This window comes from Tiliqua scincoides, chromosome 10 (genome assembly GCF_035046505.1).
Source record: "Tiliqua scincoides isolate rTilSci1 chromosome 10, rTilSci1.hap2, whole genome shotgun sequence".
NCBI lineage: Eukaryota > Metazoa > Chordata > Lepidosauria > Squamata > Scincidae > Tiliqua > Tiliqua scincoides.
In genome coordinates, this window is record NC_089830.1 from 25400246 (window position 1) to 25471482 (window position 71237).

At 49.0% G+C, this 71237-nt stretch overlaps 1 protein-coding gene and 3 pseudogenes across 1 annotated transcript; 2 read left to right on the plus strand and 2 right to left on the minus strand.

Annotated features, from left to right (window-relative positions):
• The first annotated feature begins 820 nt into the window (after window positions 1-820).
• LOC136662068 (5S ribosomal RNA) lies at window positions 821-939 on the plus strand (annotated as a pseudogene).
• A 17748-nt stretch (window positions 940-18687) lies between these two features.
• GRIK5 (glutamate ionotropic receptor kainate type subunit 5) lies at window positions 18688-47204 on the minus strand. The gene is made up of 19 exons (XM_066638113.1): window positions 47120-47204; window positions 45518-45682; window positions 44709-44806; window positions 43621-43786; window positions 43040-43218; window positions 42242-42295; window positions 38505-38666; window positions 36760-36912; window positions 36214-36318; window positions 34613-34720; window positions 33291-33494; window positions 31660-31773; window positions 29598-29707; window positions 28417-28590; window positions 27226-27391; window positions 24296-24521; window positions 23187-23315; window positions 20462-20583; window positions 18688-19044 (listed from the first exon to the last, which is right to left on the minus strand). The coding sequence occupies exons 1-19, from the start codon at window positions 47202-47204 to the stop codon at window positions 18688-18690; spliced, it is 2877 nt and encodes a 958-aa protein (XP_066494210.1).
• On the minus strand, window positions 19672-19790 carry LOC136661806 (5S ribosomal RNA; annotated as a pseudogene).
• A 4410-nt stretch (window positions 47205-51614) lies between the features above and the next one.
• On the plus strand, window positions 51615-51734 carry LOC136661767 (5S ribosomal RNA; annotated as a pseudogene).
• Window positions 51735-71237: the final 19503 nt, after the last annotated feature.

Sequence of the window (71237 nt, forward strand, 5' to 3'; positions counted from 1 at the left end):
ATAAAGTGGGGGAGGGGGGAGTTGGCTGTGGCAGGAGGGAAGAAAACAGCTTTCTTTCTATCCCAGCTAAGGACAAAGTTCTTGGAAGGAAATAAGAGAGAGGCATTGAGCTCTGTAGCCAACTGGCTAATCATACAGGAGTGGAACACGATGGGTTCAATTCTCAGCTCAGTCACAAATTCAGTACTGATGATAGATTCTATTTATGTCTTGCTTTCTGGCCAAGAGCAATTTACAATTAAGATCCCCAAAAGATACACTATATTAGAGATACGTGGACATAGACACAGCTAAGGTTTACAAATGACTGCAAGCCTACCTAATTATTTTGTTGGTTAACAGGTGGTAGTTGCTATATACACCATAAAGATGAGGCAGGCTCTGCCTCTCAACTTCAACTTTCCCAACCTCACCTTCAGTATTGAGGTAGTGATTTGTGTTATTTATTCCTTTTGAAAAAATTTTCTCTGCATTTCTTTTATGGAAAAACTCAGTGGGTTGAATCCTATGATCTCCTTTCTCCTGAGGAAGCCTTAGGAATGAATACAACTGAAAAATTAAACCAGTATATACAAGTATATGAAAATACGAGTATAACTTTAAAAAGTCCATCAGCAGCAGAAAAAACAAAATGCAAAATAAAATTCTAATTTCTCTTATGATATTTCTGATATTATGTACATGAATCAGTTTGGATACTCAGAAAGTACAATGGCCCAACTGGTCAAAGCTAAGGGTTATGTAATCCTGGTGATTTTCAGCCAGAGAGGACTTAAGCAAGTGCAGAACTCTGCTTTGAATTTGGGCGTGTGTAACTGTGGCTGACTGTGCTGTTATCCTGCATGTGCTCAATCTCGTCTGATCTCGGAAGCTAAGCAGGGTCAGGCCTGGTTAGTACTTGGATGGGAGACCGCCTGGGAATACCAGGTGCTGTAGGCTTATACCATAGTCTTTCGAGACTGAAGGTTGCCAACCATTTTTGTGCTCTGAACTAATATACTGAACTAATATAATTCTTACAAAGACCCCAGTCATAGTATCTTTTCAATACAGCGCTATTAATTCTCCTCTGCTTCTTAGCAGATTCCAGAAGAGATCCATCATATCCGCAGACTCTTGGCAATGTTTGTATCCCTTCATCATGCCAATGCAATTGCTTTCTAAGTCAATTTCAATAACATTCATTCCTTGCTCCTTTGCCAACATTCTGGCTCCTTCATTCTAACCACAGATCTCAATAATTTCAGCCTTGCCCAAGCTACCCATGCCTCCCTCCTACCCAGCCCGTTTTTTTCCTTCCTTTCCATTCCTTCAAGTGACACTTTGCCAAGAACTTCCCATCACGATCTTCTGAAATCTAGCTGCAAGCCGTAAATGGCTGGCATGCATGCCAATATCCTGCCAGGCCTGGTGGGCAGTGCTGAAATGGACAGCTCCTTGAGGAAATCACAGGCTAGGCTTCTTGCATTTCCTGAACATTTGACTCTGCTGTTGACATTTCCCCCGCACACACACATGGATATGTCTACCTACTGAGAATAACACCATGCATCTGATAAAATGGAGTCTAGCGCATGAAAGTTTATGCTGAAATAAAATGTGTTTGGGCCCAATCCTACCCAACTTTCCAGTGCTGACACAGCTGCAATGCAACCCCAAGGTAAAGGTACATTCCCTTACCTTGGGGAGGCATCTATGACTGCCCCTGAACCACAGGATGTAGTACATGCTCTGTTGGTACTGCTGCATTAGGGCCTGAAAGTTGGATAGGATTGGGCCCTTAGTCTTTTAGGTGTCACAAAATTGTTGTAAAAATCCATTCTTGTTCAATAAGGTTATTTCAACAACCTCTCTCTTGTCTTTCAGAGCGTACACACACTCACACTCCAGGCAACCCCCACAGCTCCCTCCATACCCATATAACAACCTGGAGGCCTCACACCATCTACATGGAATTATCATCCCACATAAGCCTTTCTACTGATGCCATTCTTGAAGAAAGGGACCATGAGGTTGGGTCACACAAGACAGACTATCCTATATTTCCAGAGGTAGGAAATTATAACATGTAGGAAATTTGATGGATCTTGAACATAGTTTGCCATGCGTGCTGAATGCACAATTGGCTATTTTACTGTGTGTACATGTGGTGGGAAGCTGCAGCTGAAGGAGTCTTCGCATTATGGGCCCATATGTGTCACAAGTACAGACACTTGCACATTCATCTGCAGAGGGAATTGACTCGTGCAAGTTCACCAAGGGACAATATATGCCTGAGACCAATGGAATCATTAGAGAGCAACCTCTTAAAATGATTCTGCTGTGGGACATTGAGTGACATCAAGCCATGGACACACACAAATGCACATCGTCCCAGATGTGGCAAGTGGCATGAGGGATTTGTGCAGCCGTCTACATGGAAGTGTCTTCTGTGCACAGCATGGAGACACTTCCCCTTGCATGAAGAAGATTTCGGGGAAACTGGTCTCAAAAAAACTTTATAGTACTGTTATTTGTAAGAGATCTTGGAGTTGGTGATGGACAGGTCGATGAAAGTGTCGACCCAATGTGCGGCGGCAGTGAAGAAGGCCAATTCTATGCTTGGGATCATGAGGAAGGGTATTGAGAACAAAACAGCTAATATTATAATGCCGTTGTACAAATCTATGGTAAGGCCACACCTGGAGTATTGTGTCCAGTTCTGGACGCCGCATCTCAAAAAAGACAAAGTGGAAATGGAAAAGGTGCAAAAGAGAGCAACTAAGATGATTACTGGGCTGGGGCACCTTCCTTATGAGGAAAGGCTACGGCGTTTGGGCCTCTTCAGCCTAGAAAAGAGACGCCTGAGGGGGGACATGATTGAGACATACAAAATTATGCAGGGGCTGGACGGAGTGGATAGAGAGATGCTCTTTACACTCACACATAACACCAGAACCAGGGGACAGCCACTCAAATTGAGTGTTGGGAGAGTTAGAACAGACAAAAGAAAATATTTCTTTACTCAGCGTGTGGTCGGTCTGTGGAACTCCTTGTCACAGGATGTGGTGATGGCGTCTAGCCTGGACGCCTTTAAAAGGGGATTGGACAAGTTTCTGGAGGAAAATTCCATTATGGGGTACAAGCCATGATGTGTATGTGCAACCTCCTGATTTTAGAAATGGGTTATGTCAGAAGGCCAGATGCAAGGAAGGGCACCAGGATGAAGTCTCTTGTTATCTGGTGTGCTCCCTGGGGCATTTTGTGGGCCGCTGTGAGATACAGGAAGCTGGACTAGATGGGCCTCTGGCCTGATCCAGTGGGGCTGTTCTTATGTTCTTAACTACAATTCCCAGGAAGCCTTGCAGGTCTCTTGTTATCTGGTGTGCTCCCTGGGGCATTTGGTGGGCCGCTGTGAGATACAGGAAGCTGGACTAGATGGGCCTCTGGCCTGATCCAGTGGGGCTGTTCTTATGTTCTTAACTACAATTCCCAGGAGGCCTTGCAGGTCTCTTGTTATCTGGTGTGCTCCCTGGGGCATTTGGTGGGCCGCTGGCCTGATCCAGTGGGGCTGTTCTTATGCTCTTTGTGGTGGGAGATGGAAGTTTGTACTCCCCCCAGAGAACAGACACTGGTTTCTAATGCCAGGAACATAAGAAGAGTCCTGCATAATCAGACCAAATAACCCCTTCCTGCTTCTGCCCCACCCCCTGCAACTGGCCGCTGTTGCCATATGGCTCTGAGCCTGGAGTTTCCATTTAGCTATCATGGCTAACAGCTGCTGTTAGAACAGACCACACATGCATATATAACCTGCACCTAGATCCTCGTCCCTCCTCCCCAACACATAGTTGCTTTAGGGTGGAACAATGAGAAGGACCTTTGTGCATTTTCATGTCGCAGATATTTCCACACCTGCTGCTGTTACAGCTGCAGAATGTTGCATTGCTGGAAAGAGGCCACCGAAGACAGCAAGGGTGGGAGGCTGGCATTCTGACATCAATCCCAAGGAGAAAGAAGCAGAGATTCATTCCTCATTAGGGGACCAGGTTCACTGATGAGGAGGTGGAGCAAACAAGAGCAGCTCCACTCAGGATATCCGTAAGGGGGGTGTATTATTACCCACCTAAACCATCCCATCCTTGGCCCTTCTGCTGGGTACATCTTCTGCTCGAGCCTGTGCATTTGGCTGGGTTTTTCACTCTCTCCCTGTCTCCGTCTGGGTGTTCCTGTTCTTTCACCTTGATTCGTCCTTCCTTCTCTCTCCTGCAGTTGCAAAGCAAAATCTGGTGGCCAGCTCTCGGAATCCCAGCCCCTCCTGGCTGGAGACACAGAAAAGCAAACCGGCTCTCTTAGAGAATTATACAGCTCCATCTCCATTCCCCCCCCCCCTTCCAAAACTGCACAGCCAGACCATTTCCCCCTGGGGTTTGTTTTCAGCTTGAGAAGCAGAATGGGTTGTGGCGGGAGGGGGATGAGTGGACCGTGCAGAGCCAGGATGCTGGTCCGCAGCTCTGAAAAGGAACTGAACAGAAGGCAATGCTCATCTGCAGTCTTAATACTGGATACTGAACTGGGGACAGGACAAGGGCAGGGGGAACATCTAAAACTCTAGACACATGACTTTGATCCCCAATTCTACATGGAAAACAGGCAGTGGCGTACCTAAGAGGGGTGCACTGCCCTGGGTACCATGCCTTGAGGGGACATCTTAGAGGCTTCCAAAAGGTACTTCTGGTTTTCAACAGCAACTCTCAAGGTGTGATACCCAGGACCTCAGAAGGTACCCAATGTCCCTACAAGTGCCTTTCAGAGGCCTCTAAGATGTCATATGGGGGTGTAAAAATTTTTTGGGGGGAGGGTGTTATGGGGGTATGGGAGTGTGTTAAACAGGGAGCTGCAAAATCAGAGAGGACCTGGATCCAAACTTACACTATTTATTTAGCAATACTTCTGTGCTGCTTTTCCAATCACGTGAAAGCTCAGGACAGTATTTAACAAGGATTAAAGGCCAACAGATAAATGTAATAAGAGTTACAACAAAATAGAAGTTGAATTGCAAAAAGAAAAATTCTTAAACACAAAGACCAGTCAGTAGAAACAACTGAAAAAAACATAGCTAACAAAAAAAGCCTTCCAAAGGCATGAGGTGTCCATCAAAAGGAGCATCAGGTCTCTAACCCTCCGCCACCAAAGGGATTTTGGAAGCAGAAGGAATGCTCAAGGAACCTGCCCCAGTTGGCCTTAATAAGTGGGCAGATTAGCAGGACTGGCCCATCCATGAGGCCAACGGAAACAGTTGCCTCAGGTTGTGGTCTGCTAGCCACTCACCTCTGCCTCCCCACTTCCACCAACCCTCCCTGGATTCAAAAAAGAACAAAGAGTCTCTGAAGCTCCCCCACCACTCCCCTCTCCTCCACGCTTCCTCTTCTGCTCTGCCCACATCTTCCTTTTCCAACCCAGGAACAGGAAGAGCAGAACCTGGCATATCACCTGGGAAGATGGGGCAGCCTTTGGCACGCAGCCTCAGGTGCCTGGAGATCTTGGACTGACTCTGCAGGTTCTTATAGCAGTTTTAATAACCTTATTCAATCAGATTTGATTTAGAATTCAGAGCAGCTAGGCAGGTTATTAGCTAGACAGCCTTAGAGGAATGGGAAGTGTAATAGGGGGAACCTGACAATAGGGGAAGGGGAAAGAATCTCCACCTGGGAGCAGAGTGCTCCCTCTGCACTAGCTAGCCAAGCAGCAGGAAAAGAGGCATACTTTTGTTTGCTAATACCCCAGAGGAAGCCGTCAGAAGAAGCAAGTAAAAATAGCCAGTGATCCTCATCTTAGTGGCTGGCAGAGATGGCCTGGTTGTGACTGAGCTAACAGCAATTAATACCCCACATGAGAGGTGCCAGGAACTAGCAGCCCTGCCTGATCATCTGCCTGATGCATCCATGGCAAGCACTGAATTGGTGCCCCTATCCAAACAGAGAAGAGAGATCATGGGGTGGGAAGCCAGCCCTGTTCATCCCACCAAGTGAATTTATGCAAAAATCCACAAATGCTAATTTCCCCTTTTAAAAAAAGAAAAATAGTCTTCATTGACCTCTTTTTGGAGGTCCTCTGGAATTGCTGCAAAAACGCACCATCAGTAGAATATGGGTAAGACTGTGCCCCCTTCAAGTGGTGCCCAGGGCATATGTCCCCACTTGCCATATCCTAGATATGCCACTGCAGACAGGTTAGCACTTTTTACAGCACAGACCTATGCAGGTTTACTCAGAAATAAGTTCCACTGTGACTAGTAGGGATGACTCACAAGTAAGCATGATTAGGGTGGCAGTCTTAAGGCTGCAATCCTATGCATGACTTACTTGAGAGTGAGCCCCACTGAAAAATCATGGGGCTTGCTTCTAAGCAGACATGCATGTGCTTGGACTGCATAGCGGCCTTTTCTTCACAAAGTCAGGGCTGATTAAAAAGCACAAGGCAGGCAGGTCTTTTGCAGCTTGTTCTATAGAGAGCCTTTCTAGACTTTAGCACCAAGTCTGTTAATCAGCATTCAGCTGTCACAGTGACACAGCAGGTTAATTAAAAACCGACAAAAGATTAACATGCAATTGTGAGCACAGCCTCAAATTAAAGGGGAGGGGGGAAGACCTACTGTTGGAACACAATTTGCATATAATGATTCTGAAGAATGGTTCCTCCTTGATGGGCATGAAACTATCAATTCGATCAGGAGGCTGCACTAAAGTGCCACTCATTCTGAAGATGGAAAGGACCCTCCTAAACCATGACAGCAATTTTAAGGGACAGGGCAGGGGTTTCTCTCTAACTACAGAATGATAATTTGTGAAGGCCTCCCTACTTCTGCCCTGAAATCAGGAAACACACACTGTGACTGCCACACAGATGTGCATCTTTTTCCTCTGAACTACTCATTCTCACTGGGTAGATGGGACTCCTTAGCCTGGGAAGGCAGCTCATCTGAGAGAAGGAAAACTCTGATCCCAAACCTCCACTGCCTTGTGGCTACATCCAGTTAAGGAAAAGGCTTCAGGAGTCAACCTCGAGGCAAAATCCGGAGCCGGAGTCCCTGAGGCAGTTCATGGCGGAACACAGTCACGTTCTGGCAACTCCTGTGACATCGCTGGAACCAACCGTATTGGCTTCTGCTTTTCCATTGGACCATTTCAGCGACGTGGAGAGGGTGGATTAGATGTATGGGAAACAGTCTATCCTCCATATCTACCTTACCCAGGCTTCGCGCACTGGAGAGGACACTGTTCCAGAACCACTATTCAGAGTGCGATACCATAGTCTTCCGAGACTGAAGGATGCCAACTAGGTACTCATTCTCAAATGATTCGAACCCCTAGTTTTGTGCTTGCAATCATTTGCATGGATCAGAATGTCCTTTCCATCCATAAGCATGGAGAGCATGATGGATTAAACAGGACTGGTAGGTTTATGGGTGGTTTTTAAAACCCATCACACCTATTTGTCCAACTGCAACAGAAATGCTTGTGCATGTTACGGAAAACGGATGCTCCAGAGTCCAACTGTTTTCAGCTTTCTGAAAACCTACTGCCCACCTCTAGTCTCCAAACAGGGCAGTTCACAAATTGCATTGTACATGTTCCATGTGAATGACTGTGTTCACCTCAAAAGTCAGCTCGCAGACTTGTAGCCCTTGAAAATGCAGAGTGCAAATGGAATGTACTGTTGTACATGTATGTGTACAATAGCTTTAACCAGGGGTGCCCAAACCCCGGCCCTGGGGCCACTTGTGGCCCTTGGGGGCTCCCAATCTGGCTCACAGGGAGCCCCCAGTCTCCAAGGAGCCTCTGGCCCAATGGAGACTCGCTGGAGCTCATGCTGGCCCGGCACAGCTGCTCTCAGAATGACGGCGACTGTCCGACCGCTTGTATGAGCTATGGGACGAGGGTTCTCTCCACTGCTTGCTGTTTCAAATCTGTGATGCAGCTGCAAAGGAAAGATCAGCCTTGCTTTGTGCAAGGCCTTTTATAGGCCTTGAACTACTGCAAGACCTTCATTCATTCATATAAGTTCCATCTCTAATAAATTCATTTATGTAAATTTTATTCAAATTTTAAATGTAAATTAATTCTTTTTTCCCTGGGCCCCGGACACAGTGTCAGAGAGATGATGTGGCCCTCCTGTCAAAATGTTTGGACACCCCTGGCCTTAACGGTATATCATCCCATATATATATATCAACCGAATATATCGTATCCACAAGATGGTTCATCTCATCTTCCAAATGTTGCAAGCACTACGTGTAGAGCAGTACAGTACCCTCAGCATGTACACAAACATTTCTGAGTGGGCCATCGTGCTCTCCTGCATGAAGGCCTGCATAGTCGCCGAGATGAAAATGTTATGTGCATAGAAGGCATGTGAATAGCCTCTCGCTGTATGCAGGTGCAAATCAACCATCATGCACACTTCACCCAGTTTTGTTGAACACGGTGCCAGAAAGCAGAAGGGAAAGAGGAAAAATCACACCTCATCTCATCTTTAAGCACCCTGGATTGGTTAACAGGAGAGGCACCTGATCTGGATGAAATGCTCCTACGGACATGGTCAGATGGCCACATCTTTAACCCATTTCTGCCCAGCCAGCCCACAGGCGCACACATGTGATCCCTGTTGCGTATATGCAACGTTGGGCCGAAATGGCACAACTGGGGTTTCCCCCTGTCTAGTTCTCTTTCCTTTGCCCTTGCCCCATGGTAAGCTGAAAGTCACTTGCTCTACATCTGATTTCTATGGCAACCATTGATTGGCAGATGGGTTCCAGGCCATTCAGGGGTAATACATGGCGGCAGACAGACGGTGGTGGCGATGGATAAGGCGGGGGGGGGGGAGGGAAATCATGGGATTTCTCTGACCAGGCAGGTCACGGAAAGGGAAAATGCCAGAAAAGGCGGTGATGATCTAGGCTGGCGCCTGACTTTATTTTTTCCGAGCTCTGGACGCCCAGGATCTTTCCTTTCTGAAACATATGGGATGTGGGACAGGGAGGGGAGGGGAGACATACACAACATCCCCCCAGTCCACCTCTGCTCTGTCCTAAATAGAAGGTAGGTTGGGGAAGGCAGGGGGGGCAAAGGCAGGGGGGAAACTCCACAGACTGGCAGTGCCAAAAACTGGCAGGAGCATGTGACGCAAGGATGGTAATTCACAGTCCTGGCAGCCTTCCTTGGAGGGTGGGGGAGGAGAGGGGAAGCCCCCTCCTGGTTGGGAGGGGGAGCGCGTGGGTGGGTGGAGAAGGGGGCAGGTGGGGGATTTCTGGAGAGAGTCATGTAATGGTGCCAAAGCCAAAAATATCCACACATCTAAGCATGTCACTGCAATGAGTGTCATTCCTCTCCCCCCTTTGCCACAGACTCCCCCCTTCACTCTTGTTCCCTTCATTCTCCCTCCCCACATCCAAGGGGGGGGCCCTCTCCTCCTTAATTCTTCTTACCCCATTTTTTAAAAGCTGGGGCTAGGAGGTTAATTGCTTTTGCTCCATCAAACAATTACGGTTCACCACCATGCAAATCCTCTGCAGTGCTGTACGGGCAAGGGGAGGGGAGGGAAGAGACCAGCTAAGCTAGTAAGGGGGAGGTGGAGATGGGAGGGGTCTCCGGGCTCCTGTGCTGCAGCTTGAGGATGTAGGCAGCAGAGGGGGGAGGAAGGACCCAGGACTCCTGGATCTAGGGCTGCCAACTGACCAGGAAAAAAACTAGCCTGGTCAGCTACTGTGCCACATCATGGGAATATTATGTCCCCAGTTAATGCAGTACACAACAGGAGGGAAGGGGAGGGTCACAAAGTGCAGTCTCTTCCTCCCCCTCTAAAGAATTTGGATTTTAACTAAGATGCCCCTTCGGGGGAGGAAAGTCCAATGCCCCTGAATCCCCCCTGACGAAGGGAGTGATTCCTAGTGGTTAGAGAGCATTGTATTCCACCCACCCTCCCTCTCTCCCTGAGCCTGGGCTATTAGACTGAGACGCCCTTTCACCTCCCCTTCCATCTCCTTTCCTCTGCCCCCCTGCCCCCCCCACAGCAGCTGCCTCATTAATGCCTGCACGTGTCCCGCCTTGTCCAGCCCTAACTCAGAGCTGAGGCTCCGGTTACATAAGCCTCATTTCGCCTGCCTGGGATTTTCCATTTCATGCCAGGACCTCAGGCAGCTGGTATGGGGGGGGGGGGGCACATGACTCCTGCCCACTTCTCTGCCCCCAGCTCAAGCTGCCTTAGGAGGAGGGCCATCGCATCCTTTTGAAGTTGCTACAAGGGGGAGGGAGGGAGCCCCACAAAGAGGGTCATGAGCCAGGAAGGGGGAAGGAGATTCTTGGCTTGGCTAGGAGGTTCACCATCCTCCTCTTCCACCACAGACTGCCTGGACCTCAGTAAGGTGTGACCTGGGCTGGCCCATCCATGAGGCCAACTGAAGCTGTTGCATCAGGCAGTAAACTGGTGGGGGGGGTGCTCTTCTGTCCTCCTACTAGCCTTCACCAGGCCTCCTCCTCCTCCTGTCATTCCCTGTCTTGGAAAAGTGCTGAGCAAAGAGTAGTAGCATCTAGTAAGGAGAAGCAGCATTTGACTTGCCTCCTCAGGCATCATCAGGAGGTCCTGGGCTGGCCCTGAGCAAGAAGATTCCTGGCCCACTCTCTGGGCATCTTGCAGGGCCAATAATTTTGCATACTAGGGCATTGCAGCCTGGGGCAAAAAAAAAGGGGGGGTTGGACAAGGACAGCCCTTTAGACTTGATCTAGCAGGGATTTGGGTTGGTGGTCTCTCAGCTGATGCCTCCACTGCCCCTTCTTCACGTTCCTTCTCTCCCAAGGAAACAAGGCCCCTCCCTGAATCATATCTTCACCACAGGAAAATGTGCATCTCATGATTCAGCCCAACTGCAGAAATCCTGACTCCTCCACTGAACTACTTCCCATCATCACCACCACCTCCCACCCCATCCAGCCCTGCCTCCCATAGATTTTTTTAATTGGGTCCCAACTTCCTCCCTGGAGCTCGGATTTCCCCTGCCTCCCTCCCCCCCATATTCCTAATTAGGATTTGCTCCTCCTATTCCAGCAGTTGCACCCTCCTCCTCTCCCCATATCTTACCCCCTTCCCCAAAAAACTCCTCTGCCTTCAAAAAGGGGGATCTTCATTTCTGTAGCCATCAAGCACCCCATTCCATGGGTCTGGGGTCTCCAACCACAGCAGCAGAGCATAGAGGGCGGAATCGGACTCTATGCTGCCACCGTGTGTTCAACCTGAAGGTTGCTTAACGTGTTGTGTTTTATTCCCCCCCCCCCCCCACACACACACACAGCGCCCTCCAGAAATTCCAGTGCAGGGCATCCAAGCCCTTCAGTTATGGGGCTTTAAAACCGCCCAGTAATTATTTAAATTCTAATAATCACCAGGGGAGTAGAAAATCTAAATGCACTCTAACTCTAAAGGACACCCTTCCTCCCCCACCAGGCATTTTGCCACCCAGTGCCAAGAACTTAACCCCAGAATTCCTTTTAACACTGCAGCCCCTGAAAATGCATGCCTGAGATCATAATGCTGCTGGCCCTGCCTTAATGAAGAGTAATAATGACATTTATATTGCGCCTTTGAGTGCTCAAAGTGCTTTGCATATATTATCCACTCCATAATCTGTACAAGTCTGCAGGCTAAATCAGTCTGATATTACAGCTTGGGAGGCCATGCAATAGCTGAAATGTCCTAATGAATTAGCAGTCAGTTCATCACCGGCTCAGTCAGCAGGATCGGCCCATCCATGAGGCAGGCTGAGGTGGTCACCTCAAGCAGCAGATTGGTAGGGGACACTCATTTTTGCCCACCCACTTGCCTCTATTGCGCCTCTTCCCACTTGGGAAAAGGAGAGGAAGGTTGCAATCCTTTCCACACTTACCTGAGGGTAAACCCCATTAGCTCTAATGGCACTTACTTCTTAGTAGACATGCATAGGTTTGGGCTTGAAATGTGGAGGTGAGTGCTGGACTCGCAGTTTGGGAACCAGTGGGTTAGTGTTACACATTTGGTTCTGTGTTTGAATGCAACGTGTATATAACATGTCAAGCTACGTCTCTGCATATAGGGCTATCTGAGCACATACATAACTATGGAAGTATTTGATCCTAGACAGTTGTTAACTTTGTTAAGGAGTCTGTGTGGTCAAATATGCTTCGAAAGAGGACTGGCCCACCTATGAGGACCCACCTCCCTGCCTTCACTGGGCATTCTCCTTCCACTCCCTGGTATCAGAAAGGAAGAGGGGCATACAGGCACTCTTGTTACTCTCTTCTCCTCCAAACTTCCTTTCCCACTTCAGTCCTCTCTTCCTTTTCAAGTTCAGGAAGCAGGAGGAAGAATAGATCCCATGCCACCAGTGTGTGTGTGTGTGGGGGGGATAGCGTTTGGTGTATCACCTTAGGCCAGCCTTTTTCAACTACTGTGCCATGGCACACTGGTGTACCATGAATGGTCTGTAGCTGTGCTGTGCGAGTTTGGGGGAGGGTCATTTATTAGTAGGGCCATGAGGGCATGTGAGCCCCCCCACCAATAGCATGGTGTGCCTTGTCAGTTGTAAAAAAAACTGATGGTGTGCCTTGACAATTTTAGTACCTTGTCAGTGTGCCATGAGATGAAAAAAAAGAAGTTGAAAATCACTGCCTTAGGCATAAAGAGGTCTTAGGCCTACTCTACTCCCAGACTACTGGAGAGCAGAAGGTCCCTGCAAGAGTACAAAAGTGGGCTATCCCTCCCATGGGGCATCAGGAAACTGGCACAAGCCATTCTTGTGAGATGGCTCAATGGATTGCTGTTGAGTCACCCTATTTGGCCCAGAGACACATTTTTTCTTCCCAGATGAATTTGCTAGTTATTCTGTTTTAAAATGCTTGCTTTGCAGTGTGTGGTTTGGCTTGCCTCCGCAAGTCTCCCCCAGGAATTTGCTTTGGAAAAAACCCTCCCGGCATGAACCTGCTCTCCCATGTGGCATCTGGCAGTGTGCGCTGACTGTGAAAGGCTGGGAGGATGGACAGTCCAGCCTCACAGAGGTCCATACCTCACCTCTGGGAGATGTGCGTAATAAGGGCGGGCTCTTGCTAAATCAGGCCCACTCCGTTTCAAGAGCGAACATGAAAGCCACCGAACCAACATTACATACAGAAAAGGAACCAGAGAAACAAGAAAAACTGCTCATTTGGTACCCTGTAATTATGAAACCTACATTCTCAGGATGGAATGTCAGCCACTAGAAATTGGACGGGGAGTCAAAGCTTCCACTGCTCCCTTCCCCTCAGGATGTCATTACAACACATTTCAGGAAGAGGGCACCACCTGGTGTTAGAAAGTTGAACTAAAAGGTGCTCTGCCCTGCAAAGGAAGGGTAAGTACTTTGGGAGCGTTGTGCCAGATTCCCCATCCCAGCTTCACTTAGATAACTTAGGTCCACTTTAAGTTACTTAATTTCCCCCTTTTTCCCCCCCAACAATGGCCCTAATCCTGCAGAAAGCACCACTGGACCCACCACAAGGAGAGCTTACCTGTTCAACCTGCAGAGGTCCTCCTTCCTCCACTCCCCCACCAGCAGTTTCTCCAGCTGCTGCTGCAACACCTTGGATCCCAGCAGCTCCTGGGTATGGCAATCACACACCAACCTCCAGTAGTCTCAGTCCATTCAGTCCAACCTCCTTCCTTCCTTCCTTCCAATTTCTCAGTCTCTCCAAATTCCTTCCAGCCTCTCCAACCTTCTTCCTTCCATACCCTTTTCCTTCCTCCAGGTGCTGCTTTTATCCCTGAGCCCTTGTTGCCTCCAAGTGGCTGCAGCTGTACAGCACACTCACTGCGCTCTAATGCCCTGGTTTTAACCCCATGCTTCCTAGATCTGCCAGGGCAAGGGGTACACCCTATCTCCTTGAGAGATCTTGGACAGTGCTATTACAGGAAGGCCAAAGTCTAGTGTGCAAAACGTGGGGGAAACCATTACTTTAAAAAAAATCAATTTGTTTTAAAGAATAAGCTCTTTTTAAAGGCCTTCTATTTTTAGAAGCAAAACATATCAAGAGACTGTAGTTCAGTGGAATAGCATCTGCTGCGTATATGGGAGGTCACAGGTTCAGTTCCTGGCAGCCCCAAGTGGAGCAGAGGAAAGAGCCTTGCTTCAAATCCTGGAGCACTACTGTGTTGACAGTCTTAAAGAAAATGAACCAAGGGTCTGGCTTTATATAAGGTTGCCTTCTATGTCATGCACAAAAGATATTAATATTTGGTTGGCAACCTTCAGTCTCGAAAGACTATGGTATAAGCCTACAGCACCCAGTATTCCCAGGTGGTCTGATAGTAATTGTTACCTTGCACATGCCTGATCTTGAAAGCTAAGCAGGGTCAGGCCTGGTTAGTACTTGGATGGGAGACCGCCTGGGAACATTGGGTGCTGTAGGCTTATACCATAGTCTTTTGAGACTGAAGGTTGCCAACTATTAATGTTTATAGTTAATTATCATGAAATCCGGTATCACCTGCCTTTGAGCACAAGCCTATGCATGTCTACTCAGAAGTAAGTCCCATTTATTTCAATGGGACTCACTCCCAGGTAAGTATAGGATTCAACCTTTTGCCTTCCTGACTTTTCTGCTCCTTGGATTCCAAAAAAAGGAAGAGGGGATTGGAAAAACGTGAGAGGAAAAGAGAGGAACATCTTCAATGTTCAAGGCCTCCCTCTTCCTCTCCTCTACACTTCCTCCTCCCCTCCATTCATCTCTTCCTTTTCAAATCCAGGAAGTGGGAGGAAGAGCAGTCAAGGGGGGGGCAACTGGTTGATGAGCTTTTGGCATGGCAAATGTAGCGTAAGCAGCATTTGTCATACAGCCTCAAGTGCCGGGAGGCGCTGGGCTGGCCCTGCTTCATGTGAACCCACAAGCCACCATCCAAAACAAAATCACATGAAATCTTGCCTTTTATGAAACGAAAGACAGATAATGTTTTATACCCCTATGCGTTTCCTTACTAGATCAGATGACATATTTTGTTACAGTGAGCACACCAAAATGGGGAGGGGGGGAGCTTGCTCCATCCTGTGCAGAAGCATTATTTAATTGCAAATCAACATGACTTAATGGCTGTGCCAATCAATAAAAATGTCCCTCTGTCGTCAAGACCAGAAACGAGAACTGGCAGGAAGACTAAAATCAATGGTTTAAATGGAGGCTTTCTTCTTCATGACTGAAACAATCTCAGACACTGGGACACTTCATTCTGAAATGCATAGGTCAAAACCGTAAGGCTTTCTTCGACTCGCATTTTGTACATTTTTCCTCTCTACATCCCAGACCATATTGTGGCTAAAACTGAGAGCCACTGTGTTGCACTGCGCCCCGGTTAGCAGTCAGCTTCTAAGAGGGCACATCAAAATTGTTTTGCATGGGTGGTCATGAAGCCGCCCTCCACCACTGACTGGACACCAAATGACTCATCACTGGTGCGTCCAGGAGCCTCAGGAAGCAGACTGGCAAGGGAGCACCTGTCTACCCCCTCCAGCCCTCCTCCTCTTCCCACACCCTAGATTTGAAGAGGGGGAACTGAGTGGAGTGGTGGGCCACTCATGTCCCCCTTTTCCTTCCCAAATGGGAAGAGGAGCAGCAGTTGGTTCAGTGCCAGGAAGTTTTGACCCAATCCTGTGTGAACTTCTCACCACTCCCCCTCCCCCCAAAAAAGGCAGTCCAAAGAGGAGAAATATCAGTGTAACAGATTTGTCCCACACATCACTGCCAATGGTCTTGTCCCAGGTGTACCCTCACAAGACCACAGGTGCCACAAAAAGCAAGCAGCTTTACCTGAGATGGACTGATGGAAATTGAGTTTAATTCAGATGTTGGCCTTTTTATTTGAGGAGACACAGTGCCAAACCAGGTGCTATTTTCACATACAAGTGGTCCCTGCCTTTGCCAACATAACAGGGAATGCAGGACCACAAGGTACCAATGTGTGAGGACTGGTGGGCAGGAGGAGTTTAGGTGAGACTGGTTTGCACCAGCTGCTGGCCAAGCTTCCAGCCTCAGAATTTGCCAGGTGGAACAAGTCAAAACCGAGGTAAACACCCCACTCCCAACCCCTTTCACCACACAGATGTGCCCCCTCCCCAGTACCCACATTAGTGAAATAAAGGAGAAATGGGCTTTAGAACCAAATGTGTCCATGAGATGTTTACTTTGGCTCTTAGACCTCAGAAAGAAAAGGTGGACAATGTTCTGCCAACCTGCCTGAAGCTAACTGACCAAGGAAACTGAAGAAATATGTGCATTAAACATTATGCATGGAGAAGAATATTAGGACAAGAGTCTAAAGAAACCTTTGCTTTGTTCAGTGCTTTAGCATGTTGCTGGCTCATTATATTTTATTTTGGGCATTTTCCGGAGTTCAACTTGGCAAGAAGAATTAAAACAAAAAAAATTGAATTTAGAACAGTTTCTCCTCAGTCTTAAAGACTGACAATGTGCTAAATTGTTCCCGATACATTTGGGATGAAAAGTATCACATCTTTAAAAAAAGAGAGAGAGAGAGAGAGACAGAGAGAGAAGAGAAAGTCATTTCTATTTGTAGTTTCCTGTACAGGGATGTAATTAGTCTATAATCTATCTCCCTTTTTGACTGAGACATCCAATGGAATGTAAATCAGAAATCTGTCAAAAATTTAACATAAACCTCAAAGTTTTCATGTCTTGAACCTGCCCACATAGGAAACTAGAGGCAGAGGACTGTTAGTGCCTGAGGCAGGACACAAATGTGGTGCCCCGCACAAGACCCAGTGGCAAAAATACAGTAATAGTAAAAAAAGAGAAATATTTGAACATTTGCTGCTCTTAAAATGATGGGGGTCTCTCCACCCTGCTTAGAATTGAGGCCAAATGGGTTTGAAATGCCTGTTCTTTAGTAGCTCTCTGTGCTTTTTAATGTTTTAACATGCATTTTGTTAATGCACTCTTAGCATCTATGTGCATCAATACATTCTGAATGCTATAATAATTGTAAGGTCTATGAGTTTTCACCAAGGAAGAACAAACATGATGATAAACCCTTGGTCTGCATTGCTCACCAGCCTGGAGGAGCTCTTTGGGGGTGTTTCCCAGTTCTACCTGGAGATGTTATCGGGGATTGGGCGAAGGCGTTCTACAGTGCCAAGTAGGGGGGCTTTCTCTCTCTCTCAGACACAGAGCTTCAGCTGTGCCTTGTTGACCTAAAGAAATGCATCGTGCTTCTTACAAGTTCTTGTGTGACCACAGTGAGTCAAGCAAATACAAGTGAAAAACAACAGGCGGTGGTGTGTGGATGTAGGGGGGAGTGCACATGTGGGCATCAAGCATGTGTGGATACCAGGGAGTTCCCCCCCCGCCCCCGACACTGAAAGAATGATCTGCTCCCATCACTAGCATAAAAGAATCAAGTATTTTCACGTTTATTTGTCTTTTGGGGTTGCCACTAAAGTCTCCAGTTTTTGGCTTCTATAGAAATTTCTCCAAAAAAAGAAAACAAACCAAAAAAATAATTAAAAGAATAAACAAAAATTTAAAAAAGACAGACAAGATGCTGTGGGGACGGGCCCCACAGACCCCTCCTTGCTCTCTGCCATCTTCTGCTCGCAGGGTCCTGTGCAGTTTGCTTCCCCACCCCATGCCCAAGAGCTGGGTTTCTTTTACCTCTGTTGGCTTCTTCCACTTGCGTCCTTCACAACTTGGCCCTGTTTGCTTCCGGCTTTGTGTGTTAAAAGTGTGGAATCCAACGGGCGCCGCAGTTTCTCCTAAGGCGGCTTAGTTGATCATTGAGAAACCCTGAGTTCAACCCCAGACCCCAAAGCATGGGTAGCCCAGTTTTCTTACCCCACACCTTTACTCGTCTTATGATGGGATGGGGGGGCCTCCTTTCTGCTACATGTTTTTCTTACAGGGATTCCACCCTTTACCCCCCTCCCCCCCAAACACACACACAAAGAGGGCTCCAAGCACACAGCCACTGCCCTCAAATATGTGTCATTTCCCAGCATCCCAGAGGCACATTGCAGAGGGCAATGTAGCATTTTCTCCCCTTTGGTGCACCTGCTTGAGCAATCCCATCCAGGTGAAGGGATGGGGGGACCACATAAACGGGTCTCCAAGGGGAGGAGTCAGCTGCACTGTGGAAGGGCAAGTAGGAGTCAGAACGGGCAAGGTTGACATAAGGGACGGACTCTGCCGGGTGGAGATATCTGCAGAGTAGTTGTCCCACAAAAGGTGGATATAGGCTCTGGTGTGGATCTCTTTTTCCCCATAGCAAGTGGGTTCTGGAGTCTATCTTCCCCCAGTGTCAAAGATTAGGCAGGCACAGGTCTATCAATGGCAAGGATCAATGGAGAGTGGGGGAGTGTCTCTTCCCCCCAAGGAGCGGGGATTAGAAAGGGACTCTCTCCTTGGATTTCAGGGAGAGGTCTGGATTATTCTCTCCAAAACACTGGGGGGGGGGGGAGGCTGCAAGGATTTCATTCCCCCTCCCCACAAAGGGCAAGGGACTCTGCCAGGGGGGATCCCCCACAGGCCTGGGTCCCTGTGTTCAGGGCATACGCATAGCGTACATGTCTAATAGCAGACACCTCCGCCAGAGAGCGAAGGCAGGGCCGAGGTGGGGGGAGCAGTAAGCAAGTGGGGAGGGTCACTCCTGCTCACTCAGTTCCCGGGGGACTCCCCGTCGTGGAGTGCCCTCCTCAGGAGGCGGGGGGCCCCGGGGCGGTGGGGGGGCTCCCCGAAGAGTCTGGATACGTCGGCACTCGTGGCAGATGCGAACGTGGGTGCAAGGCCGGGGGGGCTCCTCCAGGAGCCGCTGTGGGCCGGGCTCTGACACAAGAGTCCCCGAGTAGAGCTTGCCGTTGCTGAGGCGCATCTCACGGACAGAGCGCAGCGACAGGGCCCCTCGAGTCATGTAGTGCCGGCGCCGGCGGCGGGAGCGGGTTGGCTTGCGGCAAGAAACAGCATGGCGAAGCTCTCGCAGCATCTCCTGGCAAACCGAGATCTGCAGGACGGAGGGAAAGTACTGTGAATCATAACTAGGGAGTGATCTTGCCCCCCCCCCCACATGCTCTTGGCCTGTGAAGACCTAAACATGGGATGTGAATACAAAAAGAAGAGGGGACACTTCCCTTTCCCAAACTTAGGCGGGGTCTGGACAGGAAGTCCTGGTGGTTGGTAACCTTCAGTCTGGAAAGACTATAGTATAAGCCTACAGTACCCGGTATTCCCAGGCGGTCTCCCATCCAAGTACTAACCAGGCCTGACCCTGCTTAGCTTCCGAGATCAGACAAGATCAGGCATGGAAAGACTATGGTATAAGCCTACAGCACCTGGTATTCCCAGGCGGTCTCCCATCCAAGTACTAACCAGGCCTGACCCTGCTTAGCTTCCCAGATCATGGTATAAGCCTACAGCACCCGGTATTCCCAGGCGGTCTCCCATCCAAGTACTAACCAGGCCTGACCCTGCTTAGCTTCCGAGATCAGACAAGATCAGGCATGGAAAGACTATGGTATAAGCCTACAGCACCTGGTATTCCCAGGCGGTCTCACATCCAAGTACTAACCAGGCCTGACCCTGCTTAGCTTCCGAGATCAGACAAGATCAGGCATGGAAAGACTATGGTATAAGCCTACAGCACCTGGTATTCCTAGGCGGTCTCCCATCAAAGTACTAACCAGGCCTGACCCTGCTTAGCTTCTGAGATCAATGAGATCAGGCGGGTGCAGGGTAACAGTTGCTGCAGGCCTAATTTGGCCCTTCCTGCTTTTTTTTATATGGGTCAGCCTCCAAAGGGGTGCCCACTTTCTCCCCCTGCCCTGCTTTGGTTACCCAGAGGGAACAGAGGTTTGTAGAGGAAGTGGAATCTGTGAGAACCGGCTTGCCCCAATAGCAGATCATTTGGAGAAAGGCCTGGCCCATAAACCCTCACTATCTGAGCAAACTGGACCTCCGGGAAAACCAGCAATTGGCTTGCAACAGAGGTCTATTTGGATGATGCATCTGAGGCAGCATCATTCACGTGTGACTAGATCCATGTACACCCACCCATCCATCCATCCACACACACACACACACACACACACACACACACACACACACACACACACACACCCCCGGAACGACATTCTTCTTCTTGTCATCATGTGCAGTTCATCCAAACCGCCTCATCTCGCACAGCTTTTAGTACTACACGTATTGGAACTGTAGGCAGGTGGGGCTGGCCAAGACGTATCATGCAAACCAGCCCACGCATTTCTGTGCTTCCTTTTGCTTCATCCCACATGGGAGACTCCCGATTCTCCTTGTGGCCCACTGACAACATTCCTGGCTTCATTCTTAACAGACCCGGTTTATACTTGTCGGCAAGGTCCTGTCTCCGCAGCTTCTTTTTCTGACCTTCCCATCCCATGCCTCACCTCCTCGTGTTCAGCTGAGCGGCGAGTGGCCCACACAAACTCCATGACAGCCACGAAGACCGCAATGATGAGCCCACAGATAAGCACCACAAAAATGCCACCAATGTTCTCCATGCCCAGCCCTGAAGGAAGAATTAAAAGGGTAAGGTCAGAAAAGATGCGATGGCAATTTTGAATGCCACCATCTATGCGCATTTTTTCCTAGTTCTTTTTTGCCCCATTCATCCTCTTACAACATGAGAACAAATGACTAAACTAGCTTTGGTTTCTAGTGTGCACATGCCCTAAAGCAAAAATGAAAAAATGCAGTGTGCACATAACACCACATTCAGAAGCCCGGGAGATGGCAGCAAACTGCAGGTTCTTCTCAGCTGTGGTGCCATGCATCTGGGATCAGCTACCAGACCTGACAGCAGCCTCCTCACTATATGGTCTCCAGTGGGGTTTGAAGAACCACCTGTTTCTCCTGGCCTTTGGGGAGGGGGGCTATTCCAAAGGGACCCTTTCTTAACTTCTAGGGCTGCTTTTACATTATTTTACATGCTAATCTATTTTTTTTATTATTGTTATTTGAAAATAGTTTTTATGGCTTTTATTTTAACATTTTATCCTGATGATTTTATGTTCGCATGTTTATGTTCTGTGATGCTTTGGGTTTCTAGAAAAGTGGTATAGAAATCCTTTAACTAAATAAATAGCTGCTGTCAGAAATCTTAGCAGTTGTCTTTTCTACCTCTACTGAAATGGGGATGCACCAAATCCATGACAGAATGCAGCAGACCAAACGGGAAAGGTGCTCCAGTCACTGAATAAATAATTCCTGATGTGCTCTGCTGATCTTTGCCAGCAGGTAATCTTTAAAAGCAATAAAAACCCAGGCTGAGAATATTTTTTTTACATTCAACCCAAAAGAAGAGAGTCAGAGTTAATTAAACATGACAAGGGAATGTACTACTGTGCTTCCATCTTTTTTTTTTTTTCTAATGGCAGCTGTGGGAATCCCCAGTTCATATCAGAACAGGGGTGTGCAGGAAGAGAGGGTTTAACCCATTCCCACATCTTTGTTCTCTCAACAAATATCCCCCTCACTGCTGTTTGTTTTTGAATATTCTTTTCTTCCCAGGGCAGCTCCAAGGGGACTATTTTTGCCAAGTAAAGAGCAGAGGGGAAAAGCACTAGACTCCCCTCCCCCATTCAGTAGGACCAATTTGTATTGCACACCCCATGGCTATTTTTCAAAATGTTAACTGACAGATGCAAAGAAGCATCGCCTCCAGTTTGACCCTCGTTTGCTGAACGGTTAGAACCAGTACTCCATTTCCTTCTGACAAGAAAACTAAGCAGGGGACCTGTGTTGAAGGGTTGCATGGTATCTTTTCTGTCTGTTCTGTTGCCACCAGAGGCCGCTTAGCCCAGCCTCTCAGCACTCCAGCCCAATACAAACTTCTAGGAAACAAACATTTGCTGCTTACAGTACACTACGAAGCAAACCCACATTTCATTCCTAAAACCTCCCAAAGCCTGACCTCATCTGCATAATCGTTGGACACCCTATAGCAGTGTTGGCGAACCTATGGCACGCGTGCCAGAGAGGGCACTCCAGCCGTCTCTGTGGGCACGCGCGCTGAGCCAGGCAGCCTGGAGAGGGGCGCTGAAGCTGCTGTCACTCTAAAGAAAACGGAGGCTCTCTCTGAGACTCCCTGTGTGGGGAGGGCGGGCTGCTTCCCTCCGCCCCTGAGCTCACTGCCCTCCTCTCCCTTCGCTCCGTTGCCCCCACCTGCCCCGAGTTGGTTTCCCTTTTCAATTTTGCCTGCCCCGCAGGCTTCAGGTTCCTTTTTTTCCCCTCCCCAACTCTCCAGCAGGCTCAGCCAATCAGCATCCAGCAGGCTCCTGGCTTTTTCCTTTGGAATGGCTCAGGGCCCTTCACTGGCTGACCACCAGCCAATCCTGAGCCGCCTTCCTCCTCAGCCATTGCGAGCCCTTGCAGCCCGCCTTTCCCGGAGCAGGTCCCCACTCAGTGCAAGGAGAGGCTTTTCCTGCACAGCGCAGGCACAGCTGGGGGTGAGCAGCGCAGACAGAGACAAGTCCTGCCTGTCTACTCAGAAGTAAACCCCATTACAGTGGATGAGGCTTACTCCCAGGAAAGAGTGGCTGGGATTGCAACCTTGGAGCCCGCTCCTGTGCGTGTCTACTCAGAAGTAAGCCCCATTAGAGTAAATGAGGCTTTCTCCTAGGAAAGAGTGGCTGGGATTGCAGCCTTAGAGCCCACTTCTGTGGGTGAGGTTTTAAAAAAAATATATATTTTATTGTTTGAGAAAATGAGCAGTGGCAAGGTCTTGCAGCCACCCCCTCCCTGCCAATATTCCTTTACCCAGCATGTAATTAGTCTGTGGAACTCTTTGCCACAGGAAGCAGTGATGACAACTTGCCTAGATGCCTTTAAGAAGGGACTGGACAAATTTCTAGAGGAAAAGTTCATTATGGGTTACAAGTAATAGTAGGTAAAAGATGTTAATGTGTGAGTTGTTTTTTCTAAACTAAAACCTCAGTATTCAGGTTAAATTGCCGTGTTGGCACTTTGCGATTAAAAAGTGGGTTTAGGGTTGCGGTTTGGGCACTCGGTTTCTTAAAGGTTTGCCATCACTGCCCTATAGGCTTGTCTCCATTTGCAATCTCAGTTTAGCAGCACCTTTGGCTTCCCCTCCCTTAACCCATGTCCACTGACCTTTGGCCCGGTGGTCCTCCTCTTTAGGACACTTGCTCCCCTCCCACCATTTGCGTTTCAGGATTTCCAAGCGGTTGTTCTCCTGAAGCTGAAGGATAGCAAGCGTGATCTCATCCCTGAAGGGGGAACCTGCAGCGTGCCAAGAGATAAACACAACACATGATAGCCGATCCTTATGATTTCATCCCCCATTAGTCCATCCCACAAAGAAGATATGCCAAATCCAGCATTTGTGCAGGAGTTTACTGAGAGGTGTCCTGACAATAATTTACTGCTGCCTTTGAGTCTTATGTTCCATCTCCTATTTAGACTCAAGACTTGTCAGCATTTAGGATAAGCAAGACCAGGCTTTCAGGAGCTCAGTGGCTAAATGAAGCTGGAGCTCTCCGCAATAACTCAAAATCCCTCCACAGTCTATGCACTTACTCAAAAGCCCCACCTCCCAACTGCTTTTGAAAAGCCTCCCTTTAAAATCCACCTCTTGGTGATTTGCTTTCCGCTTTGTCCATCCCAAGTGTTGCAAAGCTAAGAATTATACACTGAAACTGACGTGAATGACATAAGCACGGTATCCCAAAAGAGATTTTTTTCTTGACTCTGAGTATACATAAGTACATGTACATACATGCAGGCAAACCAAGGGATTGTCCTATGCTGGTTTTGTGCTGCCACTTGCCAGTCAATTTCAAATGGACAAGTTGGCTCTCAACGAAGGTTCCTCATCAATCAATCAAACTGCTGCCCAGTTGAGCCCAAACATTATTTGCAGCTCTGTGTTTCAAATAACCCTCAAGGTTCAGGTCATCCCAATAAGAGGGCCCCAGACGCAGTCCCTCAAAGACTTCCTGGTTTGACCCTTCCCCATCATCCACTAAACCTCCAAGGAACCTTTGCTCTTACCCAATCCCAGTACACTAATGCTCCCTAATTTTCCACAATAAGCCTGCAGGTCTCAATTGTCTCAATTTTCATACAACACATAGCATTTTCATAAATAATAGGTTCATGATCGTATGCCCCCATGCCTGCACTAGTCTGTTGGTTCTTTTGGTTTTCCTGTTCCAACCACCCATACAAGTCATGGATCTGCTCCAGGCACTACTACTCACCCAGTGGCATGCCAATACCATAGCCCTTGGTGTCCAGGAGCCCCCCGATCTGTGTGAGGTTACAGTTGAGCCTCCGGTGATATTCATTCATAGTGCTCTCGAGCAGGAAGGCATATTTTGAATTCAGCACCCTGGCAATTCCCTCTTCTGTGCTCTTTACAAAAACGCTAGGCTGCTTTGAATGCATGTAATTCCACATCCGCTGGTATGTCTGGTACCGAGAATTCTGGGAGGGGGGGAGAGATGGGCAAAGGGGTGAGAGGGACAGGAAGCCAAGGTCATAATAAACAGCAAATATATTGCAAGGTAGTGTATTTTCATGGCTCTCTTTTTTCTGGTTTTTATTGGCAAAATGTCACTGTGACAGGCACTGAATGTATACACATGCAGTATGGATAAGTAAGACCTGTATGTTGCACAAAAATATACTGCACCCATCCACAGAGTTTTAGCTGTAGAAAACTATACACTGTCAAAGGAGATGAGCAGATTTGGGTCCCGTTGCAATGCCTGGTTTTTTAGCCATTCACTTCTATGGAGGAAACTACCCTCAGGGATATCAAGGGGGCAAGGGTTAAACCAGACCCTGGTGACCCCAATGTTGGGGTGATAAGATTTGCTCTCTCTCTCTCTTTCTCTCTCTCTCTTAAGTGCAGCCCCAGAATTTAACACATATACTTTGCCCCACAGAAGTCAATGGAGGCCTCTGGAAACTGAGCCTACTGATCTGTGTTCCATCCCTCCACCTGCATAGCTCCATCCCAAACCCTATTTCTTCTTGACCTGTTTTGGAGTGGGGTGGGGGCTATTTTGCTCTTTAATTAAAGCCAAGGTTCTCAACCATCTGTATAGAACAATTCCATGATTTGCAAGCTGTCCCTCTTGATGGAGAGGGAGGCAGCAATTTGCTGGGGTGGGTAGGTTTGATGTCAAGACAGAAAAGGATCTGGAGGGCCCTGAGGTGGGTGAGGCGGTGGCTTCAGATCAGTGGGAATGAAGTGGGCTTTCCTTCCTGCCACCTTCTTTATTGATTGATTTCCCTTCATTAACATCTCCTAGAGACTGCTGGTTACTGTGGAGACAGGTTGCCAGAGCGACCGAGAGCAGGATGGACTGGGGGGGGGGGCAAAGGCCTGAAGAGACTGGTCACTGCCACCTTAGCTACTGTTGTCATGGAAACCTCCAGCCCTGACCTTCCCCACAGTCCCCCTCCTGCTACCAGTGAGCTACTGGTAGTGTGTTCAGACTCTCCATGAATGCAGCCTCCTGCCCCCAACCCTGAGAGTACTGTGAATATTTTCCAAGGATAGGCCAATGGGCCCAATGATGTATCAGAAGGAAAGACTGGGGTCTTTTTTTTTTTTTTTTTTTTGCAAGCCTGGATTCATGGGCGAGTGGAAACAGGTCTGCAGGGGGGTCTCTGCAGTGGAAAATTGAGCCCACACGTGAGAATGTGTTGGGTAAGACAGATAAACAGATGAAAGTCATCTCAGTCATTCTCTGAGCCCTGAAGAGGCTATGGGGAAATTCAGAAGGAAAGTAAAAATAGCCAGGGGATAAGGAGAAAGGTAAGAGCCTCAGCGTACCATGTTCTACAGTAGCTATGAGGGCAATAAGAATAAAAGAACATAAGAACAGCCCCGCTGGATCAGGCCAAGGGCCCATCTAGTCCAGCTTCCTGTATCTCACAGTGACCCACCAAATGCCCCAAGGAGCACACCAGATAACAAGAAGACCTGCAAGGCTTCCTGGGAATTGTAGTTAAGAACATAAGAACAGCCCCGCTGGATCAGGCCATAGGCCCATCTAGTCCAGCTTCCTGTATCTCACAGTGCCCCACCAAATGCCCCAGGGAGCACAACAGATAACAAGAGACCTGCAAAGCTTCCTGGGAATTGTAGTTAAGAGCATAAGAACAGACCCGCTGGATCAGGCCATAGGCCCATCTAGTCCAGCTTCCTGTATCTCACAGTGCCCCACCAAATGCCCCAGGGAGCACACCAGATAACAAGAAGACCTGCAAGGCCTCCTGGGAATTGTAGTTTAGAACATAAGAACAGCCCCACTGGATCAGGCCAAGGGCCCATCTAGTCCAGCTTCCTGTATCTCACAGTGCCCCACCAAATGCCCCAGGGAGCACACCAGATAACAAGTGACCTGCATCCTGGTGCAATGACACCGGGTAAAGAGGACAGGGTTTCTCTTGCCCCTCTTGGTGGTCTGGAAGAGGGAATATGGGTGGGGGGGCAGCTTGTCCTATAAGGCTCTCAGAAACAGCATCAGCCAAAATTCCCTCTTTCCCCCAATTAATCACAAGGCACCAGGGACGCTTTGCAGCTGGCCACTTCTGCAGAATGGTTGGTGCAAAGGTTTGAGTGCCCCAGAAGTGGAACCCCCTGTCTTGGACAACCATCTTCCGTTCTAGGGGGGTAGAGGATGGTGTTGATTGCCTCAGAGGCGAGGGGAAGGCACTCTCAATATGCTCAGATGCAACACCTGATTTATTGCTTCTTTCTATGTTTTTGGCTCTGGAAAAGGGTTCCAGAACTAAACCCTGCCAAATTCTGGCTCAAGTGAAGGCTTATCCCTAGGAATAGTCTTTAGGAAGGGTTCTTGTGTAGCAGTTCTGGTGAAAAGTGTCACATCAGAGCTGAAAATCCAGGCAAGTCAAAGCCAGCAGAAATAAACAAAACAGAAGAACAGAATCTGACACTGGGAACTTCTGCATGCAAAGCATGAGCTATGAACTCCTTCTTCCTACGAAGCCCCTGCCATCTGCCCCCAGTACTGCTATATTGTCTTATAGTGTCTCTGTACTTGCAACTCTTAAGTTGCAAGGAGGAGCCCCGAGAAAAGCAGACAGTGAAACAGTTTAGGAAAGAGGCAGCTGGGAAGAGCCCAGCCACGTGGGCGAGGAGTGCATCTCTCACTTGGAAGAAAGTCATCGTGGAGCCGGCATGGATGGTGCCATATTCAATGTTGGTTTGGTCAGCCAAGTCGTCGGCCGATTCAATGGGCACCTCCATCCGCTGCACAGTCAGGAAGGCAGCAAGGTTGGCTGTGTAGGAGGAGATGATGATCAAAGTGAACGCCCACCTGCAATAGTGGCAGCAGAGGAAAAGCCAGTTACGCACAAAAGCATGAATGAGGGTGTGGTTGCTCATTTTTCCAGAGAGACAAAAAAAATGTTCTTATTTACTCCAAAGGTGAGGATAAGAGTGACTGCTTAATTCATAAAAAGAGAAGAGTGCCATGGCTGAAACTTGCTTAGATGCTTGTTCCCCAAAACCCAGACACAGGAGGTCCTCAGTATCTGTGGGGGAACTGGTTCCACAACCCCTGTAAATGTCAAAATCTCAGATGCTGAAATCAGTGGAGGGCCAGGGCCACAGTGATGCAATACCTGGAGGTCAGACTGGGTCCTTTGGAGGTCACGTCAGCCTCCTCGGAAGGCCTCCTGGATGCGGCTGGAAACCATTTCTGGTTTGCATCGGTGACTTCCAATTGCATCTGGGAAGTGTTCTGAGGCCTCCTGAATGTGACTAAAAGTCGCCAATGCAAATTGGAAGTGATTTCCAGTTGCATCCAGGAGGTTTGACATCCAGAGATGCTCAGATCCTTATCCCAGATCCTTACCCCACGGATAAGGAGGGTCCACTCTATTTTCATTCCTTATTACAGTAAGACAGTTTGGATCTACTGGTGGGCATCTGGGCAATTAGCAATAGGTCAGCAAGAGTTCCTGACACCCAATTTTGTTAGAAAAAGCAAAAAAATAAAATAAAACGGCTCCCCCCTTCTAAAAGAGAATCCCTGATCTGTAGTCACTCAAATATAGATTTATATTTGCAGGTCACCCTGGTACATGGCTCAAGAGGTCAACCAGGCATCTGGCTCCATCTCCTGAGAAATAATTTTGTGCCTCGCCCAAAATTTTGCATATGTGTCTGACTGGTGGACTTTGGAGTTCTCAGGAGGTTCCTGAAGCCCAAAGTCTGCAGTAAAACACCCAAAACCTCCACAAAACACCAAGCAATTCAAAAAGATGAACTGCTCTTCTTGCAATTTATCTGGGGTTCCCTCCTCCTCAAGCTACTCATCAAGCCTCCATTGCTACTCACCAGACCCCACTGACACAGCGGGTAGACAAGGCCCGAGGCATGATCTCTGACCCCTGCTGCATAAAACCCCCAACAGGAAACCAGAGGCTGTTGCCAAGTGTGTACTGGTTCTCCAGGACATTGTGCCGCTCTCGGAGACAGGGGTGCGGATTGTACCATTCATAGGGGCTCAGCCTGCAGAATGAAAATGAAGAATGCATGAAACTTAACTTCCAAGTAAACATGTTCTCAGACTGAGGGTTCTAGAGGGGATTCTTACCACTCTCACTAAACTACCTGTTCCTTAAGTTCCTTAATGGAAGCCAAGAAAGAAAAACCAGTGTTTAAGGGATATTTTAGATCCAATCTTAAATATCTCTAGCCATGAACAAATGCCACAGGGATTTGAGTGGGTGTGAACCTTGACATTTACCACAACCTGCTACAAAGGTAACATTACATTCCTTTTCTGTTTGGGATTCTGCATGTATGTGTGAATGCACAAGTCTGCAATCGGGGCTACGCCTAAGCACACGTGGTAACTGTGAAGTCATAATTGCTTTAGGGAAGTCTATTTGTGTGACAAAACATAGGTAGCTGAAGGACAGACGACAAGCCCCTATAGCAGGGATACCCAAACCCCGGCCCTGGGGCCACATGCGGCCCTCAAGGTCTCTCAATGTGGCCCTCAGGGAACCCCCAGTCTCCAATGAGCCTCTGGCCCTCTGGAGATTTTTGAAGCCTGCACTGCCCCAACGCAACTGCTCTCAGCGTGAGGGTGGCTGTTCGACCTCTTGCGTGAGCTGTGGGATGAGGGCTTCCTACACCGCTTGCTGTTTCACGTCTGTGAAAGGAAAGGCCTTTCACGGCAGCAAAGGAAAGGCCAGCCTTGCTTTGTGCAAGGCCTTTTATAGGCCTTGAGCTATTGCAAGACCTTCATTCATTCATATAAGTTCATCTTTAATATATTCATTTATGTAAACTTATGTAAATTTATTCAAATTTTAAATGTAAATTATTTTTCTCCCCAGTCCCCAACACAGTGTCAGAGAGATTATGTGGCCCTCCTGCCAAAAACTTTGGACACCCCTGCCCTATAGGAACAGAGATGCTGGCTGTCTCGGCTATCTAGGTGGCCTCACTATGTCACATGCAAGTAAGTCAACTGTGGCTCCATGTCTGGGGAGGCAGGGACCACTTACCGGGCAGCTAGGAAGAGGACGCAGCTGACAGCAAGATATGCAAGGAGCATGAAAAGCCACACCGCTGGGGAAAAGGGGTCCAAGAAGGAGAAGTAGCCAGGCTTGCGTCCCTGTAAAGAAAAGCACCAGGACAGAGAAGAAGTTGATTGACCATCACATAGCCAGAAATGTGTCCTCTTCCCACTCAGAGTTTCACTAGGTCTAGCAAACTGCCACAGTCAGACGACAGTGGTTAAGTATGCCAGTGTCCTTGGAGCAGCCCTTAAAAAGAGCTAACAGCCCCAACTATGAACAGCTCGGTAACAGAACAGCACAATGAACTTTTAACATTGTGCTCGTCCCTCTAATGCAGTCTGAAGGAAGACAGTCTGCGACATTATATCGGGTACACTGGAGACTATTTTGGAGGTTGCTGACTCAGTATTGTTAGCTTGATTGGATTGCTGATTCATGTAGGACCGGCCCAACTGTGAGACCAAATTAGGTGGATTGGAAAGATAGCCCACTGCCCCTCTTCCTCTTCCCTGGATTCATACGGGGGGAACAGAGAAGAAAAGAAAGTGTGGAGTATCTCTGACAGTCTAGCCAACTACTCTCCTCATATCTGACAGTCTAGCCAAGTACTCTCCTAATCTCAAGAGACCTCTGATGCTCTAGCCCAGGGGTCTCCAAACCCCGGGCCGGGCACCAGATGCAAGCCTCTATCCATCCCGCGGCCAGCCCCTTGTCCCCTGAAAGCCTCTGGCCCATTTGGCCAAACATGATTGGGGCTGTGCTCTGGTTGCATCTGGAGGGTGTTCTAAGGGCCAGAGAGGTTGATTGAATGAGCCCATTCATTCATTTATTCACTCATCTAAGTTCCATCTCTAATTTATTTATATAAATTTTATATTCAATTTTTTTTCTGACCCTCTACACTGTGCCAGATATTTGATGCGGCCCTCTGGAGAAAAAGTTTTGAGACCCCTGCTCTAGCCCATCCCTCTACTCTACTCTGCTCTACTCCACTCTTCCTCTACATCCTCCTTTTTCAAATACAGGGAGCAGGAGGGGTGCTGCCAGGAAAGGAAGCTGGCATTTGACGCTGCAAAGCAATGGGGAAGTTCCAACATCTGACACAAAACTTCAGGTGCTAGGAGGTCTTGAGCAGGCCCTGCATTCATTGCTGTTTAAGGCACACTTCCTGTGTCTCCACTTACGGGTCTTACGCAATTCACTGGGTTTTAGAAAAATATATTTCAATCCTGCCCTTTCTACAAGCTCAGGGTGTTGTAAATGGATCTCCTCCAGCCACCAATTTTATACCCACATAACTATAAGGTGGTTAAGCTGAGGGGGGGGGGGGGGAGAGAGAGAGGGAGGGGGGAGAGAGAGAGAGAGAGTGACTGGCCCCAAGCTCATCCAGGGAGCTTTATAGTTGAGGGGGCTTTGAACCCAGGTTCCCCAGCCCCAGGCTGATAGTCTAACCTAGTGATTTTCAATGAGTGTGCCACAGCTAGAAACTAGAAGTGACATCACAAGAGGCAAAGAAGTGTACCATGAGCAGAAAACTATTGAAAACTGCTGTTCAAACACAGAGGAGAACATTGCCCTCTATCCCCCTCTGCATACCCAAAATGACAACCCTACTTGTGCTTATAATTGATCCCTTCAACCTCCAGGCCAAATGCAGCCCAGTACAGCAACCCTTTGGTTCAATAAACCTCCCATTTTTACTGCCTTTCTCCTGGGATTGCCAAAAACGGTGTCGAGAGAAGGTAATCTCAACAACCCAGCAAGCCACAATACATGGCTCTATCTCCATGGACCCCTAGAAGGCAGCACTGCTCCTCTAACCAGCTACTTGCTCATCAGATCTAGATTGAACAAGAGCGCACTGCATGTCATGTAGATGTCAGACACCCTCTGCAGTCTTGCCTCCTCTATTATCTTGGCACAGTTGCTGTACTGTGAGAAATGAGAAACTACCACACCGTTCTGTCCTGAGCCTTGTCCGCTGGCTACTGTCTCATCTCTCAGCCCTCTCCCCCCCCCCCAGTTCCACAGGATGCAGTACACATACCATGTGTACACGATAAAGGATGCTGATCCCCAGAGTCATGAAAGGCTTGGAGAAGTCGATGACCTTCTCCCGCTCAGCTGTGATCGTGAAAGCAGCCACCGCCAGGTCAGCTTTCTGCGGAGCAAAACACAATGACCCCTGGCTGTCACTCAGAGAACTGGACACCCCCAACCTGCATCGCTCCTTAGATCACCCTCTGCTGGTGGAGACCAGGAATTAAGAAGCTGTGTGCCCTCCACCACCACCCTCCAGCCAGCCTAACTGCTCCAGAGTGAAGGTGCTATCACTGACAAACAAGGTGGCATGTTGGAGGGAAGTTAATTGGGCAGAGTGGGAAAACCTCAGAGAGGAGTATGCAAGCGAGGAGAGGAGTGGCAGGAAATAGAGCTCTGGAGAGAAGCTATGGGCCAGGAGAACTAAGCACGTGCTCTAACTCAATGGTGTAACTAGAGGGGGTGCAAAGCACTGAGTTTTGCAGGCACCTGAACATGCTGTGCAAGCTGCCCCCCCTTACCTTTGGAGTCATTCCAGGTGAGGGGAGCAAAACGTTTTGCTCCCAGCATCTGGAATAGCTTTGAAAGGGAGGGGAAGAGGTTGCTTTGCACACCACAGGGAAGCTCCCTGCAAAACTCAGTGCTTTGCACCCCCTCTAGCTACGCCACTGCTCTAACTGAGAAATACACATTTTACGTATTGATTTCAAGTGTTAAGCTATGTGAGGCCACATGTCTCTGGTAACTTTACAGAGATAGTGCCTTACTCTCACTGCAGCTGAAAATTAGATGAGTTGACAGATTTACTTTTTAAAGATATTTTTAACCATGTTAGAAATCCTGCTGATTATTCCATATTTATATATATTTAATGTATCAATGTGTTCCCATGCAGTAAAAGGGCAGTTAAACCACCATTTTCCCCTCACTCCTTTCAGCACCCACTGGTGGACTGGAGGAAATAGCCTTCCAGCATTGCCTCTTGCTGGAAAAGGCTGAAATAATCATAGAAACCACTGCAACACACATGAAGTTCAGCCTTTGGCCTGATCGACATATGGAGCAAAACAAGGTGGTAGGGTCCTGTGGAAGAAGATGGGACTGTACCACTTCAGATGGCAGGAAGGGGGACACCGTTTTTTAATGTTCCTCTGTTTATAAGAACTCCCTGTGAGGGGAGAAAGCTAGCACAACAGCATGCTAGCCAAACCCACTCTGCTGTGCTAGTTTTCTACCTGCACAGCGTTTTTCAAGTATAGAAGCCTTCAAAAATCTGATCACCTACCCTGCGGCTCAAAGCGGTGCTGTCCATTGTGCCACTTCAGAACCCCTTAGCCTCATTCTGCATCAGGGTGCAGACCAGTCCATAAAACAAAGAAGCAACACTAGGTTGCAAAGTCTCCAAGAAATCTAAAATTCAACAAGCAAGTGGGGCAAGCATGGGGCACGCTGCACTTGCTTGGGTTAACTGCCTCCTCCCACCAGCTTGCACATCTTTCTGCAATCTGGTTTAGGACCTTAAAACACAGAGGAGCCCAAGGCGCAACTTCAGGTTAAGCATTGTTCAAAGCCATGAGGTTTTCCTTTGGAACAAAATCCTGGACGAGGAGGCCTGATGGGTGTTTCAAAATTCCATACCCTATTGATGAGCTCTCCCACCATGCCAGTCCAAGATCCGTTGGGTTCAGGAGCCCCATAGAGCCCGTCATCCACCAGCTTAATCTGGAAGCGGAATTTCAGGATATCTGCGAGCTCATACAGCATGTCCACGCAGAACCCCTCATACTGCTCTGAGCCAGACAGTTCCTGGAAATTTGCACGGCGCATCACATAGGGGTTCTCCTGCAAAGAGAAGGCAGGAGTAAGCGTGTAATACCAGTGTGCAGTTTTGCCACACAAGAGAGGAATTCCAGCAAAAAGCCAGGGGCGAGCATCATTCATGGCCTGCACAATTTTGACAGACAGCTCATAGGACACAGGGAACATCGACAGCAGCAATTTTCAACCAGCATGCCGTGGCACATTGGTGTGCTGCAAATGGTCTACAGGCATGCTGTAGGAGTTTGAGGGAGGGTCATTTATTAGTAGGGTCAACGGGGAATGTGAGCCCCCACCAGCAACATGGTGTACCTTGTCAATTGTCCAAAAAAACACACACACAAAAAACGTGTGCCTTGACAATTTTAGGACCTAGTCAGAGCGCTGTGAAATTATTTTAATAAAAGGATGAAAACTGCTGATCTCCAGGCTCAGACTAAAGATCCGTCTACAGGGGGACCACAGCTGCGATACAAGGACATCTGCAAGAGGGATCTGAAGGCCTTAGGGATGGACCTCAACAAGTGGGAAACCCTGGCCTCTGAGCGGCCCGCTTGGAGGCAGGCTGTGCAGCATGGCCTTTCCCAGTTTGAAGAGACACTTGGCCAACAGACTGAGGCTAAGAGGCAAAGAAGGAAGGCCCATAGCCAGGGAGACAGGCCAGGGACAGACTGCACTTGCTCCCGGTGTGGAAGGGATTGTCACTCCCGGATCGGCCTTTTCAGCCACACTAGACGCTGTGCCAGAACCACCATTCAGAGCACGAAAGACCAGAGTCTTTCGGGACTGAAGGTTGCCAACAGTAGCCCAACACCCTGCTTCTAGCAGAAGTTTCACAAACAGTGTTGGGGTCTCTTTCATCTGCTGTTTGCCTGCAGCATCTGGTGTTCAGAAATAGACATCTGTACACAGTAGAAGTGTGGAGGAGAGGGAAGGAGAACCTCCAACGCTTTGGTCCACCACTCCTCTCTCATCCTCACTTCATCTTCTGCTCTGATCCCCCTTCTCCATTTTCAGGGGCCAGGAAGAAGAGGGGCAAAGGAAACTGGCACACCACTAGGTAACAGAGGACAGTATTTGCTGAGCTGCGGGGGGACACTGGGTGGTCTTTGGCCAGGGCCAAAGCAGGTGGGTATAGTTACCAAGATGGTAGTGACTATCAAGGTCTTGTTTGCAAGGCTCTCTGAGATGTTGATGTCCAGCGTTGTGGCATTCATCGCAAGAGTCCTGTTGGAGTACCACACCCCAATCTGTAGAGAGAAGAGAGGGTGCTAGAGGGTCCCTCTGGACTGACCCTCTGGGTGTGCAGAGCATTCATTCATTCAAAATACCTATATCCTGCCTTCCAGTCCCACTACAAGGACACCTTGCTAGCCAACTAACAAGCCAAAGACAATAACACAACAGAAGTGCAAGATAAATAAAGGGCAAATCACTCCTCTGATGTTTCTCTCCTACTGGACAGCAAAGGAATGATGGCCCTCTCACCTGGCAACAACTGTGATGTCTTTTTGGTGTTCAGACAAGGTTCATTTTTCTTGGCATTCCAGCTTCTGGCATTGCTAATTTTAAACATTGTTTTAGTGTGTTGCTTACCTGTACAGACTGTGTGAAGCCACCTTGCTATCATTTATCAAATTTCATGGATTTTCTTTTATGGTTTTAGTAAGTACCCGGTTCTGGGGACCTTGTGATAAAGTGCAAGTGTCTATATTTTTGGAATAAATAAAAACAAAACAAAAAATGGGTGTTGTGAGGGGAGGAGATTGTGCTGATCCAGAATGGTACTGGCTGGCCCCATTAGTTTGCTCTGTGATTGGGGGTTGAGTCTTAGAATTCTGCAATACAAGGAAGTCTGTAATTCCTTCAAATGGAAATTCCAGATTCTGGAATGAACTGCACTCATCTGAGCATCAATGGTTAGAGAGAACAGAATAGAAACTCTTTTACTGTTTAGCAACAGAAGGCCACTAAATACTGTGGAACTTGCTTTCAAGTAAACAATTTTAGGGATGTTCTCCAAGGTTTTGAATAGGTGATCGGTGGCTGCTTCTTTCATTGTCATGAGCTCGTCCCGTTTTTGTGTTATTTTACACACTTCTGCCACAGCTGTTTATTTAAGATTTATTTTTAAATTGTGTCTTCTTCATGTTGAAGTTGCTGGATACCACTGAGGGTATTTTTAGAGTAAAGCAACACATAAATTCACAAAATAAATAAATACATCTGGAATACAGCACGACTCAGTTCCATCGCGTTAGCTTTCCTGTAAAAAGCTGCAATGGTTCTAGCATAAATTTATTGAAATAAGACCTGTTCCCATTCACTGATAGGACTGCAGTGAAGTCATGAAACATTCACAAACATCCTAATTGCTCTGGATGAAATATGTCAAGCATAAACGGCTTAGGGTCCAATCCTATCCAACTTTCCAGCTCTGGTGCAACTGCAATGCAGCCCCAAGGTAAGGGAACAAAAGTTCCCATACGTTGAGGAGGTCTCTGTGATTGCCTCCCCACCACAGTATATAGTGCACGCCACATTGGCACAGCTGCAACCGCACTGGAAAATTGGATAGGACTGGGCCCTAAGTTACAGAGCACACACACTGTCTCAAAGCTGAGATATTATAGGAGTTGATTTATGCAATGTAACAATTCTTAATGGAATAAATTGGGCCCCCTTGACTCAGAGGCTGGGTTTAGTGACGGGTGGAACAGAGTGTGTGTAGCCCCTGTCTTACCTCCCGGTGTCCATGGCGAGCTTTCTCCAGGATTCGCAAGGTATAATTAGTTCTCTGACCCTTGCTGTTGAATTCAACGCGCCCCGTCAGCCCATCATACTCTACCTGGCCAGGGATGGAGAGACAGAGATGGGGGTTGGAAGGGGACAAAGAGAGGGAAACAGAAAAAGACAGAAAAATATAGTCAGGCATGGCTAGAGGTGGAGCCAAGGCTTGGGTGGGGGGAAAATTGCAGACGGTGGGCCATTTCAAGAGGGCTGGCATTCCTGATGTGACCCACGACCTATCTGAGTTTGGAAGCTAGGAAGTAGGCAATGTCTCCCACAGGAGAAGGAACGGGGTGAGTGAAGCCCCCAGCACTCTCTCCATAACTAGGGTGGAGCCTGGGGGTTCCTCATGTCATGCGCCTCCTCTTGACATAGTGCCTGGGGCAAGTGCCCCTCAGACTCTGCCCTAGTTACAGCTCTGGATCAGACCACTCCTCATCATGGCTGGATGGTAAAGAGAAAATGGGGCTACTCCAACATGGGAAAAGTGATGCCTCACCATTCGCAGGTAGTTCATGAGGCTGGTTCCATGCTGCCAGATGTTAGCCGAAGTGCAAGCCAAGGGTTTGACCCCGATCTCCTGGCTGCGGTTCAGTTCCCGCACCGCACTCACCACCACGTGCACCGCGTCGAACATCAGTGCAGCTGACAGCTGGAAAGGGACAAAAAATTCAGCTGGTGGAAAACACGGAGTGGTCCCAGAGAGCCCCCTTATAGCACTCTCCCCCACCTGCTCAGTTCTGTTATTTTCCTCATAGCCACAAATAAAAACATTCATGTGTTTGTGGATGGCTGAAGAGCCAGAGATGGGCTGAATCAGCCACACACCCTGCTGTTCCACAACAGCTGAAAAGAAACTGCAGTGTTCTCTCTCAAACAGATATCCAAAGAATTTTTGCATTCTGCACTAGAGCCGCGCAAAAGCCCACAGAGAAATCTAAATCATTTTATTGAGCTCATTTTGGCATTCCTAGAAATTCAACGGAGGTTTCATAATCATTGGCACATTCAATTTCACTTTGGAGTTTGCCTAAGGCAAAATCCAGAACGTAGGAAGCCGCATCAGCCTCTTCATTCATCAACCTCAGTACTGACTAGGCACAAACAGTCTGTGGCAATCCGGGGCTGCAGGAGGAATTTTTTTTCTGCACTACCTGAACCTGGGAATTTCCGCATGCAAATTATGTTCTCTGCCACTGAGCTATGGCCCTTCCAGTGACAATGAGGATGTATGGAAGCCACTGCTTGAACATTTCTCAAGCCCTATCAAAACTCTTTTGCCTTGGGAAGAACATCAGTGATCATGTCAAATGTTGTCGTGGATGAAATTTGGGTGGCAGCCTTTTTTCTGCATGAATGTTTGGGTCTGTTTTATGTATGCATCTACCTCCCCCCCCCCCCCAAAAAAAAAAAAAGATAAAGAAAGCCCAGATATAAAAACTACTCCCCTTCTAATGCGGGGTGGGTGTAATTTTCTATGCAACTTGCAAAATATTCTGTTTTTAGGAAATAAATAAATGACATAGGAAAGAAAATTCTCAAATTGTTAAATGTTAAAAGTCCAAATTACAGATATCATGTAAAATTCCATTTCTGTGGGCTTTGAGGCACAGTAAGCACAGGAAAATGTTATGGGAATATTCATAGTGGGTTATTGTTTCAGGGGAGAAGAAGAAAGTGCAAAGGGAATAATAGAATTCAAGGGGAGGAAGCTATCTGGGGAGGATAGGTCATAAGCTGTGAATTTGGGCAAAAACAGAGGAAAAGGACCTATTTGCTTCTCCCTTCCTCATATTCTGACGGGACAGTCCCATCACACACTCCAAGCACCACAACTTCACCACACTGGCCTGACTTAGAGCACAAGCCTATGCATATCTACTCAGAAGTAAGTTCCATTGTGCCCAATGAGACTTACTTCCAGGTAAGTGTGCATAGGATTGTAGCCTTATTCATTCATTTCCTTGATTTATACCCTGCCTTTCTCCCCGAAGGTCACTCAAGGCAGCTTACAATATATTAAGGATACATACAGTACACCTTAAAATACATAAAATTATAAAATACATCAAAACACCATATTAAAAGCCAACCAGCAGCATACAGCAGCAATAAAAACCATTGGTCGTAAAAAAAATTACATAATTAATAAAAATCAACAGGCCCCAGTCAACAACAGCAACTTAAAAACCCTTTAAAAACTCCTACTGCGTTCTGAAAGCTTTTTGAAATAAGAGGACTTACCGCAGGCCCAGGGTAGGGGTTGAGTTCACAGTTCTCCCGCCACGACATGTTGAGGCTGCGGACGAACTCCATGTAGAAAGGGTGGCTGGTGTTAAACATGGAGAAGCCCAGGACATTGGAGTGCTCGTCCACAATCCCATCCAGGTGCAAGATTGGGAAATCCTGTTGGAGTTGCCATGAAGAAAGGGAAGCAGGTGGAGAAGACAGTGAGCAACCACAGAGGTCAGGAAAAGGGTGGTGCCAGCCTGCTCGCGTGCCTGCCCGCCTCTCCAAAGGTATAATTTCTGGCATTCGCTCCTCTTTAGGGGCTGTTTTCTTCAAAGAGTCACACGGTTTGGCTGGCAATTCTTTTTTCTAGAGCGGGGGTGGGCAAACTTTCAACTTTAAGAATCCTGGACCTTTAAGAATTGTGTAGGAGAGAGAATTTCTGCAGGTGTTTTTGTTAAAGGTCCAGGATTTTTAAAGCCTAGTCCAGTTAGTCCAGGAGCTCTAAAGTCTAGTCTAGTTTCCTGTATCTCACAGCAGCCCACCAGATGCCTCAAGGAGTACATTTTGTTGGCAACCTTCAGTCTCGGAAGACTATGGTATCGCGCTCTGGATGGTGGTTCTGGCACAACGTCTAGTGTGGCTGAAAAGACCGATTCGGGAGTGACAATCCCTTCCACACTGGGAGCAAGTGTAGTGTGTCCCTGGTCTGTCTCCCTGGCTGTGGGCCTTCCTTCTTTGCCTCTTAGCCTCAGCCTGTTGGCCAAGTGTCTCTTCCAACTGGGAAAGGCCATGCTGCACAGCCTGCCTCCAAGCGGGCCACTCAGAGGCCAGGGTTTCCCACCTGTTGAGGTCCACTCCTAAGGCCTTCAGGTCCCTCTTGCAGATGTCCTTGTATCGCAGCTGTGGTCTACCTGTAGGGCGCTTTCCTTGCACGAGTTCACCATAGAGGAGATCCTTTGGGATCCAGCCATCGTCCATTCTCACGACATGACCGAGCCAATGCAGGCGTAGTCCGTTGCCACTTCCTTGCAGCTGGCCTTCTGAGGAAGCCTACTTCTAAACCCAGGAGGTAGTGTAAAACCATTATGGCTTGTAGCGGATGTATTTTTCCTCCATCAGTCTGTCCAATCCCCTTTTAAAGGCTTCTAGGTCATATGCCATCACCACATCCTGTGGCAAGGAGTTCCACAGATTAATTACACGGTGGGTAAAGAATTTTTTTTTTCTTTACCCAGCATGTAAAGAACTTCACAATCCCACTTTCACTCCAAATGCAGCCATTTGTGAATTAATTAACAGTATTTATATACCGCTTTTCAACTGAACGTTCACAAAGCGGTTTACATAGAAAAGTCAAATAACTAAATGGCTCCCTGTCCCAAAAGGGCTCACAATCTAAAAATATTGATATCCAGCACAGCCCTAATTAAAACTGTGGAGTACCTCTTATTTTTTATAGCTTAAATAATGTTACTCTGCATTCCACATGTAAGCTACTGTAATATGTCCTTTTACCATAGTTGAGCAGAACTTGATGCTACTACCAAAAGCAGGTAAAATTGCTTTGGAAAGGGAAAGTCCACCTGGCCCATGGGCAGTAGCATAGCTACAAGGGGTGGGTAAATATTGCAGGCAGCGCAATGTGCCATGTAAGCAACCCCTCCCACTCGCCATCTGAGACATTCTGGGCAGCAACGGCAACTGGGTAGCATAGCTACCGCCCTATAGCTACACTACAGCCCCTGGGCTAACAATTGGTCACCTCTAAAACTGTGATCGCTGTAAGTCAGGACAAGAGGGTCTTGGGGGAGGGAGCTCCCATTCTCAGGATCCACAGCCACACTTGAGGAACAGAAGCAATGACGTTCCCCCAGTAGAGCTCAGCACAGCCAAGATCTGGAACAGGCTACACTGTCTGTAAAGGACTTGCAGACTTAGCCAGCCGCTGACGCTCAGCATGGCTGAATTGTATTGGAAACATCTGGTGAGCTGCATGCCTCTGGCTGGGATCCTGTCAAGTCTGATAGCACAGAAACCGGGTTCAAACCCGGTCAGGCCCTGAACGGGTGAACAAGTTAATTGCCTTTCTTACAGGAAGAGGCTTTGAATCGCCACTGGATGGAGCAATTCCTTCTGAATCACTATTATCATATTGATGCCAGACAGTCCTATGCTACAAGGTTAGGTACATGGATGCGGAACAAAATCTACCTGTCCTATGGATTGGTCCCCCGCTGGAGGGGACATGCTGCAATGCATGAACTACAGTCAGGTTTGTACATACACCCTGCACATACATAATATGTTGCAGATCTTAGAACTCTGTGTTGGTTTATCATTCTTTTGCCTGTAACTTTACCCAGTATTCTATTTTTATTGTATTTATGGTTTAAAAATGGTGGCAAGCTGCTTTTGGGTGCCCTGGCTACTAGTACTAGTTGGCAACCTTCAGTCTCGAAAGACTATGGTATCGCGCTCTGAAAGGTGGTTCTGGCACAGCGTCTAGTGTGGCTGAAAAGGCCGATTCGGGAGTGACAATCCCTTCCACACTAGGAGCAAGTGCAGTCTGTCCCTGGCCTGTCTCCCTGGCTATGGGCCTTCCTTCTTTGCCTCTTAGCCTCAGACTGTTGGCCAAGTGTCTCTTCAAACTGGGAAAGGCCATGTTGCACAGCCTGCCTCCAAGCGGGCCGAATAAATAAATTCTACTCATGCTGAGAATCATGGCTTTCATTGGAAAAAAAGATAAAAACTAGTTTCGAGTCCTTAACACAGCAAAGACAGGTTTGAAAGTATGAGGGCAAACCCTTCTGGAATCTCAGAACCCAGAAAGGAGAGAGGGACTGGGCAAGAAATCATGGGGGAAGTGGCTCTTTCAGTCCTGTGAACGGGTTTGGAAAAGCAGCTTCCCTTAGAAGAGGAGCCAGGGTCGAAAACGTTTACCAAGCTTCAATTTAAACTTGATACAGGCTGCCAGAGGCCACACGGAAAACGTTTCACAGGTCAGAGCTGTCATTTGCCCACCCCTGCTGTATATCTCCAGTGTTTTCTCCTTCAAATGAGAAAAAAAAAACAACAACTCTGACCCTTTGAAAAGATTGTCCTGAACATCTCATTGCTAGGAGGGGGAGGGGAAGCACATAAAAAAAAAAAAAGCCACATACCCTCAAGCTGGATTTCTATGGCAGGGTCACCTTTGTCACTGCTACAAACACTGAACCAGATCCAAGGTTTCCTTTTAAATGGGAACAACAAACCTGCTACTGAAGACACTAAGGCAGATCTCAGAAGCTTATGGAGGAGGAGGGCAGCCCAGTCCTATGCCCCGGCAGCGCCCAGTGGTACAGCGGCACCAAAATGGCCACCATTGTATCCTGTGTGGCCAGGGCAGCCAACAGAGTCTCCTTGGGGTAAGGAATTGCCACATCAGAGGAGGCAGGCTAGAGCTGGGCAGCGGTGGAGGCATCAAACCACATGAAGCTGCCTTACAGCAGTCTGATCCAGCATGGCCTGCTCTGGCATGCGCAAGTCTCTTGGGTCTCCAGCTAATCTTTGTCCAGCCCCTGCTTATAGAGTTGCCAAGGACTCAACCTGGGACTTCCTGCATGTAAAGCAGATGCTCGACTGCTGTGCAATGGCTTATCCCAAAGGGCATTGAAAAAGACATGACACATCCATGCAGACAAGCAGGCAGGCATGCAGGGGAGAGACAAAGGCTCCCTTGGCCACATCAGCCTCCCCACAGTACTTACCATTGTGGTCAGGATGTACTTATAGAAGGCAGATGTCATCCCCAGCTCTGAAGCCTGGAAAAGGAAAGTCAGAAGGAGGATCAGCTTCCGTGTCAGGCCCCGGGGGCTGTGAGCTCCCTCACCACCATCAGCCAGTCAACACCCATGGCCACTGGTGTACAGCAAGACTGGAAAGGGGCAGAATTGAGCTTCCAAAATGCAGGACCCAGAACAGGCCATTCTCTGGAGCTGGGAGACATCCTTCTTCTGTTTGCAGTGTAAGGGCAGGTTTATGGGGCCTTGGGGGACATACATGGCTGCATTGGACTTAGGCCATAAGTTGTGCAGGCTGATTGACTGCCCTTCAGTAGACAGGAAAGGTTCTTCCTAAGGATCCTTCCCTACCCTGCAGCTGAAAATCAGTAACAGGGCTGGTCCAAGAATGTCTCCCAATGCCCGTCACCAACTGCCAAGCACTGCCTCTCCTGCTCCTCCTCCTCTTACTCCCTGGATTCAAAAAGGAAGAGGAGGATGCACAGAGCGGAAGATGACGTGTGAAGGACGCTCAGGTCCACCACTCTCGTCCCCTCCCTCTTCCACTCCATGCATCCTCCTCTTCCTTCTCAGATCTAGAGAGCCAGAGGAGGAGAAGCCACAACAGAGGTGGTGGCTGGCATGCCACTGGGTAAGAGGGGGCCACATCCAGAAGAGCAACAGAGGCTGATGGATGGAGACAGGCCACTAACTAGCGCTCCCAGCCCCACAGTGTCCCGACTGGGACTTTAACTGCCTGTGAGTTTCTCTGAAGCTGTTCCTCACCTTCTTGAGGATGAGGTAAGAGATGGAAGCATTGGCATCAATGATGATGGTGGAGATCTTGTCGTCACGGATCTCCTTGAGTAGCGGCGTTGGATCATTGGTGTCGTCCAACATCCGGATCGACAGCGTCTCCTTGGAGATGAGAAACTGACGTACCAGCTCCTCCAATCGCAGTAGGCCTGGTGGATGGGAAAGGGACGGAAGGTTACGCCATAATTTTGTGCAAGAGTTCAGCCCAATAACCCTAGCTTCCAAGTCATCAATGTAAAAGTTCTGGAACTTTCCATCACTCAGGTCCTAGCATATATGCAAGAAGTCTGATTGACCACCACTGGCCCCCAGACCAGTAGCATATCTACAGGGGACAGCAGGCTAAGAATTGTAGGCACCACAAAACGCCATGTAAACGGCCCCTCCCACTCACCAATGGAGACATTTTGGGCAGCAACAGCAACATAGTCCTTCTGTAGCACCCCCCCTGTAGCTATGCTACTGCCACAAACTCCTCCACAGCCCGGTGTGTCCCCCCCACTTGATCCTCACTCCCTGCTCCCTACTGAAGAGCACAACTCTATTCTCACACTCAGCCTTGGCACAGATGAGGCTAGCCGAAGGGTAGTTGAAGGACTTGAGGATGCGGGAGACGGCCAGGCTGACATCCTCATTGCTAGGGTAGAGGCTGACAGAGGCAAAGCGCAAGTACTGCAACTTCGGGGTCTCTTCAGGGCCCACCTTAATGTGGGGGATCTAGGGGAAAGAAAGAAGTTCATTAATTATGCTAACAGGGAGGAGTTTGAAATTCTTCATGAACCCAGGCCAGATTCTGTACAGCAGAAAGCTCCAATCACGAGGACCATATTCATTGCTACAAATTTAGCATATTTGCAGAACTGTGATGAATTTAGCATGCATTATTAAAATGCTAGGTGGGCTGCACTGTGTGCGATGGGGCTCACTACCAAAAAGTGGGTCCAGGACTGCAACCCATGGCATTTATCTGGAGTAAACACTTTGCCCAGATCGTCCCTAGTTTCCAAACTTCAAGGAGAACCTGCCCACATGTTTCTCACTTTTCTAACCAACCATGAGGATCAGTGGCACACCAAGGGGGGGCAGGGGATCAAATGCTCCAGGCACCACCAGGGTGGTGGCACCTTCCCCCCCCCCCATCTTTCTAGTTCCCTTTGGAGGACCAGGAAGTCCATGCGCATCCTCTGAGGCCCTCCAGAGGCATTCTGAGGTCTCTGGAGGACCTTTAATGCCCACTTTTGGTTTTCAGTGAAACCCAATTTCTTTATGCTTCATCCTGCAGTTGGGGGACAAACACGGAAAATCAGTTAGGAATGTGCCCTCATATTCTCAAGACTCTGCAGCAGGAATCAGCTTCAATTACGTAGTTTGCCGTCACCCTGTAGATTCCTACATCTTTGCCTGCATCTTGGGGTCGAGGAGGCCAACCCCGCTTGTTAGTGGGAGGCAGTTCTGTGCTCAATTTGCCACATAGAAGATGCAGCAAGTTCCTTATCTCCACTGCGAGCTAATAGATTCCCTGGTTTGGAGGAAGGGGCATTTCTGTGGCCTCCGCCGAAGCATCGGATGGAGCCCAGCTGAGATCGGAGAGGACCAGAGCCCTGTTAAGTACAACCGTAGGAAGAGGTGTTGCCATTACCTCTTTCTCCCCACAGATGTGGCTGACAATGGAAGCAGAGGCTGGACTGGAGGCTGGGCCCAAAACCGAAACCACGCCCTTGGGCAGGATTTGACACACTGTGCAAAGAAGGGGGGGGAGAGAATAAGGGGTTATACACATTTGCACACTCATGACTACCCTCACACACATGCCCAAATTTCACTCGTGGAGTCATGAGACCTTGCACACTTATCCTGAAAAACTCCACTTTCTCCCAATCACCCTACAGCATATATACAGACATCACAGGGGCTCCCAGCTGCAATCGGGGGAAAAGCATTACTGACCTACTTTACAAGATTGTTGTAAAGTCTGCCAATTTTTTTAAAAATGCCACTCTGCTGTAGCAACACCAACAGAGTCAGAGTCAGGTAGCCAAGTCTGGCCCATCCATGAGGGCAACTGGGGTGACTGCCTCAGGTGGTAGGTTGAGCCCACCTTCATCATTCTTCCTCCTCCCAGTCCACCCCTCGCCTCTCCTCCATACTTGCATTGCCCTGTTCCTTCTCCACCTTAATGAATAACAAATTCATTGTGGCATAAGCCTTTGTGGACCAAAAACTCATATTCTCCAGCTTCTGCAGGGGGAATCGGCTTCAGTTAGTTTCCATTTGCCATCATCACCCTGTAAATTACTTCATCCGATGCATGAAGTCATAAAATTGTCAAAGATTATTATCACTGATATGGGTGGCACCACCCTTTGGCGTGAAAGAGGGCACTCTGTCCTCCTTCTCGGAGTATTTCACGCTCCAGCCCTCGTGCAGACACGCACACCTACAACGTACTGGTGTCCGTGGTCTCGTACTGGCTGTCCCGCTGCAGCTCAAAGATCTCCACCTCCACCCGGGCTTTGGCAGGCACCTCGATTATGCTGTTGATGTGTTCGCGCGCCAAAGCTAATGCCAGTCGCTCCCCTCGGCCACACACGGTCTGGTCGTCCAAAATGGCGGCTGGTTGTGGGCACAGGGTTGAGTCAGGTGGGGGGGGGAGAAAGAAGTCAGTCACAATCTATCTTGCTCACTGCAGAAAACCTTTCCCTTGCAGTTATTATCCCCTGGTGGGGGACGGTTCCCTCTCCCATGTGAGAGCCAAGCTGTCTCTCCCGTCCTCCTCCACGAGCCCAGCTGCTCCCAAGGGTCTCTAGCTGTCAAGGCTTCAGCCTAATTGTTCACCTGGCCTCCACTGTTACCCTTGCAGACTCCCAAATCCACCATATGCCCCATCCTGCATTTAGCAGCTGCTGGAGTCTGTTTCGGGGCCCAGGAACCTTCACAGCACAGCACCTTCAAACCAAGCAATCCTTCCTAGGAAGGGCACAGTGCCAGGGAGTGCTCCTTAATGCACAATGTTCCTGTCCCACACAATCAAAATCACCAGGCTCCGACGAAAGCCATGTCAGTGGATTACACGTTTCGCCAGGCTCCCGTAATGATGGAGGAGAAGGCCATCAACAGCCATTAGCCAGGATAGCTAAATGAAATATCTATACAGGGCATGTATACCCATGAATACCAGGCACTGGCGCAGACAAACGTTGCCTACAACAGTTGCTTTGCGAGTCCCATCCCTTCCAAGAGCATCTGCAACAGAGACGTCAGGAGGGTTTGTGCCACCTAGGCTGCAATCCTAACCCACTTTCCAGCACTGGCATAAGGGCAATGCAACTCCGAGGTAAGGAAACAAACATTGCTTTACCTTGAGGAGGCCTCCATGCCTGCCCCCCAACCGCAGGTTGCAGCACACGCCCCGTTGGCACAGCTATGCCAGCGCTGGAAATTTGGTTAGGATTGCGCCCCTGGTGTGAGAGCTCATTGCGTCACACACACACACCCCTGCCGCCGCCATGATAGACCTCCTCCCATCAGAAGCAGTCCTGGACTTTTCTCCACCTGGGGCCACCTCTATCTTTGCTCCCCCCCCCACCCCTGACCAAGAAGTAATTGCGGTGACATCACCATCACCACATTTATTTCCACGTGGCTGCCTCCTCCGTTCCCCGTTCGTTTCAAAGGAGGCAGCCCAGGCTCTGTTAACAGAGAGGTGTCCATGTTGAGGGACCCCGCCCACTCTCACACTGTTCCAGACACAAGGAAACTCCCCCCTGAGGCTTCAGGCTACTCGCAGCAGCAACCCTCTTGATAAGCTACTATTTTTTATCAAAAAGTCCTTCTATTTCCCCCACACTGCCACACTCCCACATGTTGATTTATTCCCCTCCAGCCGTCTGGATGCTCAGATAACAAATGGTTTGGAGAAAGCCACCTTTGAGCCTTCCATCACCTCCAGAGTCAGGCTGTGTCCGAACTCTTGGCTCCAGTGCAGCTGCCTGGCCCCTCAGCAGCCCTCCCGCACAGCTCAGCCCCCCCCCCACAGACTCTCCCTCTTACCCATGCGCAGGGATGACAACACCTGCAGGCTCTTGTGGGTGAAGCCGAGAATCAGCAACAGCAGCAGCGCGGGCAAAGCCGGCATCTTCTACCCCTCCTCATGGAGAAAGTTCGGCCGTGGCCTCTGCGCTGCCACCTGCAAGCAGGACAGAGAAACATGAGACATCCTTCCAGCGCATGGGTTTCCTGCAGAGCACCCCCCCCGATCAGAAACAACTGCCATGCTCCCTGCAAGCTCAGCACCTATCACTGAGCAGAATCCATCCAAGAATGAAATGCGGAGGACATCCCCGAGGCCCAGTGCTCCATGGGACCAAGCACTAGCCTTGCAAGACACTCACCTGGTAGGACTGCCAGGCCTTGCCCAAAGATAGTGCCCACCCCATTAAATGACCCAAGCTTACAGCCACTGTAACTCCTGACCTCTTCCTTCACAGGTTCCTCTTGCCCCGTCTCCACCCCTGCCTGCTGCAACCAGATGAGCTACCACAGTTTTGCTCCAGGCAGTGAGAGGAGCGGAATAGCTAAGGGGGGCAGGAGGGTACATTACCCCAGATACAACACCTTGAGGGGGTGCCAATCCGCATCCCCCACAACAGAACACAAGATGTCTGGGAGGAATTCTGAGGCACAGGGAGGCTGAACAAGGCTTCCCAGCACCTCAGAATAGCATTTTTTCCAACTTTTGACTCCTGCCATACCACTCTGCATAGTCCACCCATTGGAAGTACCACCGGAAGTCACTGGTGATGATGTCATCCCCAGTTACTTTTGGATTGGGAGGCAATACAACAGCAAGTGGCTCAGAGCAGGCAGGATGGCTTTCTTGAGCTTGCAAAAAAACACACACTGGAGCTCTGCCCACCGAGCAGAGCCTCCTACTCCTGCTTGTCACATTGCATTGCTGACCTCACTGCCAGGTGGCAAGGGTCGGGGGGGGGGGTCCTGCAAGTGCCACCTGAAGTATGACTGGTTGAGAAACACTGCCTTGGAAGGCCTCCTGGAGACCTTAGAAAGATAATTCCAGTTCTTGCAAAAATGCTAGTGTCTTTCTGAGGGCGTCTAGGAGGCATATGGAGGCTGCACCTCCCAGATGCCCCCAGGGGGTGTTCAGAATTTTTATGCCCCCAGGTGGCAGATCCCTTAGCTACACCACTGGGGAGAAGAAAGGTGGGCAAATGGACAAGGGGGGAATAGGGGAAAAATGTGGCACAGAGCATCAGAGAGACAACAGAGCTGTAGGGAGTGGACCCTGATAAGCCAGCCAAGTTCAGTGGCTTCTGGGGACCCAGGGATACCATAAGGGTCCACCAGACCACAGCATCAACATGATTTCCTGTGTTCTGAAACCCCCATTTTTGGGGAAAGCTGCAACTAATTGGCAGAGGAGCATCTGTTTTGCAGAAGCTCTCAGGTGTAATCCCTGGCTACATCCCTGGAGAAATGCCCCCCCCCCACCTGAAATTCTGGCAAGTCACAGTCAGTTAGTGTTGCCAATACTTATCTAGCAGGGTCATGGTCTGATTCCATTTAAAGCAGCCTCCTGCCTCCAAACTACTTACTTTGTGGTGCCTGGGAGATTAACAAGGAGGACAGGCTACTGAAATGAGGGAGCAGAACACATTCTATGGGGGTGCAGGCAGGTCTCTGGCGTGGGGCACTACAAAACCTGAGCACCTCCCCCAGGAGTGCATGCCACGCAAGTAAGTGTCCCACCCCCCCAGGCCCCTCAACCCCTACTTCTCTCTTATTTAGTACACGTTTACCTCCATCTTTCTCAAAAAAACAATACTTATGAATCTCCCCTTAATTTAATTTCACAATTAAATTATTTTAATTGTGCAACAACCCTGCAAAGGAGGTTAGAGAATGACTGGCTGAGATCACTCAGTGCACTTCATGGCCGTGTGGACAGTTGAACCCTAATTCCATAGCCTGTGCACTACACCACACTGGCCCCCCTCGCCCCAGTACCGCAGAATCTGCTATTAAGAGCTATTACTCGGGCAGGGCCATCTCTCAGTGGCAGAGTCATGCAGAAGGTCTCAGGTTCAGTCTTTGATATTTCCGTGGGGGAACAGGGAGACATTCCTGCCTGAAAACCACTACCAGCCAGTACAGATAAAACTAATCAATGGTCTAACTGCACATTGGTTATTCCCTATCCTACCTCTTGAAAACAGCACCCCTAGTGAACCACCTGCGTGTTCCCAAGTGCAGAATCCATCCTCACTACAACTGTGTGTCCCCCCCCCCAATGGGTCTTACTATGACAGTTCCCCATTCTGATCCACTGGTTCTGCTCTCTGCCACCTTCCGCCCTTTAACCACCTATTGTCGGTCATTCAGGATGAAAGGTGAGATCCTGCCGGCTGCCAAGTTGCTCTCAGCAGCACAGTGCCCTCTGATGGCTACCACTGCCCAAGCTCCGGGCACCCTTCCAAATGGCAGCGGCTGCTGCCGAAGGAACAGGCAACGCTCCCTCTGTGCACTTAACGCCTGTCCTGCTTGGAGCTGAGTCAGCAACACTCCCCCATCCTCGTGCCGCGTTCACCTTGAGCGTTAATATTTATTTTCCCTTAGCTTCGCCAGGCAAGCAGTGCAGCCGAGGTCTACCGGTGAGGGAGCTTGCCAGACTCTGCCCCTTTGAGTCCTTTGTCAGAAGGAAATGGAAGGGTGCCAGGTTGGGGGGGGGGGGGAATAAGGGTCAAAACTGGGAAACAGCTCATACTGTACACTTCCAAACACACTTGGAGGGGAGAAAAGCTAAAAACTCCAGACGAAACAGTGGAGATTTTCAAAAACAGATGAGATCAGATCAGCAATTCACCCCCGAATACAAGTTTGCTGGAGGGCAGACAATGGGTGGTGGGGGGGGGGGAGTTGCAGGCCACAGCCTTCATGCCTTGCCTTGGAGGCACTTGACTGGCCATTAATGAAAAGTGGTGGGCTCTTTTCATCATCGTAGAGAAATGTTAGGGCTCACCTTGCTGACAAGACATCCCATCTCACCTGGAGCCCAGTGCACATCTTCCCATCACTGGAGCACTGTGGCAGGTAAAGCAGTATTTAACAAATATCATGCTCCCTGCTGCACAGCACTTGAGGTCTCAGGGGGCCCTTGTCAAACAGCTCTGGGGAAGCCCCTCCACCACCACACACAGGATAGGATACAAAGGCAGACCGCTGTGGGCCCTCTGTAGCAACCCAACCACACTGGCAGAATGGGCAGCAAAATGGCAGATGTGCTTCAATGTCAATAAGTGTAAAGTCATGCACATTGGGGCAAAAAATCAAAACTTTAGATATAGGCTGATGGGTTCTGAGCTGTCTGTGACAGATCAGGAGAGAGATCTTGGGGTGGTGGTGGACAGGTCGATGAAAGTGTCGACCCAATGTGCGGCGGCAGTGAAGAAGGCCAATTCTATGCTTGGGATCATTAGGAAGGGTATTGAGAACAAAACGGCTAGTATTATAATGCCGTTGTACAAATCGATGGTAAGGCCACACCTGGAGTATTGTGTCCAGTTCTGGTCGCCGCATCTCAAAAAAGACATAGTGGAAATGGAAAAGGTGCAAAAGAGAGCGACTAAGTTGATTACGGGGCTGGGGCACCTTCCTTATGAGGAAAGGCTACGGCATTTGGGCCTCTTCATCCTAGAAAAGAGACGCCTGAGGGGGGACATGATTGAGACATACAAAAATATGCATGAGAAGGATAAAGCGGGAAGAGAGATGCTCTTTACACTCTCACACAACACCAGAACCAGGGGACATCCACTAAAATTGAGTGTTGGGAGAGTTAGAACAGACAAAAGAAAATATTTCTTTACTCAGCGTGTGGTTGGTCTGTGGAACGCCTTGCCACAGGATGTGCTGAGGGCATCTGGCCTGGATGCCTTTAAAAGGGGACTGGACAAGTTTTTGGAGGAAAAATCTATTACGGGGTACAAGCCATGATGTGTATGCACAACCTCCTGATTTTAGAAATGGGCTATGTCAGAATGCCAGATGCAAGGGAGGGCACCAGGATGAGGTCTCTTGTTATCTGGTGTGCTCCCTGGGGCATTTGGTGGGCCGCTGTGAGATACAGGAAGCTGGACTAGATGGGCCTATGGCCTGATCCAGTGGGACTGTTCTTATGTTCTTATGTACTGACTTCTGATTCCAGCCCTCGTCCTCTCCCACTTTAACGGCACAAGAGCCTTGGCAGTGACAAACCCACATTTTGAGCACAGAAGATTCCAGGTTCACTCCCTTGCAGTTTCTCCAGGCAAGAAAGATTCTGATCTGAAACCCAGAAGAACTGCTGCCAGTTGGGTCAACAAGAGCTGGACTTTGTCAGTAGCGTAGCCAGAGGGGGGTGACGCAGGAAGTACAGCAGGCGCTATGTACAGCCCCTCCCACTCCAGTGGCCCTTTGAGTCAGTCATAGCAGCTCGCTGTCACTGCCCTGAATGGCTCCAACAGCAAGTGGGAGGGACCGCTTACATGGTGCCTGCTGTAAATGTTACCCTGCACACGCTTGATCTGGTCTGATCTTGGAAGCTAAGCAGGGTCAGGCCTGGTTAGTACTTGGATGGGAGACCGCCTGGGAATACCGGGTGCTGTAGGCTTATACCATAGTCTTTCGAGACTGAAGGTTGCCAACCAAATCAGTGCTGTACTTACCGCGGTATCCCCATCACACTCCTGGACTTGTTTGGAAAGGCTTCCTATACAGACTGGAAACGAGAGGGGCTCTAGATGTGCCACACTTGAAGCAAATGGTCAAAATGAGAAGCGTGGCTCTCCTCCCTCTAACCAGGGCTTGTTCTCTCCTCCCCACCTCTTTTGAACGCAGAGCCTGATTTCTGCACAAGTTAAGTAAGTTTCAGCTTAAATAAGCCTCTCAATACAGAAGTTTCAAGTTGGACACAATCTGCTAAAAAGTCCCTCATAATACAAATAGCCTTTGTGTGAGATAACTGCGTTTAATGAGGTTTGCACAGCACTTTCACCTATGAATACACGCAAATGTAAGACATTTATATTTTTATTTTCTTTGTCCTTTCCTTAGAATTACACCTTTTTGAGGGGGGAATATTATGAGGTCTCTTGGGCTTGACATAATGTAGAGCCCCTGCATGGTTTAATCCAGTTGTGGGACGAGCAAGAAAATATCCCCCACCCCTTGGGAAACCAGCGCTCCAAACTAGCATTTCACATTGCCCCCGACTGCTGAACGTGCATTCAAATGACGGCCTGCCTTGACACCATTAGATAAGCCCATCTCGTTCTACTCCAAGTTAATTAGGGATTAATTTTAGCAAAGGCTTCACTGATCAGCTCCAGAACCAATTTTTCCTCCAGGGGCTTTCAGTCCTAGGATATGTTCTTCATTTGCAAACTGGCTGGAGGGATACCCTGAGCCATGCCTAGAGCCAGAAATTTGGTGATGATGGGGGCTGACAGAGGGAGGGGAAACCTCACGGAACAGCCTGCGACTAAAAATACAGGTAGCCTTGTATTCTTAAAAGTTACTCAACTGCACACTTTCCTGTGCATCTCCACCATTGTGTGTTTTGTTTTCAGTGAAAGTTGGATATTCAAGGACGGCACCTGGAACACCTCTGAAGGGGCCAACCCCCTCTCCTGCGACTACAGCCCTCCTCTGAGCTCGTGCAAAGTATCTTTTTTGCCAACAAAAAGACAAACAAACAAACAACCCCCCACCCCCGCCCAAGCCTTGGGGATGTAGAATGAGACGGGACCACAGGGGCACCACCATGACTTGTCTGCATGGCCTTGGCGTGATCAGAACACAGCAGCAGGGGCAACCCCAAATGCCTTAACACCCTGCCGGCACAGCAGAGGGGAAGCTCACGGCACACAGGCTGGGAGAGGCTAATGAGGGAACGGCTCTTGTCTATCATGTGGCAACCGCTGCCAGGCAACGGGAAGCTGCTAACAAGGATGCTTCCTGTTGCTAGGTGAAGCCATCTGCAACTCTGCTACCCTGCCTAACCTGGCTGTTCCTTTCCAAGCAGAGGAGGTCCCTCAGGACGAGGACAGAGCTCCACCATTAGGAGCAGGAGAGGGCAGTTTGGCCACAGGATATACGACATGCCTGGTGCTTCCCAATCTGCCATCCCATAAACGCTCTCGCAATCTAGGAGGCGTCCAGTAAGACGGGCACAATGCGCGTGCATTCGTTTCTAATGGGTCACGGACTGTCCACACGCCTTCTCTCGCCTTGTAGTCCTGCCTCCTGTTCCAGCCATGCACACTGAACATCGCCTCTCCTGCAGCCAATGGCAAGGCTCTTCCTTACGGAAATACCGCACCACGAAGAAAAATGCACAGATATGGGCATCTAGTGTCAGAACGACACAGTTACCCATCTACAATAACGAAAGTTTCTCCAAGCACATACAGAGCCCCGTTCCTCACCCCATGGAGCAAACTGCAGCGAATCCCACACCCTTAAAATTAAGGACCAAATTAGACATGGATGGGGGCTGGGGCATTTGCTTGTTTGTTTTCAGAAAACAGCAGCCAGACTGGACAATCTCATCCCATTGGCACCAATATTTTTCCAGGGCATACAGCAAGATTTTCCAAGGCATGGAACACAGACTGGGGGAGACTGATCTGGATGGGGACTGTGGCAGAGAGAGAGAGAGAGAGAGAGAGAGAGAGAGAGAGAGAGAGAGAATTAAACCCTCTCCTGCACACCACAGTCCCAGTACAGTATGCGGCTGCCAGTTCCTGAAATGGCAAGCACAGCCACCTCAATTATGAGTTAATGTGACTTCTAGTTTGACCCAAGGGAGGCAGGGCAGATTGTGAGGCCCTTGGCACTGCCCCCACCTCCCTTGACCACATTGTATGAACATAATTTCTCCCTCTCCCAATTTTTTAAGAAGGAAAACTTTCATTGCTCTTAGCTTATGATCAGGACCAGCCTAAGACTTCTTGCTGCCTAAGGCGGAGTGCCAATTTCTACCTCCCAGCAGGAGATGTGCCAGTCTCTGCTTCTCCCACTCCTTGGAAAAGAAAGCAGCGGTGTAGCTAAGGGGGTGCAGGGCGTGGGTAGCATGCCTTGAGGGGGTATCAACTCGCACCCCTGACAGAGGATCCCAAGGCAGGTGGAGCATTCAGGAGAAATTCTGAGGCACGGGGAGGCCGCACGTGAGTGGTGTTTGGGCATCTGTCCCCCAGGGGTCATAAAAATTTTTGCGCCTCTGGATGCCAGATCTCTTAGCTATGCCCCTGAAAGAGGGACAGAGGAAGGGTGAAAGACAGGAGAGTGATGTCCTCCAGGACTCTGCTCCACCCTCTTCCTTTTTCCAACCAATCCTCCTTCAATGGTAGGAGGAACAGAGGAGGTGACTGGGCAGAGAAAGCTGGACAGCCCTCACCAATCTGCTGCCTGAGACAAATACCTCAGTTGACCTCATAGGCGGGCCAGCCCTAATTATAGTAGAACTTCAACCTGCACCATTACTAAACCTCTGGGCCAGACTGGACATACTCACTTGCACCACAATGATTACAGGTACAGGAGCCCCCAATCTTTCATACGGCCTCTGGCAAAGTCTAGCCCAAAGACAGACTCTGTGGATCCTGCTCTCAGGTGCTGCTTTGCAGAATATTTAATGCCAAGTTCTCCCTCATTGACTTGCATGAATATCATTCACATTCCCAGCACAGTCGAGAAGCGATATTTGCATCAAAGTTCAAAAAAGCAAAAGACACAATCCTCCTCCCTCCCCAAACACACACAAACAATTCTCCATCTGGGAGCAGAACAGGAAAAGAGAGAGGTAGCTCCGGGCACATAAACAGGGCTACAAAAGGAAGACTTAGGGGGGCCTCAGGACGGCAAACAGAAGGTGCCCCCAGCACCAAATTTTGAAACTCAGAATAGTTCTCAAGGTTTGTCTCAATTCCATCCTGCTGCCTCTCTGCCCTTCAGCAGTTGGACACTCTTACTTGGAACAACATCAGCTGCCCTGTCTCAGGTTTAGCCATCAGGCCAGTGGCTATTTTTGGTTCCCTATGTTAGAATGTTAGGTCTGTGGGTGGATTAGGACATATTTGCCATCAGGGTTACCATCAAGGGTCAGCATTGTGAGATAGCTGCTTAGGACCGTCTTCCAAAGGCCCACTGCTTATCCCCAAGTCCTCCTTTGCATCCAACAGCCTTCCTGTGATGATGGCATGACTATCAGGGCCTAAAAGAGAGCAGTTTGTAAAGGCCACTGAAACAGAACACACACACACACACACCCCAAGGAATTATAATTCAGAGATAGGGAACCTGGTCTGCATGCAGACCGTCCCAGTTTCATTCCCTGAAGTCTCCAGGTTGGAAGAGATCCTCAGAGACCTGCTGCCAGTCAGGGTTGAAAACACACAGCCAGGTGGCGTAGCTGGGGGGGCAGAGCACCCAGTCTGGCAGGGAGAGGGCAAGCGGCCCCTCCCTTGGGAGCCATTCCTGGCAGAGGGAGCAAAACGTGTGGCTCCGTTTTGCTCCCCCCGCCGGGAATGGTTCCGAAGGGAGGGGCCGCTTGCCCGCCTCGCTGAGGCTCCCTTCCAGGCTGAGTGCTCCGCCCGCCCTCCAGCTATGCCACAGCACACAGCCATATTACCAATGGATTGACAAAGTATCCAGCAGCTGCCTCTGTTCTTAGATCTGGGTTCACATAATCCCGAGCGTCGTCCAGAACCGTGGCATTTCTCAGAAGCTTAGCAGGGGTTTCCGTATGAGAAGATCAGTCATTTCCCGGAAGGACAACTGGTCAAGCATTATGGATCCTTCTCCAGTTGAATGCTGGGCATCTTGCAGGACGCCCCTTTGGGTCTTGTGATAGAGCCTTCTCCACAGTGGCCTCCAAGATGTTCCAGAAGATTCACGTGGCATCCTCGTTGTCTATACGTTGACATTTACTGAAGACCCTTTCCAAAATAACCTGGAAATTCTGGAGGGGACTGTTTTAATTTCAGGAGTTTGTTTTCTTTTCCTTTTTTAAGAGAATATGCAACAGACTGACAGCCCAATCCTGAGCTGCCCAGCACCCAGAGGAGCAACAGTGCCAGAATGGCTGCCACTACATCCAATGGCCACCAAGGAGCCACCAGCAGCTCCTCAAGTGAAGGGGACATTCGTCCTCTTCCCTCAGGTAAGGGAGGAGGCCCTGCAATGCGGCTACTCAAGTTTGTGCTGGTGCAGAGTAACGCGGTCCCATCTTGGGCCAGGAGGCCCAACATGGGGTTCTGGATCCAGGGGAGCTGCTGCACCAGTCCTGCCCCCCTCCTGCTCCCTGTACCTGCCCAGCCTTCTCCCTGCCACCTACCGCAAGGGACAAGCTCCAGGTGGCATGCGATGGGCCTCCAGCTGGTGCTGGCTCACCACCAGCTGGCACTGAGCTGGCACCAGCACTGACCTTGGGCTCTGAGGCTGCAATCCTATTCATACTTACTGAGGAGTAAACCCCACTGGTTATAATAGGACTTACTTCTGAGCACACCCACATAGGATTTGGCTGTAAAGCAGGTTCTCTCTTGCAGCAGTAATCATGTCCAGGGGCTTTGGAGCTTTGCTGGGCAAGGCAGGGCCTAGATGGGCAAACTCAGCTGTTTGTTTTCTTGATCTGGGCAGCTTGCAGTGCAATGCAGATGGTGAACTCAGGGACCTGAAACACTTCAGATCCCTTCTCCAAAACTACAATTTAAAGTGCTTTTTAAAAAAACAAAAAACCTTGCATCATGGCTCCCCAGGAGAGATTCAGGCTGAGGTCACCAGAAAGACACGAGAGAGTCTTCCCAAGTTCAACACAGGACATGGTTCTGGTGCCTTTAATAGCTCCATGGGAGGGAGAGCAGATACGCACGTACAGTTGCCAAGCTAGTTTTTCTGACAATGGTCCCTGCGCCTTTCGCGCAAGAGGCAGAAGTTCAACAGGTTCACCTTTATACTGCCAGGGATAGGCAGCGATGGGGAAAGCATCATTTGCAGAAATTTTGACAGTTATGCAGCTAGGAAAAAAAAACTGGCAACACCACAAACATAAGAAACAACAGCTCTATCATAACCTGAAAGACAAGCTTTCAACCATCATTCATACATCATCCCTAACCCACACCACTTGTGGGTGGAGCATGGAGCAAGCAAGCAAGAACCAGAGTACAAAACCCTTCTGACAGGGCCAGTCCATCCATGAAACCAATGGAAGTGGATGCCGCAGAGCCCACCTGAATCTGCCTACCCACGCCACTGCTCTTTATCCTCCTCCCATTCCCTGCGTTTGAAAGGAAAGAGGGAAACAAAGAGGAAGAGGAAGTGTCAAGACACTCTAGGCCACCACTCTCCTCTCCTTGACATTTCCTCTTCCACTACATTTCAAATGTGGAAAGTGTGTTACCCTGCACATGCGTGATCTTGTCTGATCTCAGAAGCTAAGCAGCATCAGGCCTGGTTAGTATTTGGATGGGAGACCGCCTGGGAATACCAGGTGCTGTAGGTTTATACCATAGTCTTTCGAGACTGAAGGCTGCCAAGCACATTTCAAATCCAGGGAGTACAAAAAGGAGCTCTGGTGACTGGCATGTTGCTGGGTAAGGGAGAAATATTTGGCAACCACCTCATGTGCTGGGCCAGCCCTGAGTCTTTGGCACATAAGAACATCAGAAGAGCCCTGATGGATCAAGCCAAAGGCCCATTGGGTCCAGCTTCCTGTATCACACAGTGCCCCACCAGATGCCTTAGGGAACACACAAGACAACAAGAGACCTGGGAGCTACCCTCCAGGAAGGATTGAAGCCACCAAAAAGCAGTGCCCCCAATGTCCCTCCCCACTGAGGCAACCCAGAAGGACACTGCATGGTCAGTGCCACTGCGAGATCTAGCAGAACCAACAGGGGTTCGTGTCCCCATCCTGTTCCTGGAGCAGGTTGTTCACTAGAGCAAGTAAGGCCCTTTCAGTCCCACAACCAGATCATAAAACAGACAGAAATGGGTCCACAAAACCAGTCTCAACCAGGAGCCCTTGAATTTGGCTTGCCACCACATGTTCAAGCAACTTGCCCCAGAAATGAGGAGTTTTCTGCCTGCAAGGTTCAAGGATGCAGCTGCCATTGCCGCTGCCCTGGAAGCCTGAACCCACCCAGTCCAAGAAAAGCTTTGCTGCCGGATTCGGCACACTGCCCTTCCGAGAGAATATAGTGAAAGGGCAAAAAAAATTACAACGTGTGTCTAAAGAGGGTTCTGTGGGAGGTGAGATTAAAGATCGTCAGTCTAGAAAGGAGGGGAGGGGGGGTTATAGCAAAAAAATAAAGCACGGAGCCGCTATTTAATGCGAGTAGGTGGGAATGAATTAGGATCCTCTGACAAGTTTATTTTCTATTTATAATACACGATTTAAATTCTCTCGCTTTATTATTCACCGACCTCCCCTCCCCCCCAGCAAGCCTTCTCTCTGAATCTGGCTGCGAGTCCTTAGGGGATAAGAATTCATTTCTCCCAGGATTTTTCTTGTTTCCCAACTTTCTACCTTAAAGGATCATTTTCCATACTGATTTCTGTGCCAAAGAACCTCTATGCGCTGCAAAGGATCATGGGATACATTTAAGTGGCACTTTGGGTTCACATCTTCAAGGGCATTGGGTCTGCCCAGTGTGACTCGAATGTTGCCCCTTCATCCAGTGACACATGGCTTTAGATGGACCACTTTCCTCTTCCCCACACTACCTCTTCTCCCCCCCCTTTTTGAATCCAGCATGTAAACGCAGGAGGAGCAGAACCGGCGATGGCTGCAGACAAGGGACGTGTGAACATTAGAGGCAGGAGAGGCAGAGCCTCATCCAATCCTGGCTGCTGCCCCCTGCGAAAGGACCTGACAAGTAAAAGAAAAAGTTGGGTCTAGAGGCCTCAGGCCTTTTAAAAATACTTCTGGTTTTTCCTTTAAAAAGAGGGAAATTGATGGGGTTGCGTCTGGAGGCGATCCAGAAGTGACATCACTTCCAAGTCGTGGGGCACAATGATGTTTGCGCCTCACCGGCACAAGAAATCACGACACATCTCTGTCATGGTACTTCTCCCCCCAGCACCACACTGCCACCTCATCAGCCTCATGGATGGGCCGGCCTTGGCCCAAGTCAATGCAAAGGCCTCACCGTTGTCCCATTACACTCTCCTGAAGGCAGGACACAGGCTGCAACACAATGAGGTGGAAGGTAGGTGGTGGAACAGACTGTAGCATTCCAGCTTGCAGGTGAAAGATCATGCTTCTGAATGCTCCCTATGTATAAAAAAACTCCCTGCAGCTAGAAAGCTAGCACAGTAGAGAGCAGGAAGGGAGGGAGCTATGAACTTGATAGTGTTTTAACATATACAGTATTCTATTACTATTATTTTTCATGTTTTTTATGCCACCCTTCCTCCAAGGAGCTCAGGGTGGTGGACATGGTTCCTCACTTCCTTTTGTCCTCACAAGAACCCTACGAGGTAGGTGAGGCTGAGAGATGGTGACTGGCCCAAGGTCTCCCAGAAAGCTCCAGGGCTCAGAAGGGATTTGAAACTGGATCTTCCAAGTCCAACTCTTGAACCGCTACACCCTCCTCGCTCTTGCTGGGGAATATACTTGCAGGGAATGTTTCTCTGCCAAAGCACTCACAAATGCCACCTCTCTTCTGCAGGACAAAGAGTGCTGCTCTGCCACTTCAGACCAGGCCAAAAGCTGCAGCATGAAACAACTTACCTTGTGTCCGAGCATCAACGTTTTCCACAACCACGTGGAGCAGAGGTAGAGAAGATGCACCTGTAACCTGACATGGGGCAAGGACAGGGAAAGACAGCACCAGGCAGGGCCAAGGTGATAAAGTCAGAGCCACGCTGGGGTGACTTCCACACCAGATCCTTTTAGAAGTTTAGAAAGGCAAAGGGCATCCCTTTCCTGCAATTATCTGAAAGCGGAATTAAAACAGGGGTTTTCCACAACACTGAATTATCCAATGCTCTCCCCCATGGCCAAGATCCTCCTATAATGCTTACTTACAAGTAAGTTCCATTCAGCAAAAGTCCCCCTGCAAGGTTAATTAAAAGTTTTCTTCTTGTGGGTTCAGCCTGTTAATGACTGGTTTCCTTGTGCTATTTTTTTTCACCCCTTTTCTATTTCTCTATAAAAGAAAGAACAGAAGAAACTAATGGCAGGCAACCAGTAATTACAGCCCCCCTCCTCGTGGAGGAGAGAATTTGACTAATTAAAGGGCAATTCCTCACTCGGTTCTCCAGCTGCATAGAACAGGAAGTACTAAAAGAGGTAGAGCCTGCCCTTTACCGCTGGGCACGGGAATCTTCAAAGGCCTGGCTGCAGTGCCCCTGTCCACATTGGACAGGCTAACACCGCAGTTGCCATCTCTAACACAATTAATCACCACCAAATCAAATTGGGGGGGGGTGAACCTTTGGCTGGACAATGTAGAATGCAAAAACAGCTTCTCTGTCACAAAAAAAAAAAAAGTGAAGCAACCAAGGACAGCCGGTGCAGAGAAGCAGGTATTGTGTGGAGTACCTGGCAGCCTGTCTGGAGAAGGGGATCTAGGACAAAGAGAGAGTGGGTTAAGGAAAGGAAACATTTTGTGGGCAAAAACAGAGCTTTCTGGCACTCACTGAGGTTTATTCAAGAACTCCTTTTAAAGACAGCCAACTTTTAAAAATCTGTTAGGTTTTTTTAAAATTTATTTATCAAGAGTTTTAAATTCAATAATTTAAAATTTGTTTATCAAGAGTTTTAATCTAGTTTCTACAAACCCACTAGCCAAGCTCTGGCCAGCCCAGTAGCATAGCTACAGGGGGGCGGTGCAGTAAGTATTTCAGGCACTGCAAAGTGCCATGTAAGCAGCCCCTCCCACTCAGCGTCAGAGCCAATCCGGGCAGCGATGGCAACAGCGTTGAATGGCTCCTACGGTGAGTGGGAGGGGCCTCTTACACGGCAGTGCCTGCAATACTTAGCGTGTACTCCACTGTTCCGTTTAATGCTCACTCCTGCAAAGAGGATGAAATTCCAGGAACAGGTGAAGAATGGTCAAGAAGAAGCTCACCCACACTCTTCCAGGCTTGTAACTGAGGAACCCCACTAAAAGCTTCCAAGACACTCCAGGGATTCCCCAGAGTACTGTTGGAAAACCACTGGGGCAGAAGGTCTGCAACCCAAGCTCAGTCCACAGAATATTACGAGGCATAAGCCTGATTTTATCGGTGTCCGCAAAGTCCATAACTTCACCGCACCTTAGTTGGCATCCTATTCATAGCTGGTGTCATGCAGTCTGCTTGGGTCTTTGGTACCTAGAAATCATCTTTTGGAATTAATTATCATACATATAAAAACAAGTCTTGATCCAGGGCCTCCTGATCCCCCAAACGGTCATCTGCCCCATCTAACATCATCAGACATCAGCTCTCCTGCTCCTCCTTTCCATTCTTGGATTCACAAAGGAAGGGGAGAACAGAGTGGAAGTGTAGCAGAGAATTGCTGGCTAGAGTGTCTCCAAGATTAAGAAGCCCTTTGCCTCTTACTTGTCTTGATCCAGCCACTGAAGTGCACAAGGGGAGAGAATTTGACAAGAGCCTCTGCTGATGTTCTTTCCAGCAGGCAGAGATTAACAGAGCTCTTTGTCCATTTCTCACTGGGTAGGGAGCAGCAGCCAAGGTGCTTTAGAAACCATGTGGGATTATGCTGGGGGTTAGATGAGAAGCCAGATCGAGTTCCCAGTTGCCGATCCCTACATCACACCAAAGGCCTCCTCAACCACCTCAGAACATGGCAGCCACATGAACAACGCACTACCCATATTGCTTACCGGCTGTTTCGGCCCACTACAAGTCCATGGGCCCTGCAGGTCCACCACCACATGCAAGGCTTTGCACGTGGTTGTGGAAAAAAATGGCCCTTAAACCTGACCCGTTTTCATTGTCAATCGTTCGGAGGTAAACTTGTATTACAACCACTCTTAGTAGGAAGCCCCTGATTAGCTGTGGGCAAAGCTCCGGTAAGAGTTTAATGGGATCAAAGGCCTCTTGCACTGTAAGCTGCAATCCCAGCAAGGAGAAGGCTGCAGAGATAATCAGCTTACTGAGATGCTGGCAGCAGCTCTGTCCCCAACACGGGCTCATTTTGCAGGTCTTCCTAGGGTCAAGGCCCACCTTTAACCCTCTTCCTGCAACACTTCCTGCTGTGTCTCTTACGAATGCACCATGCGCCTTCTGCTAAATCAGAGAACTGGTCCACCAAGCCCAGGACTGTCTCCTTCCATGAATGGTGGTTGCTCTCTGAGTGAGTGGTGTGGCACTGGGGGGCACAAAAATTTTAACACCTCCATACCTCCATAAAACCTCCCCCAATTTTTTTTTTATAGTGTGTTTATTAAGAACATTGTAGAAGATAAATAGTGAAAGGTAAAAGGGAAAGGGTCAAGAAAAAAAGAAAGGGGAAAACTTTCCCCAAAATTTTAATACCCCCTCCCACATGACATCTTAGAGGCCTTTGAAAGGCACTTCCCATTTTCCAGTTTTGGAGGCCTCGAAGACACCCCATCAAGACAGGGCACCTGGGGCAATGTACCCTCCCCCGCCCCTCCTTAGCTATGCCACCATTCTGAGTTCTCAAGCAGCGAAGAGTCCTTCCCAACTCTGTTCTCCCTGCAAGGTACTTGGCAGAGCTCAATCTGAGAATTTCCACATGGAATGCATGAGTTCCATCATAAAATTATGCTGTCACCCTAGTTGAACAGAAGTCTCTCTCTCTCTCTCTCTCTCTCTCCCTTCTCCTTCTCTGTTCATCTTCCTCCTTCCTTCTTCCCAAAAGACAGTCATGGCACTGCTGACCACAAACCTCCCTTAGGATAGGCCACAACCCACAAGTTGGACCCGTGCCCTGCCACCAAAGTGTGTACTGATGCCTGTGCGTCTGGTATTTAATTAAAATAATTGCAGCTCTAATTGCCGATGGCAGGCATCTGAGACTTTCACTACAGAGGAGCAGGAAGGCAGCGATGCCCCATCTGTGTCCACACAGAGTGAAGGCCAACGCTGGCATTCACTCTAGCCCCAGATGTTCACGTTCTATGTGCCACTCTAGCATTTTTCTTATCTCTGTGTACCCTGCAGTCACTCTCACCCTACAAAGGAACAGGAAAAGAAGGGGTGACATTAAATGTGTGTGGATAGAGGCAGAAAGGACAGGGCTATTGCAAGAGACTGAGGGCCCAATCCTAAACAGTGTGCGCTGGCTTACCGCCAGTGCGCACTGTTGCAAATGTGCCGTAAGGCACGTCTGCAGCACTCAGTGCCGGTCCAGTACCTGTGCTAGCTCAGTGCTGGTGGACCGCCACTGCTCTGCCACTCCATGGTCACACAGACCACCGGGCAGTGGAGAGGTCGGTGGGCGCGTGGGGGTGGGCGGGGGGAGGTGTTCCGGGGTGGGGGCAGGCGGCATGCCGGGAGCAAGGACCAGGTCGGGAGGGAGGGAGGCAGGACTGGTGGAGCTTTGCTCCACTGGATCCTGAGCCTCCATGTTGGGCCAAGGGCCCGACATGGAGGCTCTTGATTCTATGGCGACCCTTGGGGCTACTTGCCCATTGTGGCATAAAAATCCCCTTCTCCTGAGGAGCTGCTGGTGCTGCCCGATTAGTGAGCAGGATGCAGCAGCAGCCATTTTCAGTGCTGCTGCAGCCCTAGACGCCAGGCAGTTCAGGATTTGGCTGTCATTTTTCCTACTTCAGTGGGCTTTTGGAGGTCCATCAGGCATAATTCAGCTCTCATAGTGGCCCACCAGGTATGCTGACCAAGGCTTTAGGCCAGTGGTATTCAGACTGGGACAAAAACTGCAAATAACTATATAACACACATGAATGCATGTAAAACCTAAATATAGTAGGTCCTTGGTATCTACAGGGATCTGTTCCCTGATCCCCCCCCTTACCACAGATACCAAAATTTGCAGTTAATAAAATACATGGTCGGACCTTCTGACAGGCACTTCCAAGTTTCGCAAAAACCAGAAGTTCCTTTCTAAGACCTCCAGCAGGCCTCCGAAGGCCCAGGGAGGCATTGCGCAGCCTCCCTGGGGCCCAGAAACCCTCTTGGACATGACCAGAAGGCGCTTCTGGTTTTATCTGGAAGGTCAAGTGAGGCCAGCATGGGTTCTGAACCAGCCGCTAAGGAGAGCCCACTTGTAAACCGAAATTTAAGAAAAATAAACATAAGAACGTCTACAAACGTCATGGAAGGTTGGATGCAACTGGCGACGAGGTTAAGTATGTGGACAAAACTTGAAATGTGGTTATAATTGAAAACGGTTGAAAGAGCAAAGCGATGTAAGTCAAGGCATTGCTGTACTGAGAACAGGTAGATGGAGCAAATAAGACATACTGCAGTAAAGGAAACATTCCCTAGAATAAAACAAGCGGCTCTAGTCAGTGATACAGACTGCAAGGAAATAAAAAGTCCAAGCCTATAGAAAAAAAGAAACAACAACAACTAAGAATTCAATTGAAAAGTGCCAGGCTTCCCACCTCCCTGGAAGGATCCTTTCTGGCTGGAATGCTCAGGCATACTGGGCTTTAGTTCTCTGGCAGCACACAGAGGTCTCAGGTTTAATCTTTGCCATTTCCTGGTAAGGAACTTTTCTTGGGTAAAGAGTCCTGCGTGAAACCCTCAAGAGCCTCTGCCTTCCTGTGTGGACAGTCCTGACTGAGATGGGCAATATTAAGCTAGAAGGATGAAATGCCCGACGGAGAGCCCAATCCTATGCATGTCTACTCAGAAGTAAGTCCCATTAGAGTCAATAGGGCTTACTCCCAGGAATGCGTGGATAGGATTGGGCTGTCAGAAGGCAGCATCACAGGTTAAACATGAAGCCTGATATTAAGAACTGATTTGGGGATGTTGCCCTGTTACATATTAAGTCATGAGCCTAAAACACAATGAAAGAAGGAGATTTCATTGCCTCCCTCAGTCACAGATGTAATATGTGAAAGACTCCAAGTTCTGCCACTACCCTCCAAGCTCTAGGAACTTCCTCCAGAGAGAGAGAGAGAGAGAGAGAGAGAGAGATGCCGGCCTCTCTGTCTCGCACTATCTCCTATTTATCCCTAGGAAAAATAAGTCTTAGAAATCAAGGCGTCACACATCAGTCTACATGGAAGCATTAAGACATGACCTACTCCAGGCTGAATGTCCAAAGCAATATACCATCCAACTGCAGTCTTGCCTTGTAATCTACTTCTAGGCAATAAGAACCGCTCAACTCCATCGCAATACAACCAAAGGGGCCCAAAATTCTGCATGGCAGAATACACGCAGCAGTGAGCCACCCACACCCATGAAATACCCCAGAAAGACATGGTGTCCCTTGAATCTTCTGTCATTTTCATATTCGCAGTTCCAGAATTTATGGGTAACACTAGTGGTGGGGGAGGAACAGTGGCGTAGCTAGAGGGTGTGCAAAGCACGAAGTTTTGTAGGGTGCCTCACCGCAGCGTGCAAGGGGCCCCGACCCCTCCCTTTCTGAGCATACACCTCATTTTGCTCCCCCCCCCGCCCAAAATGGCTCTGAAGGGAGGGGGAGGGACTCCTTGCATGCTGCGTGAGGCTTCCTGCAAAACTTTGTGCTTTGCACTCCCTCTAGCTACACTACTTGGGCAGAGGAGTGCAACAATATCTTCCCACCCTCAGCAGAGAAATAAATGATTATAGTTCTTCCCTTTCCTGGTCTGAATTTTTTATTACATGAATGGAAGGGTTACATTTCCAAACTGTTTCTGAAATGCAAACATTCACTGAGCAATCTTATAATTTTTCTTCTTCGCCAAGGAAAAATAAGTTGGTTCGATAAGGATTCTAGAGGATGCATTTTTCCAGCAAAATGCCTACGGTAGGGTGGGAAATTACGGGCTTTAGGAAAGAGGAGCCGACATTTCTCACCCTTCCCTGATCAAACAGGCAGTGAGTAGACAAGGTCATGCAAAGGTTCACATCGCTGCAAGAGACCACAAGGTATGGGCACAGCAAGGCTGGATGGCAAAGCTAGGCAATGGCCTGGTCCCCTCCACCCACTCCAAGGAGTCAATTGTCCCAAAGAAGTTGCTTTTCTCCCATTTTGCAGTATAACCAAGAAGGCAGAAGACAGCAAATTCTCAAACTGCCTGCCCCCAACTTGTTCAAGTTAAGAGGACCCACTAAGGCTGGTTCTACTACTGCTCATATTTTTACACCTCATTTTCCTCCAAGAGCTCAGAGCAACCTAATGGGATACGCCCCCTTTTTACTCTCACTAGTACCCTGTGAGGTAGGTTAGACTGAGTTAGTAGCTGGCCCCAGATCACCCAGTGAGTTCCGTAGCAGAGCGGGAATAGAAACTCAGATCTCCCCTTGGGACAAACACTCTTAACCACTATACAACACTGCCTCACCACACTGCCTTACTCAAGGACACCTAAAATCCAGGCTGAGCAGTGGCAGGCCAAAACACACACCTGCTCTGAATCCTCACAGGCAGGGCACCCATGAGAAACATGGGTATGCAACCTGAGTGTCATGTTCTTATCTTCACCATATAGTGACATCTGTGCACATGGCACTTGAAAGACTGGCATAAGCAAAACACCAGCATTAAACAGGGTCTCTGCCCCAAGAAGCATGCAGTTAAAACAGTGGCTGTGGTGGGAGAGAAAACAAAAGGAACAGAAGCACAGGTGACAAGGGATGAGTGGAAGCTGGGAAGATCCATGATACTGCGAGGCACAGGGACTGAGAGATGAAGCCCAGAGCTAAAATTACAGGGGAACCAGAGAGAACAGCTACTTAGCTACTTAGTAGTCTTAGCTACTGTTTTTAGAGGGCTACAAGCAAGAAGGTGATTTGGTTCAAACTGGGAGGAATAAAGAGGGTGATGCTTGTGATGGCCCCCCTTGTCTTTTCCATCATTATTCAGCACTGATTAAGCCAAAGGTATCGGGGGTTTGAAGGGGGGAAAGGCAGCATCATGCAGGACTTCCAGAAGGAATTATGGGGAGCCTTCATGGCCCTGCCCCCTCCCAGTTTCCTAACTGTGGGCTCTTTAATCACCAGGAACAGCCAGAGCCAAGGAGCCCTTGTCCTCGCCAGTTTTTCCTAAAATAGGACTGCGTGCCATGATGACCCACCAAGCCAAATACAGACAGTCCATCTCTTACTATCAGGCCTTGCAAGATACTCAACAAACCCTGCAAAAGTTGCTTTTCGCAGTGCCAGGAAGGCAGCAAAGGGACAAGAGGTTTTGGAAGCCCCTGGAGGGCCACCCCACACTGCTGATGGACAGCCACTGGCTAGGAAAGGCTAGGAAAGGCTCCTAGCACCACGAGGCTGGCCTCTCTCCATGTGACGTTCCAGCTGTACCAAGAAGCCTTTGCGCCCCAGAAGCAAGCCCTACACATGGGTTGCAAGAAGTCACCCAATCAAAGCCCAGGGCCTGCAATTCGACATGTCCGTAGTCACGGCCTCATCTGCCAAGCTGCCCAAGCTCCATTTTTCTCAAGAAACTCCAGCCGTTCCAAAACAACAGCTCCTCCGCCTCCCAATTACATCCACAACCATGGAGAAAGAGCGCCCTCCAGCCTCCTGTGACCCAGACGTGCTTCCACCCATTCCCCTCCACTTCCCAGAGCCACCTCCCCACAGAAACTTGAACCCCAGCACTACACCCCTACCCCGCATGGCTCCACTTCCCAGTCCCAGGCCACAGGGGCCCTAGGAAAGCTTTCACACCAGGGCCTTGCCGTTCCTGCCGTGGCTGTCACAGCAATTTGGTGCCTCACTCGGATCCGTTTCTGTCTCTGCCACAGAGCTTGGCGCAGCTGCCAGGGGGATGGGGAGAAGCTAACCAGGATTGGCAGGGCCACTGCCCGGCTCCTCTCCTCACCACCCGCCACCCGCGGCCCCAACAGCTGCTCAGCTAGGATGCGATGCGGTGCTCTGCCCGCCCAAGATAAAAAGGGGCAGAGGTGAGCAGACTGGGGGGGTGGAGAAGGGAGGGAACCGAATAGGGGACCAAACTGGGGAAAACTCCTAGTAAGCCCAGAGTGGAGATGAAAGTGGGATGTGGGGAAAAGCAACAAACACTGAGATTTGTGGTACACAGGGAAGGAAATGGGAGCCATCCCGGTGGATCTTAGGGACAGAGACCCTTTTGGTGCCCAAAGTAGGGTATCCAAGTGGCTCCCACTATAGTGAAACCACAACGTCTTCCAAAACGTGCTACTTTTAAACAGTATCACTATTAATAAAGGACCTGCCCATTTTCTGGGTTCCGCACATAGTTTAAACAGCAATACAAAGCCCAGTTGGCAAGCTTGAGATTGAATGATGCAAAGAGAAAATGGGACAGGCGACCAAAGAGAAAGGGTACCCCACACACCTGTCACCTGATGTGGCCTGTCCCACTCTGCAAACAGTGGAGCCAGCGCTGCTTAGGAGGAAGGCAAGGTGTTGCAGGGAAGCTTTAGGGAAGGAGAGGGAACCGTGCACAGGTTCAACAGAGGTCACACCATCACAGCACTCTGCAGGCAGAGGCGAGAGAGCTTGGAAAGGAAATAAAGAGGGCATGTGGGGTGGGGGGGGGTGTCTGGGAGCAAACAGGCCTCACACAAGGTGGAAATGGTGGTTTGCATCATTGGGGACCTGGGCATAATGAGAAGGGCAAAGACAGTAGGGTGGGCTGGCTGTCATGGTGAGTGGCCCAAGTGGGTTTGACTAGGATCAAGGCACGTGGTCCAGGATAAAGGAAATGGCTGGAGGAGGAAGAAGAAGATGATGATGATATGAGAATCTCTCCCCCCCCCCCCCCCGGGCTGGCTGCATGAGGTTAGAAGGAAGATATGCAAGAATTGATTTGGAGAGAAGGGCAAAGTATTGGTAACTAGAGAGAGTTCCACCAATTGGAGGTTCCAGAGGTTAAAAAAAAAAAAAAAAAAAAAAAGAGCACCTGGAGGTTAACTAGATGCAAATGAAGGCAGGGCGCCCACTGTACCTTCACACAGTTGCAGCAGGTGCCACTTGTCCTGCAGGAGAGGAGAGAGAAGGTACACCAGGCAAAATTCCCCTCTTCTACACAGATTGGTACAGGAACATCTTGCCCACCCTATGGGTTGTTAAGGATGGAAGATTTATGTTGCATAGGAAGATGGGGTCATGGCTCTTCTGGGGTCCTGACCATGACAAGTTGTACACCTGGTGTTTGCGGCAGATGAAAAGTTGTTCAGCACAGAAAGGTGGGAGACGGGAAGAAGAGTGTTGGGAAGGCGAAGGAGGAACCAGAATTACATTCCTGCATACAAGGAACATGGACGGGGATGAGGGCTCCAAGGTTATATCAGTAAGCCCCCCCCCCCCCGCATACTCTATATTGTGCTCCTGAAGCTGTACTATACACATACTGGAAGTGTGCTTTTCAGAGCATGTTATGGAGGGAGTAACAGTGGGGGCGGGGCTTATGGGCGCATTCACATCTCCTTCATTCCTTGTACACAGGAATGTAACATCCACATAGGACTCATGAAGCCCTATTCACGCATTATGTTCAAGGTGTGCAACAACAGTACACATGATTTGCATTTTTGAGAGGTCAGGTCACCGCACGGACTTTAAAAAAGAACACATGTGCCATGCATTCAAGTGTACAGATATCTGATTGTTTTATAATGTAACATGAACAGGTACATTGGAGGAGTGTTCAGAGAAAAGATTTCAGGGAGGAAGGAATCAGGGAATGAGGTCAGTGGGAAGGCAGGAACTGGAAAGAGACAAAATGTTATGTGGACAAGCCTAAAGGCCAGTTAAATAATAATAACGTCAATGGCCTACCTTACAGAGTTGTTGTGAGAATTAGTGAGGTAATGTGTGTGAAGCACTTCCAATGCTATGGAAATGGTACTTGAAGCCTGGGATTATTAGAAGCCAATGATTGTTATGAAGGTCTCTGGTGGGGCAAAGGTACAAACTGGCAAAGCAAGTTACTGGAAGAGATCAGTTCACACACACACACAAAAAGCCCAGTTCACACACACACACACAAAAAGCCAGTTGCCAGGTCATAGATGCAAGTAGGGTCTTTCCCAGGATTTTGTAAGGGGCTGAATAAATCGAAGACTAGGCTTGCAGCTAGTACTCATCTGGGATGTGTTCAGAGAACATCGAGGTGGCCTTCCGGGGAAGCTTTTGTTAACAGAACAAGAGCTGGTTCTTCTTTCAATATAGTATATCAGTGTGATGATATATCAGTATATCAGACGATAAGCACTGGTACAAAAGGTTCCATTTGCAATGGACGAGTAGAACATAAATCTTTTTTATAAATAGATTAAATAAATATATAATACTTAATGTGGACTAGTAACTTTGGGGGACTTTGCCACAAGGCTCTAGAGGAACAAGCAAGTGTGGGAGGGGACAGGATAATGGTGAATGAGTTGGTAGGTATCCCACTTTGACACTATAACTCCAGAAACACACATGCACAGTGAGGTAAGGCCTCTCTCTTGAGGACAGAAGGATGTGGAATTGGGGGGATATGCATATCCCAGCAGCCAAATACTCCCCTTCCTGTGAGGCACAGAGCTAACTCACATCTTACACTGTCTATGAGCCACTCCAGGTCTCAGATTGGGGGCAGTCCAAGTCCGCCTTGCCCACAGGGCTCGAAAGGCCTCAAATCCCTGTCATAACCTCCCCCCTCCCCAAACTCCAGGTTTGCCTGGTTTCTCCACAGACAGCCTGGAGGCTTGGATCCCACCACCATCGCCCACTGAGCCCATCCACTAGGGAGGCCAGACCAGGAGAAGGGTGAGCGGGAGGCCTGGCTGTGCAGAGGGGCCTGGGCAAGGCTGTGCCTGGCCTAGATTGGGGGAAGGAGAGAGCAGCCAGGCAGTGGCAGGAAAGGAGGGAGAGGCCCTGGGGTATTTCCCTGCTGTAAATGAGTCTGATTCTCCTCCACAGGCAGGGCAAATGTGCCTCCCCAATGTAATAATTCATAGTTCTGCTCACTGGGGAGACGGGAGTGTGCGGTCCAGAGATGGAGAGCAGCCACTGGGCGACACTGCCC

Bases quoted from the DNA above. Each gene is read 5' to 3' on its own strand.
- GRIK5 (XM_066638113.1), bottom strand. From the start codon at position 47,204: ATGCCGGCTTTGCCCGCGCTGCTGCTGTTGCTGATTCTCGGCTTCACC. The intron at 38,667-42,241 runs GTAAGTACTGTG...CAACTCCAACAG, and splicing joins AGTACATCCTGACCACAATG to GATTTCCCAATCTTGCACCT. The intron at 31,774-33,290 runs GTATGGAATTTT...TTTGCTCCGCAG, and splicing joins TGGGAGAGCTCATCAATAGG to AAAGCTGACCTGGCGGTGGC.